Source organism: Andrographis paniculata, unplaced genomic scaffold, assembly GCF_009805555.1.
Source record: "Andrographis paniculata isolate CXL003 unplaced genomic scaffold, ASM980555v1 Contig57END, whole genome shotgun sequence".
Lineage (NCBI taxonomy): Eukaryota > Viridiplantae > Streptophyta > Magnoliopsida > Lamiales > Acanthaceae > Andrographis > Andrographis paniculata.
Window position 1 is genome coordinate 5,484,453 of NW_026137592.1, and position 53,273 is coordinate 5,537,725.

A 53,273-nucleotide genomic window follows, 5' to 3' on the forward strand; every position below is an offset into this window, starting at 1 on the left:
TGTGGAAGCATTAGTCTAGGATGGAGGCACCGTAGTTCAAAGAGTTTCTGCCCCAAGATCTATGGAGGTTGCTGCTTTCGGCCTTGTGGAAGCACCACAATCCAATGGAAGTTGTTGCCTTCGGCTTTGTTAAGGCAACTGTCTTTGGCTCCGAGGCTCGAAACTCCATTGCTGTTCGGCGGCTCCGTGGCCAAGAAGTTCTGGCTCCATTATTATCTTTGATTCTGCTTCACGTTTGGATGCTTTTGGACCCATGTCCAACAAAAATATAGTAAATAGTGTAACAATATTGAATTAGATATGGCATAAGATATTTTACAAATATAAAATATATAATTAACAAATTATAAAATATGAAAAAAGATTAACATGTGCAGTAAATACAAATGAAACCGATCAACAATATGAAACCAAAATCAATTTTTTCATGGTTTGATTTTGGTTTCAATATTTATTAAATCGTAAATAAATTTGCCCTTCGGTTTCAAACCTATGTCGATTTTTCGATTTCAAATACTTGAACCAAAATTGATTTTTATACAGTCAATTTCAGTTCTTATGTTCTCGAAACTGTAAAATGTCGGTTCGAAATGAAATATGTCGTTTAACATTTATTTATTTATTTAAAAAATAAAATATCTAAATCTTACCGGAACAGTAGAGGAGTGTGAAGAATGAAAAAAAAAATCGATCCAGCAATCGACGCTAAAAGAAATTAGTGCAATCGACACAAAGAGATGTACAAAAGCAATAACAACAGGAGCGACTGGTTATGAAAATGGCAGATGGCGACGGAGACTTTATCAGGGTTGTAAACATATTTTATAAGTTATATATATATAATATAATCCACAATATTATATTCTATAATTATATTATATATTATATATTATTAATAACGTATAATTTTATTATATTATATATATAAATATATATCATATATTATTAATAATGTATAATAATTATAGAATAATACTCCCTCCGTCCATAAAGAAGTATTCATTTGCTTTTTGTACGTAGTTTTAGAAATATCAGTATTATATTGGGATATAGTAGGAATAAAGTAGAAATGACTAAAATAACTTTATTAGTACGTGTGATATAAAAGTAATAACATTTGTGTAATATATTGTAAGTTGTAAAGGTATTTGTAATGTTAGGTAGATAGTACAGTTACTAAAAAATGAAATAAATACTTTGTTATGGGACATACTAAAATGAAAAAATTGATACTTTGTTATGGGACGGATGGAGTAATATTTTTATATATTAATATTTTAAATTTTATAATTTTAATTATATTACCATATATTATGTTAATTTGTTTTAATTTGTTAGAATTTCAACATAATTTTTTTTATATGTGTATATGTATTATTAATGTAACACATTTATGTAAAATGACAATGAGATATAATGGATATGGAGAAAAATAATAACTCATTGCCAAGTGATTTGGGTTCCAATCCTCTCCATATCCTTTTTAATTAAAATTTATTTACATATTTTTGTATGCAACAAAAAATAAGAATTAATATAATATGATTTTATACTATATAATTTTTTTATAACTTTCCTTTAAAATCCAAAATAATCCGTAGAATTTAAAAGTTTATGAATTGTTGAATACATTCAGATATTAAAGGACTTTTAAATGTCTGAATTGAATACCTCTATATTTTAAAAGACTTTTAAAAGTTTGAATTGAATACAATCAGATTTTAAAAGTCCAATAGAATCCTATGAAATCAAGAATAAATACACTCCCTAAGTCTTTGGATGGCTTTATTTTTGTCCTTCGGCACCGGAACGTGTTACGTGCCGGTCATGTTTGTATACATAGACTCACCGTTGCTGACGTCTACATGATTGGTGCTGATCTGTAGGATGATATGGCAAATCAACCGCTGATGAGGTAGCATTTCTTTGAAAAATATTTAAAATTTTTGAAAATTAATTTCTTTTTATTCCAATTGGACCAAATTGAAAAATAAAACACACAACTAAACACCAACAACCCCACCCATCGAACCATTTAATCTTTGGCAACTTCAAAATTCAGTTTCCTTCTCTCAAGAACCCTAAAATCCCTCTTATTGTATTTACTGTGATTTGGTTGAGTTCGATTTTGTAATTTTAAATTCATATGTTAGGAACTTGTTTAGAGGGAGTAGCCGGAGATGGAAGAAGTTGCCGTTGCACAGTCGTCGGGCGGGGACTATGAAGGAGGTGGATGAGGAAAGAAGATGGAAGAAAGGAAAAAATCGGAAAAAAAAGAAAGGTATACAGAACAGTAAAAAAAATGAGAAAAGAAGAAGAAAGGAAGGAAAGAATTGGGAAAAAAAGGAAGAAGATGAGGACGACCAAGTGCGGCGGCCGTTGTGGAATGGATGTATATATTATTATGGCAAAATTGTATTTTATAATAATAATAATAATAATAATAATATGATATTATTTTGTATATTTATATTTTAAAGTTGTAAATTTTATTATATAATTATATTTATTTTAAATTATCTTATTATATAATATATCAATATTTTTATAATTTATTTTTATTCATTTGAATTTTGATAAAGCATATGGTTTGAACAATTTGGACAAGTTTAGGCTGTTGATATTTAATTACATGTTTATTTTTAATTCCTACAATTGAATCAAATTGCAAATTCAATTGGATCAAATTAAAATAAAAAGAAATTAATTTTTAAATATTTTTCAAATAATTGGCATGTTATTCGCTGCTGATTTGCCACATCACCCGACAGATCAGTGCCAACTATGTGCACGTCAGCAACTGTGAGTCTACATATATATACGTGACCAACACGTGATATTTTTCAACGCCGAAGGACAAAAATAAGGCTGTTGAAAGACTTAGTGTCCTACTTTGAAAAATTTTTAAAAAATTGTTTAATAATAATAATTTGAGAGACATAATAGATAATTTTTGCAATTTTCCGAATAAATATTAGGATAACCAAAAACAATTAATACACTAATAGCCATCATCATAAAAATAGTGCTCGTTATATCCAAATTTCTAATATCTCACATTGTTCACTCTGAATCAACAATAGCCCTAAAAAACGAACTAATCCACAATATATCTGGCAATATCTAAAGACTAAAAACTAATGACACAAAGCATTTAGAAAATCATAAAAGAAAGTGTAATTACAATGAATGTTTAAATGTTTCTAAAATTATGAAAAAGCTCCCATTTTATGCCGAAGAGTGGCAAGCGGCAAAATAGAGATAGTAAAGATTTGCTGCAAACAACAAATTTATTCCATTTCAATATCAAAAGATGGTATCCTATCCTTGATGAACCATTTTTCTTTTTAAAGATAAGGATTGCTTTCTATCACATTAAAAACCAACATATATCTTAAAGTTCTCTGCCAAGGATCAATGAAATATGAAATCACAAAAGCAATAACTCTCTCTACTGCAGCAATATATCAATCGATCGGCCAAACTTCAACACTGAAAACTAACAAATTTATGAAGAAAATTACCGTTAAGGCTCATGTCAGAGACGTTGGAATCCAAATCACTCCAAATTGCGAAGCCCTCCGATTCCGGGTGAACTCATCGGAGACATGGCGGTTGCGAAATCCGCCTCTGATGCATTGAAGCCGCAACAACAAAAGCAACAACAACAGCAAAATCCTTTCCTTGATCTCTAAAACAAATAAGATTTGGAAATAAAAATTATTAATAATATTATCAACCGAACATAGAATAGGATTCCAAATTCTATTAAATTTAAATCATCAAATCTCAATCCCATAATATAAAAATTGTGAACCAAATAACCCCTTAAATTGTTATTCCAATTCATATATTATTATTGAGTTGAAATCATTAAGATATAATTTTATCCATTTTTCTTTTATTATATATATATATATATATATATTAAGAAGAAAGATAAAAAGGTAAAGAAGGCTCAAAACATATATATTAAAGTTAAATTTTATTTTTCATATATGATATTGTTAGAAATTTTGGGGAAAAATAATGAAATTGTATTATTGATCATAAAAATAATGAGCTTATAAATAGACAATACAAAACATATTCGATAGACTCAAATCTAAGTAATCTAATCTATGAATAAGATCAAATCTAAATATAAATCTACTAAATATAAAACTGAATATCTAAAATATCTCAACATTCCCTCAAACTCAAGTGGTATAACATAAACCAACTTCAGTTTGATAAGAAAGTTAAAGAGAGACGCAAAAAACGCAAATAAAAATAACAGTTGCTTATCTATCATTGCCGCCGCCGCTCTACCGTGTCAAAGTCAGAAACAATGCTCTCAACTGAATTAGAGTTGAAAACGACATGACTTTGTACTAGAGCAAAAAACGACATGACTCTCTACTGGAGCCGAAAACGACAGGAGTACTCTCCACAAAGTCGGAAATAACGAGACTCTCATTGCAATCAGAAATACGACTCTGGAGAAACGTAGCAGATGGATCGAAGAATCGTAGACAGATGCGCAAAGATAACTTCAATCGTAGACAAAATCAAGACTCAAGACAAAATCAAAATTAGAAAAAGAAAGGGTTGGAAACTATAGAAAATATTTCAAAATTGGGAGACCTCCGGGTATATCTCATGTTGAATGTACCCGGAGAAACGCGAGTTGATAGGCTATATCTACGGCAGTAGAAAAATAAGCTCTTATACTATGTTAGAAATTTTAGGGAAAAATAATGAGATTATGTTATTGATCATCAAAGTAAAGAGCCTATATATAAGCAATACAAAATAGACTCGATTGATTCAAATCTGAGTAATCTAATAGATACTATATTATTATATTTATAAATTTGTTGATACAAATGATCATAAATAAACAATAAAATACTTATTGGATCCACCCACGGATAGATAGGGGGCAAAGTTATATAAATACATAAATATTAAATTTTTTACAAGTTTGGGTGTGTTTGTTCCGGGAATTGGATTGGATTTACACTATTCATTTAATTTTTTCCTCTTAAATAATTAAATCAAACACCTATTTTTTATTTTTATATTATACTAAAAATCAATTTTATATTTAAAACATCACATCAATACCTATTTATATCACGTCTTACAACTATTCAAATTCAAAATTTTTACTATTCAAATTCCAACTTAAAATCCAAACCCCAAACAAACACCAATAATCATCAGTAAAGTAAAAATCTGACCAAAATTTTACAAATAATCGAGGCATTTGTTTTCGGTGATTTCACTAAGAATTTTCTCGACTTGTTTTTTATTTAAAATATTTTTGCTAATTGGATGTTGAATTGTATGATGAAAATTATGGGTATATTTTATTTTATTTTTCCTAGGATCTTGTGATTTATAAATGAAAGTGAATTAGGATATCTTTGTAGAGTGCATTCATTCAACATATTTTTTTTCAATATATTTTTCAATTGATATTATAAAAATATCACATACTTATATTTACACTAAATATATAATAATTATTCAACATAAAATATTATTTTGATATTATTAATATACTTAATGTTTAGCAACAAAAATGCTCAAATTCAAAAATCAAAACAAAGAATTTGTTTACTTTAGGTATCATTTCTATTTTGATTTTGTATTTATAATTATATAAAATTTATAATTTAATTTTTATAAAAAATAAATACTCCCTCCATCCCGTTGAAAGGTTACTATTTTCTATTTTCGTTCGTCCCAAAACAATGTTATCATTTCCTAATTTAGTAATTGTACTACTTACTTCACATAATAAATACCCTTTCAACCTACAATACACAAATGTCATTACTTTTATATTACACCGTACTAATAGGGATATTTTTGTCTTTTTTACTACAATCCAATATAATACTAATATTAAAAAATCTACGTGCAAAAAGCAAACACCACCCTTATTGCGAGGCGGAGGGAGTATTATTTTTTTATAAAAAAAAATTATAAAAATTATATTAAAAAAAATAATAATAATAACAATAGTTCAAATGTCTTCCTACATCAAAAGACAATGCAATTTCATATTAATCTGATTTATTTGATTGTAAGTTTTTACATTTTTTTCCTTTTTTTTTTTTTTTTTTTTAATCTCACATACACTCGTGGAGACTTATTCGAACCCAAGTTCTCAAGTGAGGATAAATAATCATTTGAGCTATAAGTAATTGACCACTTTTCTTTTGTGCATTCTAACATTTTCTTCGTCCTTTTTAAATTCCTCAATACCCTGCCAAATTCCAAAGCTTTCATCAAGTGTCCAATGGCAATTACTCATCATTCCATTTTTTCTGTTCCAACAATATATATTTCTCTCTCTATATATATATGGTTTGATAACTCTAAATATGAGCATATTTTCTGCGTAACAAAACTATGTATTACTTGAATTTCAGTATAAAAATTATTACAATATCTGATTTATGGCATATTTTATTGATCTATGCCGCTTGGCATGATCCAGAATTGGTTTGTTGAGATTATTAACAATTTTTATCTTTTTAACCTGTGATTCTGGTCCAGAAAAGCTAAGGCATGAGAAGCAAGCGATAGTCATTTCCGCTCAACAAGCGACGATTTCATCGCTCAGGCCAATGACTCAGACACCCACCGCAGCGAAACAATGACAACTCACTGCAAATAACGCCTAAGTGTCCAACCTGCAACGGTACAATTATTTCACTACCAGCCGTCTAGACAAGCGAGGAAGATCTATGCCCCTATAAGTCAAAGCAAGCGAAGCAAGTACCCTGGGAGTTATGGCCAGCAACTGCTTCAACAGAATAACTGTCACCAACTGCCTAACTGCTCAACGGTTGGAACCACTTCTTAACTGCTCACAACTGCTACTTCCATTAGCTATAAATAGGGCCAGATGTTTATTTGTAGATATACTTCGAGAGGAGTACACAAGCACTTTTTCACGCACATTCATAGTTGTCTTCCCGTCTTCCGAGAGCTCCAACCCTGTAAGGGAGTTCTCAGTAGGAATAGCTAGGGGAGTTGAGATTTTTCTCCTCCCTTGGCTGTCACTTTACTACTTTCCTTAGTCCTAGTTCACCGCTTTGATTTACAGCTTTTGTAGAAATAGAACTTTACTATTTTGATAGTAAATAATGAAATATCATTTGTTCTTCATCATCACTCCTCCTCTACTTTCACACATATATATACCTTGATGGTAAAGAACCCCAAATCATTGAGAAAGAACGTAGAAAAATCGATTATCCAAGCCTTATTTCTTTGTCACAAACAAATCCAAGGTATTTCTATGTAGTTAAGTACGCGGGAGCCTTGTCGACCTGTTTAATTTCTGATTTGAATTCGATTTTGATTAAAAAGAGGTAACAGAAGGGTAAAGCCATTAATGAGACATAAATTGGGATAATTAATGGGGCATATGCGGTGGTCTATTGGGTCACATAAATTCTTAGCGACAATATGGTTTTTTTTCTTATAATATTCAAATTATGGGCGTCCTTATGGTAAATCCTTTAAGGCCAAGTATCAGCGATCTAAATTCTTTATGATTTAGTTTATATGATTACATTACTCCCTTATGCCATTTTCATAATATATATATGTTTCGATTGAACACCTGCATCATTAACTCATTTCATTCAGGATAATCTAGCCATTAAGGAACGCAAAAATCAAACACAGCGCCTCTTTATCAGCACCCTCTGCTCATCTATATAAATATACACTGCCTCTCGCTCATGTCCCCATCGCTCACCCGCCGTTGATACCACCACCGCTCATCATCGCTCCGCTCGCCTTCCCTCACCCTTACTGTTTTCTTTAGTTTTAGATTCAAACTCGCTTTCGAGCGGGTCTCTTTACCGTTTTATCGCCGTTTTCACCAGATTAATGTTTGATTTGACTTCGTGACTTAAAATCCTTGTGTTTGACCCGGAAACTCACCAGCTAAAGAGTATAAACCATTATGATAAATGATTTAGGGTCTACAACTACATACTTTACTTTATATCTGATCACTCACAATATTCCACTACACTTCATTTTTTTCAAAAAAAAATTCTCTGTATTTGAATATATAAAATCGACTATGTCAATATATATATTCTTATTGTTTTCGAACTTCATGTCTTAGTTAAAAACAGGATCAATTCTTATTTTCCCCCATATTGGGTAATGTCACCCTAAGTGTACTCAATTAGGTGGTGGTTTACCGTCCAACAAATTTAGCGTGATTGTTTTTATTGGGTCATTTATTTCGGTATTTGTTGTGAGGTTGACATCGATTTATGTTGCATCATTCTATCATATCCAAAATTTGGATATTCTATTTCCGAACGACCTAAGAAAGTTAGTCAAAAAATAGGTGAAAGAGTTCCTAAGATATTCCAGAAAGCCTTTATGAATTGATAATTATGTGTCTAATAGATCGGTACATAAAATTGGACAAAACGCAATTCGACCAAAAAATATAGACACCAATCATATTTAACTTGAATTAGAAAGTAAGAAATATAGCAAATAAGAAAATGGAGGAATTAATAAGAACATGAGTAAAACACGAAATTGAAGAAAATATAAAAATTTTGAGTGTGTTTGTTTGATGTATTGTTCTGTGTCCGTCCACCCGAACCAATCTTTTTCTTTTTCTTTTAATCTCTTCCATCTCCATTACAGTTCAAATTTTTATTTTTATTTTTTCATTCAGTAACACCATTTGGTTTAGGTTTATAAGGTGTTATATTTTCCTACAAATCTCATTATTTTTTTAAAAAAAAATATTGAATTCATTGGATAAGAATTCTCCACCTCTTTTGGTGCGAAATGTTTTGATATTATTTCCATATTGCTTTTCTACCAATGTCTTGAACCTTTTCAAATAGTCAAAAGTTGTAGATTTAAGTTCAAGAAAATAAACCTAACTAAAACAACATTGGTCATCCCTAAACAAAAGCAAATACCAACTTCTACCAAGTGATTCCATTTTCATCAACCCATATAAATTGGCATGCATTAGTTCAAGGTTGTTTAATGCTCTCCAAGATTTACCAACATAAAATAAAGCCCTTGATTGACAGTTGCAATCATTTGATTGGACTCTTTATTGCAAATAAATGATGACGAATTGTAAAACCCCAGCCACAAGCCACCCAAACCGGGTGTGTCGGAATTAGACTTGCTCCACAGATCAACACAAATCTTGACTTCTGTGGAATGTGCACATTGTTAATATAAATAGTCAATTCAATCCACTTTATCTTTATTCAATATCGGATGGCTTAGCACCGGCCCAATTCCAGAGTTGAGCCGGTGTTATTCCAACTATTGTGTATGGATAAACCTGATATTGAATAGAGATTAAGTTGATTGAATAGGTTAATTATATCAACAATGTGCATATTTATTTTTAAGACTCTAATTGAAATAACTCTAAAGCTAATTTTGCTTTTCGTAGAGTAATTTTCAAATAAGTGACCCCAAGGACTTATGGGCGGGGTTGTTACATTGGGGACTTATCTTACATCAACTTGTATTATGTTGATGGAACTTTTTGTGAATTTATTCCGGATCCTTTGGATTTATCGAACAAACTTTGTATACAAAAATACAAATTAATTATTAGCGGAATCAATAAATTGAATAAAATCAAAATACTATAATACCAAAATCGAAATTGGAATTAATTAGTCAAAAAGGCAAATCTGAAAATCAATTATAGAAAAGCAAACAAACCGCCCTTCAATTAAGATATAATTGAGATGAAAAAAGGCAATTGACGCAGAAGACTTCCTGTTTGTCATCTTCTTTCAGTTTCGATTATGCTTGCTCAGTTACCCTCAATTCCATAGACGACGACCAGCGACAAGGCAGTTCCTACTCCTTCGGAGATTCAATGTCGCCCTCCGGTGATGCTAACAGTAGCGCGCGACCAGCGGCGACTCCTCCCAACGAACAGCTTCGGATTTCGTCGATCCGCACCGAAACAGCCGTAGGCACGCCGATCACCTTTTCCGGCCATCATTCTTGGACAGACAAAACCACATGATCCAGAACAACTCCAGTCTAGGCAGCACAGGTTCGGTAGATTTCAAGTTGCTTCCCGAACAACACCGACTTCGAACATCAATCTTCCGATCTTGTCGATCTTCTTTCACCGGCGTTAGGGATGCGACGTTCGGCTCAGTCCATGGTGCGAGAATGGCCCAGGATAACCACGCCTCAAGGTGGAGGTCGGATTGACACTCTAAACCTCGACACCCACCGGAATCGGCACTCGGAAAGGCTCGTAATCTCACCAGAAAACACTCGCCGGAACCCTATCGGTTTCTCTCCCTCTTCCCCTCTCGGCCTATCAATTTTTTATGCACACCACAAAAACCCCTAATCTCACATTCTATATCTAATTAGATATACACAAGGTTATACCCAAAATCAACCATCTAACAAACCCCTAACTAAATCGGTTTCGGCAAGGATTAATGGGTTTGGGCTTGGCTTGAAATTGGGTTAAAGGGATTGGGCTGATCCGATGGGCCAGGCTAAGGAGGACCAACTAATTACTTATTATCGATAGACTCGTTACGTTAGGCCTCGAATGGCCAAAATTTCCAACAATCTCCGCCTATTTTGGTTGTGATTTAACCAACTTCCAAATACGCATTTACTAGATATAGACTTACCTAGCACCAATGGATTTCATCATCGCCTTTTGTCCCTCGCTGCATCTACGAACAAACGTTATACAGGAAAAATATATCGCACATAGAATACACAAGTCCTAACATGCACCTAGATTGATCACTCAACAACCTAGCACGTAGTACACATAAGCTATTACGAAAACAAGCATACAAACAAGTTTAAACAGATTAAACATAATGAACCTACATATTCTAAGCAAGCAAACAAGCTACAACACAATCCAGCAACATATATGCATATTCACTAATGGAACGCAATCACATGCCGAATACAAAAACTTATAATCACATAACATAAGCTCCACTTTATTTGATATCAAGTAGGAAACGCTTAGGCACACAAAACAGCATAGGCACATAACTCTATACCTTCGCAACACAACTCTACAGCTCAGACACACAACTCTCCACTACTTTACAGCTTAGACACACTACTTTACAACTTAGACACACTACTCTATGCTTCAGACACACTACTTTACGAACTTAGACACACTATTTTATAGTTTAGACACACTACTCTACAGCTTAAGTACACGGCCCTACAATTCAAACATGCAGCCCTACAACCTAAGCACAGAGTCTTATAGCCTAAGTATAAACTTCTACAGCCTAAGCTCAAAGCCCTACAGCCTAAGCATAAAGTCCTACAGCCTAAGCGCGAAATTCTACAACCTAAACATAAAGTCCTACAGCCCAAGCAAAAAGTCCAACAGTCCAAACACTAAGTCCTATCGTCTAAGCAGAAAGTCCTACAGTCTAAGCACAAAGAACTCACAGCCTAAGCGCAGATATATAGGCACAATGACCACAAACAATCAACTAAGGAGACAACATACTTTAATCAAACAAAAGCAACTAGAGCACAAAAAAACATGCAATCCAAGTAACAAACATGATCACCAAATATCAATGTTACATTCTAACATATAGAACACTTTAGGATCACATCAACAAGACAATCTACGTAATAGGATCACATCAGGAACTCAATCCACGTTATACCAACTAAACAATCAAATCGCAAAGATATCAAGGAATATATGCAACTCATCACACCGCAAACAACATTATACATCAAAGTACTCCTAAGTTTCTACAATTAATTCTAATTTTAGCATCTCATGCATATCTTCAAATAATCCCCCACAAGAAACATGAAATTTGATTTTCACACTTGACATTTTATTATTTACAAAGAACCAATTGAGGTAAAAACTAAATCAATCACATAGCATACAAAGCAAGAATCTAATACATGTATTTCAATTATTTCTCCAAGGAAACACATAATGTAACAAAATAATTTTATTCTTGATTATCCTCCAATTTAGAATTCTTTTTAGGCATTTTTCAAACAATACCTAACATGCATTTTTTGTTTCATATCGAAATATCAACATGCATCCAACAATCGGCTATAGCAACTTAACTTCTCAAGAATAACACAAACATAGCCCAAGAAACAACACAATAAAAATAACCAAGGGATAAAAAACAATTTCCCAAAAAAGTTTTACCAAGAAATACAAGAAATTACAACAAATTTCAAGATTATTCAATCAATCACCAAGAAAGCATATCCAATCCACACAAAGAAATTTCAGTATATTATCAATCACAATTTCACCAAGAATCATAATATACTTAAAATAAAGAGATGAGGGTTTAGCCTTGTACCACGATCCGACTCCTACCAAACTCGAATTAATTTTTCTTTCAATTTCGCAATCAGATGATCACCCAGGGCTCTGATACCACTGTTGTGAATATATTCCCGAATTCTTTGGATTTATCGAACAAACACCGTATACAAAAATACGAATCAATTAGTAGCGGAAGCAATTATTAGAATAAACCCAAAATACTATAATACCAAAATCGAAATTGAAATTAATTAGTCAAAAAGAAAAATCTGAAAATCAATTATAGTAAAGCAAACAAACAGCCCTTCAATTAAGATATAATTGAATTGAGATGAAAAAAGGAAATTGACGCAGAAGACTTCCTGTTTGTCGTCTTCTTCCTGTTTCGATTCTGCTTGCTCAGTTACCCTCAATTCCATCGACGACGACCAGCGACAAAGCGGTTCTTACTCCGGTGGAGATTCAATGTCGCCCTCTGGCGATGCTGACAGTAGCGCGCAACCAGCGGCGGCTCTCCCAACGAACAGCTTTGGATTCCGTCAATCCGCACCGAAACAGCCGTAGGCACGCCGATCACCTTCTCCGGCCATCATTCTCGGACAGACAGAATCACACGATCCAAAACAGCTCCAGTCTGGACAACACAGGTTCAGTAGATTTCCTTTCGCTTCCCGAACAGCACCGATTTCGAACATCGATCTTCCGATGTTGTCGATCTTTTTCACCGGTGTTAGGGATGCAACGTTCGGCTCAGTCCATGGTGCGAGAATGGCCCGGGGTAACCACGCCTCAAGGTGTAGGTCGGTTTGACACTCTAAACCTTGACACCCACTAGAATCGGCACTTGGAAAGGCTCCTAATCTCACCGGAAAACACTCGCCGGAACCCTATCGGTTTCTCTCCCTCTCCCTCTCCCCCTCTCGGCCTATCGGTTTTTGACGCACACATACATATGGTTATACCCAACCATCTAAAAAACCCCTAACTAAATCGGTTTGGGTAAGGATTAATGGGTTTGGGCTTGGGCTTGAAATTGGGTTAAAGGAATTGGTCCGATCCGGTGGGCCGGGCTAAGAAGTGGACCAACTAATTATTTATTATCGAGGAACTCGTTGGATTAGACCTTGAACGGCCAAAATTCCCAACAAAAATTGTACATTTTCTTTCAATGTGTATTTTTTTTTGTCTCCAAGTTGAACCACTCTCCATTGCATTTCATTAACATCTTTGAATAAAGATTTGACACCAGACATTTGGTGCGAGCATCCATTAGTAAGGAACCAAATATCATTAATCTGAGCATCACAAATTAATGACTTAACCATAAACAAGTCTTTTGGATCCTTCGTTTCTTCGGTAAAATTAACATATTTTTATTTATCCATCATTTTAATCTAACAATCAATTTTATGCCCCATCTTCTTGCAGCATATACATTGATTTTTTAATTTTTTTATTTCCTAAACTAGTGTGGTTCATGTAATTTGTCTTTACTTCCACCATGTCCTCGTCCTCAAGATCTACCTCTTATATGCCATGAGTTAGTGAAATATATATTTTTTTTTCTTCATGAGTATCTCGTATTATTTGAAGTGTTTTTTCTTCGGATTTTTTACATCTCGTATTATTTGAAGTGTTTTTTCTTCGGATTTTTTTACATGATTTGTCAAGTGGTGCTTCATGTGCCATTAAAGAACTCATCAATTCATGAATAGTGTAGGTATATTAATACTTACTTTCTTTAGTTGCGGCAATAACGTGATCAAAATTTGAATTAAACTATACAATCATTTAGGTATTTGACATGTTCACTATATCATTTCATTTCATTGACACATTCGGATACCCATGATAGGTATCCTCAAAGCAAGAATCCTTTTTCTTTCATAGTCAAAGTTTCAAAAGCACGACGAAGGATTTCTACTTTGATAATTATTACTTTCTTGTCGCTCAAATCTTCTTGTTGTAGAATATTTCATGCTTATTTACAAGATATAACTGCTTCAATACATGAGAATATCTCATCCTCCAATATGAATTGAATGAGTAATACTACCTTTGCATCTTTTTTGTGTTCTCCCATACTTGTTGATCTGAAATTTTTCAAACGCAGATTTAGGTCAAATATTTTGTTTTCAACAAATTTTCAAAATTCCCTATACTTTAATAGAGTTTTCATATGCAAACTCAAGAGATAGTACTTTTTCTTTTGAATGTTGGATTTAATGGGTGAATAGAGAATGATGGACAAGAAATTTGTTCTGACCAAATTTGTTGGAAAAATTAAAAAAGAAAAAAAAAAATTTTTGTTGATATTTTATATGCTCTATTCATCCGCTTCTAAGAGTTACATTTATTTATTTTTATATTGTTTTTGAATATTAATTATTATATCTGTTAAGAGTTATGATTTTTGTTTTTGGTTGATGGTTGTCTACAGGAAGGTCAATCAACCAGTGAAATTCAGAGACGTATTGAAACTCAATTGAACATGGGCTTGATGACTCAAATATGGCCCAATATGAAATATCCAATGGATGTTACCAGAAAGAAATGTGAAGAAGGCGGGTACCCTCTGCGCGTATAACGGTGATAGATTCGCGATTCTGTTGCAACAAACAAAAAAGTGATATACAACTGATCATGTGAGGTATGCAGGTGAGTTGGTTGAACGTTGTAGTGTGATGTAAATGAAAAAAAAAGAGGGCTTGGTGAGTTGGATAGTGTGTGTGATGTGAGGCAAACAAGAAATCTGAGAGTTGAGATTTTTGGGATTTCTGTGAGCAAAACATTGTAGAGGTTATCACTGTAACCACGAACCAGTTCTTTTATAGCAGAGATGAGCCTGGGTTGGAACCCCCTAGATGTAGGTCATTGATGACCGAACTGGGTTAACAATTGGTTTTTGCATTTTGCTTTACTGCCTTCAGTGTGTCTACTTTGTCTGGTCTGATTACAAACCTTATGTGTTTAATCGAGTTCATATTAGTGTGTTGAGGTTCTGTCCATATTGTTTGCTGGAATTGGTAACTTGGGACTTACAATTGGTATCAGAGCTACCTCTTCATGAATATTACCGAAGAGTGATCCGTGATCATGGCAGCAAGGGAAGGAACCACGTTCGTGATAAAAACCTCCACTGCTAGATGAAGACAACTTTCAATATTGGAAAATAAAGATGGTGTATTTCATTATGTAACTCAGAGAAGAAGCCTGGGATTCAGTTGTCATGGTTGGACTCCTCCCCAGAAGACCATTATGGTTAATCCTATAGGGAAAGGAGATGAAAACATGGAAACTATGATTATGGAGAAGCCCAGGGTCGAATTCACTCCTGAAGAAAAAGCTCGGTGCAATTCTAACTCAAAAGCATTCAGTGCAATCATTAGTGAAGTGGATCTGTCGTTATTCGACATTGTGTCTACCTGCACTACTGCTAAGGAAGTGTGGGATACGTTAATTGATACTTATGAAGGGGATGTGAAGGTTAAGAAATCTAAGCTTCAGACGGTTGAAAGAGAGTTCGATCATTTTTTCATGAGGGAAGACGAATCCATTCTTGAATATTCAAAATGTTTCAAGTCTTTGGTAAGACAGTGATAAAGAACTTGCTCTCATAACAAAATGAATGGCTCGCATAATCCAGGATAAGAAGGCCAGATAGCTGAACCAATAGGGATATCAGAAAGGCAGTCCGAACGAAGTCGAAACAACTGACAGACGTCTTGTGCAGAATGTTCAAAATTTTGGTGCTCTCACTAAGGCCAATATTAGGGTGATGGATCCAAAATGTTTAAAGTATAAAAGAAATCAGGCATACCAAATGACATCAGGTGCTATGGGTGCAATGTGTATGGGCATGTAAGGGCTGAGTGTCCAACTGCCAAGAGAAAATATAAGAAAGCAATGGGAGTTACATGGAGTGACGATAAAATCGAAGAACAAGGAACTGGGCAAGAGAAACAAAAAAATATGGGGGGTGAATTGGTTGTTTTTATTGTACAAGATGATAAGAAAAAAGAGGCAAAAGAGGATGTTGAACTTAATGAAATGAATTGTGAAGAACTAGTTGAGGCGTATGATGTGTTAGTTGCTAAGCATACAGTCTTGATTGTGCAAAATGACAAATCGAAGGCCTGTGTTATGAGGCTGGATAAGAAGATCAAGGTATTATTGGAAGTGAATGAAAAATTAACAGAAATGAATGATGAGTTTGTTGAGGAACATAAAAAGTTGCTCTAGTCCTCAAATGAACAGATGAAGAAAATTGGAAAGTTGGAAATGGAAAAGAAAGCTTTGGAAAGTGAAATTAACAGATTGATGAAGGGGAAACAAAAGCTTGATGAGGTACTCAATGTAGGGAAGCCATATGGAGATCACAGTGGAATTGGGTACATTTATAAAGCTAGAACTTATCAGAAAAAATTTGTAAATGGTGGGTTACTCTCAGAATCAACTGAAAGTCATTCGGCTGGTGAAATCCACTATGTTCGAAATTCTTTCATGAATCAAAGTAATGGTTGGAGGTGGGACAAACAACTGTCAAGCTGTAACCACTGTAAACGAACAGGACATCAGTTAGTGAATTGTGATCAAATCAAACAAGATTTGTATCTGGGTAGAAACATTTTCGCGCTACCGAAGAAATTGAAGGACAGTATCATGTGTGAAAAGCAAAAAAGAATCAAGGAGCATACCTAGTTGCATTGACAATGCGAAATGCTGAAAAGAATGGAACATGGTACTTTGACAGTGGATGTTCCAGACACATGACTCATCAAAGGGAGCTCTTGACTAATTATCGAGAAACAGACTGTGAGAATATCATGTTTGGTGATGGAGCAAAAGAGAAGATTTCAGGGCATGGTACTATATGTTTTGGTGGTAGTCCTGAACTTGAAAGAGTTTACTATGTTGATGACTCAAAAGAAAAATAATTGTTACGTACTCTTTTCAACTCCAAAAATGGCATTGATGACTCAAAAGAAAAACCTCACCTTGTGGCATATGAGGCTTGGCCACACAAACTTCCAGAACCTTATCAACATCACTAATTCGGGAGCAGTTCGTGGACTACCAAAGATATCTAACTCAAAGCCTATAATATGTGGTGACTGCTGCAAGGGAAAACAGAGTAGAACTGATCACAGGCTCTCTGATCAACGTGCTAGCAATAGATGTTTGAAGCTATTACATACAGATCTCATGGGACCAACTGAAGTCGCAAGCATTGGTGGGAAGAGATATATTATGGTCATTGTCGATGACTATTCTAGATATTCTTGGGTAAGTTTCTTGAGGAAAAAATCTGAGGCATTTGAAAACTTCCAGGTGTTATGCGAGCAAGAGTCTAATGAGAATGGATCCAAGATCATGAGGATCAGAAGTGATCACGGCCGAGAATTTGAAAATAAGTCTTTTGAGGATTTCTGTAATACAAAAGGAATTATACATGAATTTTCAGCTCCCAAAACTCCTCAGCAAAACGGTGTCATTGAGAGGAAAAATAGAACACTACAAGAGATGGCACGGTGTATGATGCATGCAAGGGAAGTTCCTAAAAATTTGTGGGCAGAAGCAATTAACACTTCCTGTCACATAACAGGAAAGTTTGATGCAAGAGCAGATGAGGGAATCTTTTTAGGGTACTCGAATAACAATCGGGTTTATCGTATTTTTAATCTCAAATGTAGAAAGGTCATGGAGTCTGTCAACGTGAAGTTATGTAGTGAACTGGGTGATGACAGGAATCAAGACACATATGAAGAAAGATTGGAACTAAATGATTGCTCTGGATGTTTAGATGAGGAGAAAAATACCAGCGGTGAACAAGAGCTGGAAGCTGTCCAGACATCAAACGAACCGGACTCTGAAAACAACAGTTCTACATCAAAATCTGAAAAAATACCGTTGAGTGGCAAAAATCATCCTGTGGATCAGATTATTGGTGATCCCCAAGGTCCAATCTTGACTAGGGGGAAGTCTATTAACTTTAAAGAGCTTGCTGGATTAAACTGCTTTGTTTCAAAGGTGGAACCGAAGGACATCGTAACAGCCTTGGAGGATGAATTCTGGGTGGCAGCCCATGCAAGATGAACTATTACAGTTTGAAAGGAATGAATTGTGGGAACTCGTCTCACCTTCACTGGTGCTAACATCATTGGAACAAAGTGGATTTTTCAAAACAAAACAGATGAATGCGGGAATATAATACGAAATAAAGCTAGGCTGGTCGCTCAAGGGTATGCACAAGTTGAAGGATTTGATTTTGATGAGACCTTCGCTCCAGTTGCTCGGTTAGAAGCCGTGAGACTCTTACTCTCAATCGCCAGCTCTTTAAATTTCAAGTTATTCCAGATGGACGTCAAAACCGCTTTTCTAAATGGGTGGTTAAAGGAGGAAGTGTTTGTAGTACAACCAAAGGGATTTGAGGATCCAACATATCCACATCATGTATATAAGCTACGGAAGACACTCTATGGACTGAAACAAGCTCCCAGAGCCTGGTATGAACGCTTGTCTACGTATCTACTGTCTCAAAACTATACATGTGGATCGGTGAACAAAAATCTGTTCTTGAAGAAAAGCAATGGAGACTTAATGATTGCCCAGATCTATGTGGATGACATTGTGTTTGGATCTACCTCAGACAACCTGAAGAATGAGTTTGTGACAATCATGTCAAACGAGTTTGAAATGTCAATGCTAGGAGAACTCAAATATTTCTTGGGACTTCAAATTCAAAATTGCTCATACGGCATTTTTCTGAATCAGAGTAAGTTTATTTCAAGCTTGGTGAAACGTTTTGGAATTGACAATGGTAAACCTATACTAACCCCAATGGGTCTACAAGAGAAGTTATCTAAAGATGAGGGAGGCACATCAGTAGATGCAAAATCTTATCGAAGTGTGGTTGGGAGTCTTCTCTTGATAATATTAGTGATGGATTCACTCTGCCATACCCGGCTTTGATCACTGGATTGCTTGCTTCAATGGGGATTCATCCATCTGCCGATGAAGATGTTATTTATGTCAAATCTTGTTGCCCTTCGAAGAATATGTCCATCACACACAATGATTTAAAAGATGCGCTGACACTCTTTGGAGAAGAGTTGGTTCTGTTTCTCCAGTCCGAGAATCGTAAGCATGAACAAGAGCTCTTCCAGCTGGAGCAGCGGTGTGCTTAGATTCGTCATTCCATTGGCAAGATGAACATGATGCTTCGTGGTATTTTGCATAGTGGTGCCAATATTGAGGGGGAACATGTTGTTGGAGACAATGGACATGGTGCTGATGGAGATAATCACTCTGGTTAATGTAACCAAAAAGGGGAGAAGAAGATGCTGGAGTGTTGGGTTCTGTAGCAATGTTTTTGGCATGAAAGTGTTCCTTTTGTTTTTGTTTGTTGCTTTTGAATGGTCATGAATGGGGGGTTGAACCATCATAAACAAACTTTTATGGTGTTTTTTTTTTATGTCTGTGCATGAATTTCTTGGTTGTTGAATTAAGGGGAGTGTAGTGTGTATTAGTCTAGGCGAGCTTCATGATAAACATCTTCTATGGTTAGTATTAGTCTAGGCGAGCTTCATAATGGTGCATCTCCTATGGTTGGTCAACATCAACCAAAAAGGGGGAGTTTGTTAAGAGTTATGATTTTTATTTTTGGTTGATGGTTGTCTGCAGGAGGGTCAATCAACCAGCGAAATCTAGAAACGTATTGAATGCGGGTCCCCTCTGCGCATGTAACGGTAATAGACTCACAATTCTGTTACAACAAACAAAAATGTGATGTACAATTGATCATGTGAGGTATGCAGGTGAGTTGTTTGAACGTAGTGTAGTGTGTTGTAAATGAAAGAAAAGAGAGCTTGGTGAGTTGGACAATGTTTGTGATGTGAGGCAAACAGGAAATCTAAGAGTTGGGATTTTTGGGATTTCTGTGAGCTAAACATTGTAGAGGGTATCACTGTAACACAAACCGGTTCTTTTATAGTAGACATGAGCTTGGGTTGGAACCCCCAGATGTAGGTCATTGATGACCGAACTGGGTTAACAATTGGTTTTTGCATTTTGCTTTACTGCCTTCATTGTGTCTACGTTGTCTGGTCTGATTACAAACCTTCTGTGTTTAATCGAGTTCATATTGGTGTGTTGAGGTTCTGTCCTTGTTGTTTGCTGGAATTGGTAAGTTGGGACCTACAATATTCAAATGTAGTACAAATTAAGAGAAAATAACAAAAATATTTCTATTAGTGTCTTATAATACTAATATAACGATATTTGTACAAAAAATTATACAAATATAATAACATTTTTAATGTTAATACAATGTCGCAAAAGATAAGTTTAATTGGCGGACGAAGAAGTATTACAATGTGTGATAAATTTTTCTTTAAATATTCAAAAATATAACTCCTAAATAACTGTTCACTAGACATAATGATTTGCAATATTCAAATAAATTCAAACAAAAACCAATTGATTAACAATCAATGCATGGCCTGCCCCAAGAAAAATATTAGGTTGCACTATATCTATTTTAATTTGTTTCGGTTAAGACTCCTCGCTTGGTAAAGAGGCGGTCCGAAAATTTTTCCGAACTTGCGTATGTCGTACAGTTACAAAAGTGCCTTTTTACCACATATTGAAGAGGTTAATTTTGTAGTTGTTGATTAGAAAAACTTAGAAGCACATACCGAAGAGTTTTTCATTACATGGATGTTCTCTCCGACCCAATTTGTTACCTCATATTTGTAGATTATTTTCTTAAAATTAGTATGGTTGGCCAGGTTCTAGCATTATAATTTCCCTCTTTTTTTTCCTTTTTTTTTTTTTCTTCAGTTCGGTACTAATTTTTACAAATAGTAATATTAAATATAATCTATAAAATATTAATTAAAATTTCAAATAATTTATTATTTATATAAATATAATATAAAAACAAAAAAACCCGTACTCTTTATATGACATTAGACACCATAATAATTTTTTTAAACAATATTTATTCAGAAGTCTAGAAATCAAAATACACGTAACAAACACATAAATTTTAAATATAACAAATACTTTTATTTTTTTAAGCCCTTAAGTGCCATTTTTTTAAAAAAATAAATACTATTTTTTCCCCGCTTATTCATGCATATAACCAGTAATATATAAACGGCGGCGTTAGAATCAAATCATTATGCTGATTTGATCAACTTAGCACGCTATTATAATCAATATCAAATTATAAAACATATAACATATTATATATTGTATCTTGCAATATAATACTATATGTAATTATAATACGCTATCAAAATATATATTGTATATCATATTAAAATATATTATGGAATATGTACTATTTTTTTTTTTTTTATAAACATATGCTGCTATTAACTAAATCACCATAGTAGTCAAAGCCATAAAAATAATTCTTTTCAACAAATATTGGGAAACAAATTCCATTTCTTTAATTTATGGCCATTAATCCGGTCAGGTAAATTTCGAACTTGATTAGGGTGTGTTTCTTTGGGGGATTAGGCGAAAATTGAGTTTGACTTTGATTTTTATTAAAATTTTTAGATGAGTTTGAATATATGTATTTCTTTTGTATGTAGGTTTGGTTTGGATTGGAGAGATTTGATATGTATTAATTTGAAAGATAATTAATATAACAATATAAATATGGATTAAATTTAAAATTTTAAAATTAATAATGATATAATTTAATTATAAATTTATATTATATCAATATATATTATAGCAAAATTTATTCTCTATAAAATATGTATATATTGTATATATTTTATTATACTATAATTATTGTGATTATCAAATAATTATTTTGTAAGGGCCATTATCGAATTCAAAAAAAAAAAAAATGGCGATTTGCTGCTGAAAGAGCATGGGGATTTGGGAAAATTAACTGTGAACGCACCCTTAATTACAAACAGCAAAGGAAGCAGGGCAAAGAGTCCCCAAACATAGGGCAACAAAAATGGTTACAACTGATCACACTGTTTGGGCACAAAGGATATAGTTTCCTTGACAAGATCATGAACCACCAGCATGTTTTGCTGCTGAAAGTTGCCAAAAATGGACATTCCGCTGGAACTCTCCATGGCCAGGCACGCCACTCCACTCGAGTCCGCAACGATATAGTTCTCCCCCGGCAGGTCCAAGTCTGCCCCATTCCCTTCAAAGTGGAATATCAGCTTCGGCACGTCGATGTTTGTGGCACCAGATGGTATCTTGAAGCAGAGGTCGAGCCCCGTGTCTGCGGAGTCATCGACGGGGAGCTGCATCTGTGTCACAAATTCCTTTTTAAGGAGGTTGAAAACGTCCTCTTCCAGGTATGTAATCGTTGTTCCAGAGTCGATGATGACGCCGCCGGTGCCATCCTCATTTAGCGCGAAGCTCGACTTCTTGATGGGTAGCTGCTTGTCGCCCACGGTGATCCCATGGAGGGAGAGGTAGTAGAAAGATGGGGATGATGGGCTCGTGATCAATGGCGTAGTTACCATGTCCTTGGCGGCGAATGTGTCGTTTGCGGCTAGTGATCCCATTACAAGAGTGCTCGTTTTGGTTGAATCAATGGAAGTTAGACAGTAGGAGAACTTGGGCACGTCTAGTTGGGAGATGAGCGACAATGGTCCTCGTCCCATTCCCACAAGCCCGCTGCCTTGGCTGAACCCGCCGCCCTCATTGTCTGCGCCACATCCAAATCCGATTTTCGGGACACCAACTGAACCGAATGTGAAAGTCTCGGTGCCCATGATACCTATGAAATGAATTAATAGGATACCATGCTGTTAAATAAATGACCATTTCACTTAAAATTTTAAATTTCAAAGGATATTATGCATCATTAATCATTATCATACAATTTAAATTTATTCTACTTATGAATCTTGCATGAAAACGATAACGAATAAACGTGGTGGTGACTCGAGCATAAACGTCCCAACTTTGATATTATTTTAAGTTTACAAGTAAGATGATTTTTTAAGAAACTTGTATATGCTCTTAGATGATTATTTAACAAACTTGTAGATGCATATACCAATATTACTTTGTATGACAAGTTAATTAAAGTGTCTAGTTTTTTAGTGTGCTCTCGTAAACTCCTGTTGAACCTAATAGTCTCCGAGTGAATTATGTGTTCCACACAAACTTAGAGGCGTCGAGATTTAAAGCCATGACCTAATTAAAACATGTGTATTTAGTAGTGGTCGTAGTTGATCTACCTTGAGTTGAGGAATAGTCGCCGTAAGTATACATGTATTGGCAGGTGGCGTGGGTGCAGGACGACATGGAAAGCGCAGAGCAGAGTTTGCTGGAGCAGGGCAGCTTGGAGAAGGAAGACGACTTGTCGGGGTCGAAGATGGGCGTGGGCTGATCGAAGCACTGCTTGCAAGGCTTGCACTGAGTCCAGATGAGGTCGCTGCCGGTGTCAAGTATGGCCTGGTACGACGATGGCGGAGTGCCGATGGACAGCTCCATTAGGAACTCGCCATTGCCAGCATGGACGTGGGATTCGGTCGCGGGGTCTGAGGCCATCGCGTACAGCCTTTCAATCCTCGTTTTGCTGCGTCGCATTGAGCGCCGCACCAGCTCCAGTTTCGTGTAGTTTCCCCCAGCATCCACATGTTTTAACGTCACCTGAAAGCCCAGCGTGCTGCGCTCGAGCAGCTTCCGGGAGGGGGCGAAAGCCCCTGTTGTTGATGACAAGCCAAGAAACAGCACTCCAACCAACCACGCTAACGTAGTAGTATGCATTCCGTGAAGGATATAATGTCCGAAGAAAAAATTACGAAAGTGGTTCCTGCGATAGCGGAGGATATGGAAACGACAGATTCGAATTTACAGCTGAAGAAGAAGAAGAAGAAGAAGAAGTTGTTGGTGATGCATCAAAAGGATTTGGACATCGGGGGAAGGTAGGTGTCATATCTTTATTTATTGGCTTGATAGATTACCCTCCCTCTTCAACAGGGTCATATATGGTTACTTTATAAATACATTTAGTAATTTTTGGTTCAGCAAATTAATGTATATAATTAATTATTATCAAGGGAGCAATGAAATATCAAATATTAGTTCACCATCCATAGAACACAAACACAAGCATAAGCATGCATTATCATCACTTGTAACTAAAATAGAATGGAGAAGTAAACGTAAGGCTCTGAACAATTAATCAGATATAAATTGGGAGTGACGACATTGTCAATAACATTTGTAAAATAAAATAAAATAAAATAAAAACAAAAAAGAAGAGGGGAAATACAAAAGAGTTTGGTGGGAAGTGAAAGGAAAAGAAAAAAAAAAAAAAAAGTTGGTGGGCTAACTCATCTAATATGATCCGCTGTGCTAATAATAAGTAATAATGGTGATTGGGAAATAATGGAAGAGTATATGTTAGTGTACATGAATGAATGATATAAATGATTAAAGGTAGGAATATATTGAAAGAAAGGGTGAATGAATGAATGAACGTTGGTTAAGTTGGTTTGAAGCAACAGACTTCTGGATTACTTACTCACACTCGGATACAGACACACATATCATATCAATACACTGCTAATAATTAAACAAGAAAAGGAATAGCTTAATAATTAATTATTTGGGGAAAACCTTGACCAGGAATGGCACCCTCTTCATAGATCACTGCTATTGAAAAATAATTTTCTTCTATATTAAAATTTAAAATAATATAAGTGTATTAACAGTTTAACACTACAAAGATATATTTAAAAATGTTAACAATACAAAAATTATAGTAACCAAAATAAAATAAAACATAAAAGTAAGATGAATAATAAATAACTCTTACAAAATTTATATCTTACTTTAAATTCTAACTTGCAGTAAAAGCAAATATAAAATGTTTCATAAATCAGGTATCACAAAATTCATATTTCAATTTAAATATTAAATAGTATTACACACATTTTATATTAAATTAAAATTAAAATTAATTTACATATAAGTCATATTTATTGGTGAGGAAGAAGAGCAATTTTTTTTTTTTTTTTTTTTTTTATTGTTTCATGTAAATTTGCACTTAGGGATAAAAAATTTAAACAATATTCAAAAAATAAAAATTACAGTAACAAAAAATATAAAGAATTACTTAATGCAAATTATAAATTAAGTATTCATATCTCAATCTAAATTCAAACTTAATATATATTAAAAATAATTGCTCACAATCTATATTAAATTAAAAATTAAAATAAATTGAAAGAAAATCATATTTATGGGCTTTAGTCTTTTTTTTTTTTTTTTTGGATGGGCCTTCAGTCTCTTTTTTTATTGGGTTTGCTTTGTATAGTGTTAATTTTACAATGCAGGTGCAGAAATATTTTATTCCGCACTTACGTTGACTCTCTCAAATTTAATTATTATAATTATATATTATAAATTAATGATATAAATTAAATATTAATTTTATAAAGCATTCAACATTAATGCTGATAAATTTTATTCAGCGTATGACCCGTAGCCTTGATTTTAATTATTACATTCAATACCTATTTTGGTAATTATTAGAACAATTGTGTATTCATTTGAGATCTTATTAAATATTCAGAATTTAGGCAGAGTTTAATGCATTTTATATATTGATTTAGATGAACTTTTATAAATATAATTGGATTATTTATGAGTTTATACATTTCATAGCACTGTAAAATAATTTTTATTGATTTATATAGTTTGTATAAATTTATATGAAATACATTTATAAATAAAAAAATCAAATAATTAAATAAAAAAAAAATATATATAAAAACATATATATATGTAGTATTACATTTTTATAAAATAAACTATATATGAATATATATTATATATATCAATGATAAATAATAATTATAGCATAATACTACTACTTTTATGTTATGACACGTAGGGTCTACAAACCCATTATGTAGACACTACATTGTGCATCCATAGCATATATGATGCATTTATGTTAAGTCGCCATGTATTTTTTTTTTTTTTTTTTGTGATAACGTGGGAACGCAGCCACTATCCGAAAGTATGCACTGGTAAACTCCCGGCCGAATCTAAGTCGGCTATGTGTTCTTTTATTATTATTTTTTTTATTAGGTGGGAACTCGCAGCCGCTACCCAAAAGTGCGCATTAGATAAACTCCCGGTCGAACCTAAGTTGGTTATGTGTTCCTTTATTATTATTTTTTTATTAGGTGGAACTCGCAGCCGCTGCCCAAAAATCCGCATTGGATAAACCCCCGGCCGAACCTAATACCCTGCAAATCGGCCATGTATTCTTATATATATATATATATATATATGTATATTTGGTTATGAATAAATCCATTCACAATTTCTTCTTGGACAATCTCTCCCACTCTATATGTCTTCTCTCTGTAATTATAGTATCAATCAATATTCATACATAAATATATGCATACAATCCACAAATATATATTATTATATTTTGCACACGCATAGTTTATACATATATATATATATATACATGTAAATTATATTATTATTTATATAACAGTTATCAGTACTATAGCTCTTGCTTATTTTATTTTTAGAAAATTTTATTTTTATATTATCTATATTATCTATTTTTTAAACTATGAAAAATCTTGCAAAATTTTCTTTTAAGAATACATAATCAAATATACATATATATATTTGGGCCTTGAAATATATCACTCTCCCGAAAGCCCGACATGATTGGCTTAACCTGCGGTTGCAGGATTTTAAAATTGTTACAGAGTACAACTCTGCTATCCATCAGATTACATCTCAGTTGAAACTCTCTGCGGATAAATTGTTACTGAGAATGATATATCTTTCATGCTTCTAATGTTGTGCTACAACAACAATATGGTGAGAAAAAACTTTCAAAAGTACTTACAGCTCATAACATGTCTTTTATTAACCGAGCAAAATAATGAGTTACTGATGAAAAATCATCATTTCCGGCCCACTGGTTCTAGTCCGTTCCCTGAAGTGAACGTGACATTTTCTAAACGAGGCCGTGGACGTAGTAGAGGCCGTAAGAGTCAACGAAGTCGATATACCCCTTACAATCACCGTGGTTTTGACATTAATAGGAAATAGAGTAAACCCCAAGATGGGGATAGCCGAAAAGGCTAAACAGGAAAATAGGCCAATCAGCATTTGTAATTGGTGTGGCATTGAAGGCCACTGGGCCAATACTTGCAGAACAGCTAAACACCTAGCTGATCTTTATCAAGTCTCACTGCAGAAAAAGGGGAAGGAGGTTGAGATGAATCATGTTGATAACAATGACGACCCCGATGATGGTCTTCTGGATTACGACACAACGCATCTTGATATAGCGGATTTTTTCATAGATCCAGCAAACCCCCAGTGACAGACACACTATGTCATTTTACATAGTGCTATTTTATATTTTGTAATCTTTAAATTATCGCATATTACATTTTTGTAATGTATTTTGTAATATTTATATTTGTCTTTATTAATACTGCATTTATTTATATTTGAAGGTTAAATGGATGCCACTAAAAATGATGCAAATATGTGTTTCATTGACAGTACAACGACACATACTATATTGAAACACGAAAAATATTTCTCCTATTTGAAAAGAGAAATGATGAATGTCAATACAATAAGTGGCAGTGCGAAATTAATTGAAGGCTCGGGAGAACCCATTATATTTCTCCCCTCAGGGACGAAAATTGTGATACAGTATGCACTGTAGTCACTAAAGCTCGAAGAAATTTACTGAGCTTCCATAACATTCAGAAAAATGGTCATCACATTGAAACTATGAGTGATACCGATGGTGAATTTTTATTGATCACTAATATCATTGATAAAAAGAAATGCATCATTGAGAGATTACCCTCATTCTCTACTAGTTTATATTATGCCAGATTAGGTGTTGTTTAACACACCTCACGGTAGATCAAAAGACTACCGATTTTCAAATATGGCATGATCGCCTTAGGCATCCTTGCAGTATAATGATGAGGCAAATAATTGAGAATTCACATGACCATTCATTAAAAGGTCATAAAGTTCTAAACTCAAATGAGTTAACATGTGTTGCCTATATTCATAGAAAATAGATAACCAGGCCATCGCCAGCTAAAGTAGGTATTAAATCACTTATATTTTTGGAAAGGATACACGGGGATATATGTTGACTAATAGACCCATCGTATGGGTCATTTAAATATTTTATGGTGCTTATTGATGCATCAACCTGATGGTCACATGCTTTTTTATTATCTACTTGCAATATGACATTGGCGAGATTGCTTGCCCAAATTATTACATTACAAGCACAATTCCCCGATAATCCAATTAAGACTATACGTCTGGATAATGTTGGTGAATATACATCAAATGCATTTGATGATTATTGCATGTCGATTGGAATTAATGTAGAACACCTAATTGTTCATCTTCATACACAAAATGGCCTGACAGAATCATTTATTAAAAGATTGCAATTGATTTCTAGACCATTACTGATGAGGTCTGTGTTGCCCGTTTCAGCTTGGGGGCATACAATCTTACATGCATGAACACTTATAAGAATGAGGTCGACAAACTATCATAGCTCTTCCCCTATGCAATTAGTATTTGGTCACGAACCAAATATATTTCATCTACGTATTTTTGGGTGTGCTGTTTATGTTCTGATTCCACCCCCCAAAAGTAAAAAAATAGGTCCTTAATGTAGATTAAACATTTATGTTAGATATGAATCACTGTCAATTATAAAATATCTTGAACCTATGACGGGTGATTTATTCACTGCAAGATTTGCAGATTATCATTTTGATTAATAATATTTTTCGACATTAGGGAGAGAGAGAAATGAACCAAAAAGGGATATTAATTGGAAAATCGCATTGAATTTTTGTGATCCTCGTACAAAGCAGTGTGAAATAGAAGTTCAACGCATTATACATTTGCAAAATATTGCAAATCAGTTTCCGGATGCATTCAATGACTCGAGTAAAGTCACTCGATCATATATTCAAGCTACTAATGCTCCGACTAAAATAATTGTTCCTAATGGACAAATTGCAAGTGCTAATGAATCAGCAACACACTTAAAGCGTGGTAGACCACTCGGTTCCAAAGACAAACATCCTCGAAAGAAAAGTAGAATGAATGATGATAATTTTGGAAATATCAGGATTAACATTCATAAACCTCAATCTAATGAGGAAGTCAACCATGAAATACTTGGTCTAGAAGAGCACGATCTTGAAGAACATGATGAGATTATCGAAAACTCAATAAACTATGTTACTTCTAGAAAATGTTGGAACCGTAAAGAAACAATTATTGATAATGCCTTCGCATACAGTTTAGCACTTGATATAATGGAAGAAAATGAGGATCCAGAGCCAAAATCGGTTTATGAATGTCGGCAAAGAAATGACTGACTAAAATGGGAAAATGCAATTCAATCAGCTTGACTTATTAAACAAATGGGAGGTCTTCGGACCAATTGTTCAAACACCAGATGGTATAAAACAAGTTGGATACAAATGAGTGTTTGTACGAAAAAGAAATAAACATAATGAAATTGTGAGATATAAAACTCGTCTTGTAGCTCAGGGATTCTCACAAAGACCTGGAGTAGATTTGATAAAACATACTCTCCGGTTGTTGATGGAATAACATTTAGATACCATGTGAGCCTAGCAGTGCGAGAAAAGCTCGATATGTGTTTTTTAGACATAGTTACTGCATATCTTGATGGGTCTTTAGATACTGATATTTATATGAAAGTTCCTGGGCAATTCAATATGCCTAAAACATAGAAATTAAACCCAAGGGAATCATATTCCATCAAATTATAAAAGTCATTGTATGGATTTAAACAATCAGGGCGAATGTGGTATAATCGTCTCAGTGAATGGTTAATAAAAGAAGGTTATACTAATGATCCAATATGCCCATGCGTCTTTATGAAGAAAAATGGATTAAATTTTGTCATTATTGCGATATATGTTGATGATCTCAATTTAATTGGAACTCCATAAGAGATCAAAATTGCAGTTGAATGTCTAAAGAAAGAATTTAAGATCAAAGATTTTGGAAAGACAAAGTATTTTCTGGGATTACAAGTGGATCATGTAAACAATGAAATATTTATCCATCAATCCACATATACCCAAAAGGTATTAAAACAATTTTACATGGATAAATCTCACTCTCTGAGTACACCAATAGTGGTCGGATCCCTTGATCCCAATAAAGATCCATTTAGACCAAGAGAAGAAAATGACAAAATACTTGGCCCCGAGGTACCATATCTCAGCGCTATTGGCGCATTAATATACCTTGCAAATTGTACCAGACCAGACATATCTTTTTCAATAAATCTACTGGCCAAATTTAGCGCATCACCCACAAAGCGCCATTGGAATTGTATCAAGCACATTTTTCGTTACCTCCAGGGGACTCATGACCTCGGTTTATTTTATTCAAGTGAATCTCGAAATGAATTAATTGATTATGCTGATGCTGGTTATCTTTCTGATCTACACAAAACAAAAACTCAAACTGGCTATTTGTTTACTTGTGGTGGAACGGCGATCTCTTGGAGATCTGCTAAACAGACCATAACAACTACTTCTTCAAACCATGTTGAGGTTTTAGCAATTCACGAAGTCGGTCGTGAATGCGTTTGGTTGAGGTCTATGACTCACCGTATTTAGAAAAATTGTGGCTTGATTTCTGATGATATATTACCTCCCACAATATTATTTGAAGATAATGCAACTTGTATAGCTCAATTAAAAAGATGATATATTAAAGGCGATCGGACAAAGCACATATCTCTGAAGTTTTTTTTTTCATTCACAATCTTCATAAAAGTGGTGAAATTAACGTGCAAAACATTCGATCGTCTGAAAATTTTGCAGATTTATTTACGAAGGCGCTACTGACTGCAACATTCAACAAACTGGTGCAAGGAATTGGAATACGTCGGATGAAAGACATCAAATAAAGTCCAAAAAAAAAGGAGCAAATTAATATAAGAATAATGCACTCTTTTTTCCTTAATTATGATTTTTTTTTCCCACAAGATTGTTTCATAATAAAATTTTAACGAGACATATTCTTTGTATAAAAGTATCCAAGGGGGAATATTATGACAGATAATGTCTACAAACCCATTATGTAAACACTACATTGTGCATAAGTATCATATATGGATGCATTTATGTTAAGTCGGTCATGTATTCCTATATATATGTATCTTTGGTTAGGAATAAATCCATTCACAATTTCTTTTCCATCACACAATCTCTCCCTCTCTCTTAGGGATGTCAACGGGGTGCGTTCGGGACGGGTTTTGCAGGCCCCTGGATCCACCCCGCTAAAAAATATTAGGATCCAAGACCCGTCCCGCCTCGTTTCAACCCGGCCCCAGAATCCGTCCTGCCCCAAATCCTCCGGGTTCGGGGCCAACCCGACAAACCCGCTTTTTTTTTTAAGAAAAGAATAAAATAAAATTTTTTCAACATAATTTAATACTAAAAAAATATGCGTCAAAGTATCAAAAAAATTATAGTTCTAAAAAAAATTATATGCCACGGCGTTCTTGCGCCCTTTGGGGAGCGCCAGGCTTCACCACCCCGCCTTGTGGCAGAATGCGGTATGGCGACGTTGCGGTGATGTCGCGGCGTGTAGTCCTGAGCCGAAATCAAACCCTAACCCGATTCTAGGCTTAAACCTACTTGAACCGGACTGAACCGGTCTAAATATAAAGCCCTTCTCAAATCTTTTCTTCCGCCGCTGTTGTGTTTGAAATTGTTTTCTGCGAATCTTCCCCTCCACTCTAGTCCGCCGACGCCGCTCCAGTCTGCTGTTCCTTATCGTCGATATTTGGGTGAGTGGAATCTCAATTTTGATTTCTTAGTGGAATCTCAATTTTGATCTTTCACGCATAGAATTGAAATCGCTGTTTTATTTTTTATTTATCTTATATTATTATTATTCTATTATTAGTTTTTTAATATATATTATATTACTATTATTAACTAGTGTTTTAATAATATTTATTTTTATTTTGCATCATATTTTCTATATTTTTTCATTTTATAAAACAAAGTTTTTATTCATTTTGTATTATTTTGACATATTGATATATAAATATTTATAGGATTAAATTTTCTATGGCAGAAAGTGAAGCATCAACGATAGATTCATTCAAAGATCCCAAAAGAAAAGCTAAGTCAAATGATCCGGGTTGGAAATATGCTTTTTGGCCAGACTTGGGAAATAAATATTTGGTAGAATGTTTCATTTGCCATAAGCAAGTACGATCGGGAATAAAGCGATTGAAACAACACTTGCTTGGAAATTCTAGAGATGTAGAGTAGTGTTCAAAGACTATCGAAGAAATCCGGAATGAGATGCGGGAGTTCCTAAAGAAAAAGACAGTAGGAAAGCAGCCCATTCGTAGTCGTGTTGAATTAGATGACGACGACGACATTGACGACGATGTTGATGTGAATGTTCAAGGAGCAAGGCAAGGGTATCGCACGACTCAGTTTCTTATCCTAGCTTGGGTACTTTGAGCAAGAGGAAGCGTTTGCAATCTGTTCTAAATTTTCCATCGATGCCGTCACAAGGTGGAAAAAGAATTAAGTCGGTTACCTCAATGCTTAGAAAAATCCCAGAGGAAGTCATTGAGGAAAGACATAGCAAAACGAGTAGTGGAAGTCAAAGAACATTGGAAGCGTGTACATGGAGCAAGGAGGAGATCGAAAGATTTCATGGACATAATGCCGATTTTTTTTACGAAAATGGCATACCATTCAATGGCAAAGTCTCGAAGTTTTGAGATAATGATTGAGTCAGCGGGGCATATACGACCGGGTGTAAAAGGTCCAAGTTATTATGAATTACGAGTTCCTCTTTTGGAGAGGGCGGTGTAACAGACGCAAACATTGAAGGAAAAACATGTTATTGCTTGGAAGCAATGCCGTTGTTCACTTATGGCCGACGGGTGGACTGATAAAAGAGGGCAGCATTTGATTAATTTCCTCGTCAATAGCCCATAAGGTACATTTTTTTTGGAGTCGATTGATGCATCAAGTCAAGCTCAAGTTGCATCACTATTGGCGTATTTACTTCAGGCGAAAATTGAAGAAATTGGAAAAGAATACGTGGTTCATGTAGTAACAGACAATGGTGCTAATTTCAAGAAAGCGGGTAAAATATTGGAGCAACGCATACCCACTTTATATTGGACTCCTTGTGCAGCTCATTGCCTTGATCTTATGTTGGAAGATATCGGTAAATTGTCTATTTTCTGGGCAAAGATTGACAATGCAAGAAGAGTTACTACTTATATCTATAAGCACGCAAGGCTCCTTAATGCGATGCGGGAGAAGACGGACGGCAGTGATCTTGTAAGACCTGGGCCTACCCGGTTTGCTACTTCATTTTTTACTTTGCAGAGCTTATATAAGCACATGGATGCTTTGAGGAGCTTATTTTTTAGCGAAGATTGGACTGCATTGAAATTGGCTAATACAAATGCCGGGAAATTAGTAGCAAACACGGTATTGTCTTCTCCTTTTTGGACTGGTGTAGAGTATTGTATAAAAGCATTGCATCCACTTCTAACTATTTTGAGGATCGTTGACGGAGATGAGAAGCCAGCGATGCCGGAGCTTGGAGTAGCGATGAATGAAGCTAACAGGAAAATCAAAGAAGATTTTGAGAAAAAAACAAATTTGTTGAAAGAAGTTATGCATATTATCGATTGTCGGTGGGGGGATCAAATGGAAGTCGAGTTGTGTGGAGCTGCATTATTTCTCAATCCTTCCAAGTACTTTGATCTCAAGGTGAGTGATAATGCATATGCTTGTAAGGCACGAGCTATGTTTAATGATGTTCTTGAAAAAATGGTCACTGATGATGAATTGCAAACAAAGATTTGTGATCAAGTCGATGATTATGATAATATGCGGGGAAGCTTTAAAAAACAATTGGCTATTAAGCAACAGAAGGCAAAAAGTCCTCGTAAGTGCTTAATTTTTATAATTTTTATTTTATTTATTTATTTTTCCATTTTTCTTTAAAGTTCGAACTAAATATATTTTTTTTAATGTTTTACAATTTTAGTTGATTGGTGGAATGCTTTTGGAGGCCTTAATTTCGAGCTTCAATCACTTGTCTTCCGTATAATTAGTCTTTGTTGTTCGTCCTCCGGGTGTGAACGCAATTGGAGCTCATTTGAATTTGTAAGTATTTAATTACTTATATAAATGATATATTAAACATTATTGTTATCGTAGTCATATACTAATATATTATAATTTCTTTTTTAAATTCACATGAAAAAAATAAAAATAGATTGGAGCATAAGAGATTGAACGATTTAGTTTTCGCTTAATAAAATCGAAAAATTGCGAATAGATTTCAAAAGAGGCGCAAGGAAGGAAAGAACTTCAATCCTTTGGTGTTGGAGGAATTTGAATGGGATAATGAGTAGGTTCTCGACACCAATGATGTAGTTCATTCGGGAGAGGATCTTACATTAAGTCATGTCGATGAAACTATGGGTGCATCGGCCAATCTTGAACGCCGCAATATTCCTAAAAGGGAAAATATCGGAGATACATCGGGTTCATCAATACAATTATACTCTAGACGTCCTAAGAAAGCGTCAACTTCGGCATTGATGAAGCAAGAATTAGACGATGAAGATGTATCATTAGATGATGACATTGATGATGATGATTTGGAAGATATACCTAGTGGTAGTGGTGGACTTGAGCTCTCTGATTGTTGAAATTTGAGAGGATAAAATTGGTGGTTTAGAGATTCATGGATAGTATTTTGTTTTGTTTGATGATTGCAATTATATTTTTTATGGTATTATATTTCTTTTTATGATTTAAGGCATACGAAGCTTTGAAGATTAATAGGAAATTGATAATGTATGATTTTTACGGATTTATGATATTTATAATTATATATATCTATTTAATTTTATACATAGTACGCCGCGTTCGTCATTTTGTCGCCATGGCGGGCGCCACGTCGCCATGGCGGTATGGCGGTCCCTTAGCGCCGCGCCGCAAAAGGGCGCCGTGACAACCATGATAATAATTATTAAAATATCCGGATTCGAGTCCGGGATGTAGCAGGTAGTAAAACCCGTAACTCGCCCCAAATCCGACTGGATCTAAAACTCAAAATTTACAACCTGCTCCGAACAAAATTTTTTAAACCCAAACCCACCTCATTAAGACCGGGTCCGGGGCGGATCCGGGGCTAACCCGCCCATTTGACATCCCTACTCTCTCTATAGTTATAGTTATAGTATTAATTAATATACATACATAAATATATACATACAATCCACACATATATTATTATATTTTGCACACGCATAGTTTATACATATATATATATATTTGTATATTATATTATTATTTATATAACATTTTATATATTAATATTTCTAATTTTATAATTTTTATTATATTATCATTCAATATATTAATTTATTTTAATTAATTAGAATTTTAGCATAATTATATTACATGTGTATATATATTATTAATTTAATAAATTTAATGTAAAATAAAAATGGGATAAAATGAATATGGAGAGAAATATGTCTCATTGCCAAGTGACTTTCAAATCCTCTCAATATTTATTTTTTTTAATTAAATTTAGTTGGATATTTTTTTATACAAGAAAAATAATAATTAATTTAAATTTTCAATTAAAAAAAATATATTTTTCAAGAAATTTGCTAATTTGCTATTATATTTAAATTTTTAAAATTATTATCATTTTTCACTAACTATATTTTAATTTGTAAAATTTTTATTATTTTATTAGAAAAATATAATAATATCAATAAATATTATCATAATATTTATCACTAATAATAATAGTTATAATATACTTTTAAGAATCTATCAAAATCTTTGCTTACGAGGAGAGATTCTATACGACTTTTTCATAATTTTTCATTAAATCCAATAAAATTCATAAACTTTTAAATTCTTTGGATTGAATAGCTTTAGATTTTAAGAGACTTTTAAAAGTTTAAATTGGATACCTCCAAATTTTAAAAGAATTTTAAAAGTTTGTATTGAATACACCCAAATTTTAAAAGTTCTAATAGAATCTTACAAAATTAGGATTAAATGCATCCCATCCCCTAAAGTTTATCTAGTACAATATTGAAATATAGTCTCTCTGTCTCAATTCAAAGTACTCTTTTTATTATTTTCGTTTGTCATTTCCTATTTTAGAAAAATTAATCATACATTAATACAAAAATACCCTTAACTTTTATTTAAATTACAAAATATTATTATACATACAATTACTTTATACATAAAATCGAACAAAAATATCAAAATTCTTATACATTTCCACTAATTAATAAAATATTATTATTTTTTAAGCTACTAAAAAATCTCAAACGACCCTTTTAATTTGAGACTGAGATTATATCTAAATATCAAGAGTTAACTTGCTTTGGATTTGAAAAATACTATTTAAATCCAAATTTAATTAAAAAAATATAACTCAAATGCAAATTAATATGTAATATATTTAATTTATTATATTATAAAAGTGTTACTCGTTCTTTTCTTTGTTGGAGCCCGTAGATTTTTATTTTTTCTCTTAAGAATTCTATAGTTGAATATATGATTTTGTAAAAATGAATTTAAATTTGTGTAAATAGTAACATATGCGGGATTTGATATTTAAGAACAATTATAACTAGAGCAAAATATTCAAAATTCAAAAAATTTGATTGAATCAAATTGAAATTTAAAATTTGATTTTGAATTTTCAAAATTTCAAATTGGTTCAAACTGAATATTTTATATTTTGAATTTTTGAATAAATATACTAAAAATTTGAACCAATTCGAAATCAGAAATATAAATATCTTAATATATTTATTACTATATATATTTAATATTTTAATTAATAAAAATAAAAATTCAAAACTGTTAATTATATTTTACTATATTTATTGTATATATTATATATATTTAACAGTATTATAAAATAAGTATAAAAATATAAAATAAACTTTGAAATTGAAAATTAATAAAATATTTAAAATTTCAGATTATTTTGAAATTTTCAATTTGGTTCGAATTCGAATTTCAATTCTTTCTGTTCAATTCGGATTGATTTTATAAAAAAATTCATCAATATGGCAAAATTCGAAGAAAAAAAGAATCATAATGCTCACCCTTAATTATAATTATTGTTGGTTATATTAAGTAATTGAAGTTGACAAATTTATTTTTTCATGAAAATTAGTATTGCACTTTCTCTCTCTTCTATTAGTTTACATGTTTTCTATTTTTTATACCAAAATAATTGATATGATTCTATAGTAAAATATGTAATATATTAACAAATATAAATAAATTTAATTAATTTTAATATATTATCTTATTTCTCATATATTTAAAACCTTTTATTCATATTTTTATTAAATAAACAAATAAATTTATATACATTTATTTTTTTATTTTTTATAAAATTAATTTATATAAATTATAAATAAATATATACGTTTTATTATTTATATGTATTATATAAAATTTTATTCACTATAAAATGATATTCATAATATATATGTTTTATTGAGATATAAATGTTTAGAATATTAATAACATATTTTTTAAATTTTTTGTAATCCTGTTGGTCTGGAAAATAATATTCGACCTAAAAATTCTTGCCGGGACAACCAGCAGGTTTTCAAATGACTCGATGCGAACCTCCGATAGTATGTGATAAATTTGAGAAAAAATAATATAAAAAAAGACTATAGAAACAAATTGTATTGATTCGAGATGAAATTACATTATTTCTACAAGAAAAAAAATACTTACACGGAAATGAAAAAAAATAAAAAAAAAAAAGATAGAATTTGTGGATGAATTGGCTAGATCTTGCTCATGGCTGATGCTCCACATTTTATTATCCTTTCATTATTTTCCATAATGTATATAAAGGTTGTCCACTATCTTATATTAATAACCCAATCTTAATTCCTTGTTGTAACAGATGTTTCACTACTTCCATTTTTTCGCTAATTGCATATATAATAATCATTTTCTTCAATTGTATTTTCTCCTTCATAATCACTTCCTTGACACTCACTTTGATTGTGTATGTTGGGAATTTTAAATATTCGAGCCCAACCTAACGAGTCACTTGATAAATACAATAATTAGCCCACTTTTTAGCCTAGCCCACCAAATTCGGCTCAAACCCTTTAACTCAAACCCAAACCGAAGCCCAAACTTTTAAACCCATAGCCTAACCCAATTAGCGTGTGTGAGTTTGTTGGGTTTGTTAGAGTTAATTTTGTGGTTTAAGATATAGAAAGAGGAGCGTATGGTTTTTTCAATTGGTGTGAGTTTAGGCAATAAATTAGTGTGTGAATTTTTGGTGTGAGAGAAATTGTAGAGTTTAGGAGTTTCATTCAAAGAGAGAGAAGAGTGGGCGAAAGAGAGGGGAAAACCGGCGAGTGATTCCGGTGAGTTCCAAAAGATTTTTCGGTGAAAATAGATATTTTTTTAGTGCCGATTTTGGTGAGTGTCGAGATTTAGAGTGACGAGCCGTCCTCTATCTTGTGGCATAGTTACCTTGGGCTATTTTGCACCATGGCTTGAGCCTTAATTCAAAGTCCCTATCACCGGAGTTGAAGAAAAAAGAAGATCGGAGAAAATCGATCTTATTCAGAGCAATTTTGGTGAAATAGAAGTCATTGGAGTCGTTTGAGTTGGAGCCTCCGCCTAGGTACTTCGGAGAAGGAGTTGTTACTGAGCTGCTATCCGCCGGAGTTGACATTGTCCGCATGCTACTAGAAGGAGTTGCCAAAGAATTGGACTTAGGAGAAAGAAAAGAAGATCGAGATGTCGTTGTCGCTGTTTGGGGAAGTTCATGATTGGAGAGAAGATCCGTTCACCCTTGACCTTGCTCTGGAGGAGAAGTAGTTCTCCGGAGCTGCTGGTTGCCATCGTAAAAAAAACCATTAGTTGTTGACGGAAATATTTCACCTTTGGGTTGAGTTAAAGGGTTTGGTCCAAGTCCGTTTGGCCGGAGTAAGGAATGGGCCAATTATTGTATTTATCAATGAACTGGTTGAGTTAGGTCTCGAACGACTAAAATTACGAATGACTGCAAAGAAAAAAGAAAAAGAAATGAGAGGTACTTGAGGCATGTTCGAGTCGAGTGGCCAAAAAATAGGACAAATCAAACGGGGCTTATGAAATAGAGCTTACAGATGGGGTCCTAATACGAGAGAAGGCCACATGAAAGCCTCAGACTATTAATATTGATAAATGAAATTGCAATAAGAGACCACTACTAATTGACGTCAACCCCAAATTCCCAAGTTTCAATTGCACTCAAATTTGGAATGCTAAGCGTAGGCATGCAACAATGCAGAGCCGATGATCGGACATAAGTAGTATTAATCATAAAGTAAATTACGAGTTCGATCTTCGAGCCTCATTTTGAAATCTCAATTAATTCCGAGACAAACCAAAGGACTGTCAAGAAGATCAGAGATAAATGAGGATCGAGGGTAATGCCGTATCAACATTGATCCCAAGATAGGGGGTCCCCCGGGATCCGAGAGGTGTTCTTCAGATCTTTCTCTCCATTCGAAGTCAAAACTCTTATGAGTCAACAAACGACTACATCAGGATCAAATTGGCAAAAGAATACCATGAAGACCTCAGTAGGTACCCACATTCTTCCCATATTAGGATGTTAGAAGTGTAATTCTGGGAAGAAGATCTGATTTGGGCTCGATTCACAAATGAGAGAATGGAAGAGTTAGAATGAGCCTCGCTGTTTCCATCAGAGGTGGACCCAAACACACCTCCACCAGTTGGTTTTGCTCCCATCCAAGAGAGGGCGACCCCACATTTTAAACCTCTTTATGTCAGTGCTCATATTTTTGGAAAACTAGTTGATAAGGTTTATGTTGACAATGGAGCCGTTTCCAACATTATGCCATTAAAGACCCTTTGAAAATTAGGCAAAGCAGTGGCCGACCTTACTCAGTAGATATTGATATGACCAATTTTACATATTAAAGAACCAAGTCGTAGGGTATAATGGTCACACCCATTGAGATCGGACCAAAAGTGATTTCCACAGTTTTATTTATTGTGGATGTAGACACCACATACTCGGTGCTATTAAAAAAAGATTGAATATATGCCTCACATTGTCTTCTATCCTCGCTCCACCAGCAATTGATATTTTGGAAAAGTAATCAGGTACTCAAAATGGATGTTAGTCGCAACCTTTTATACCAGTTCCATGCTATCGAATAATTAGTACTTTATTTGAAGTGTATTCCACCAATCTCACTAATTGCATGGTAAGTGAATACTTATGGCGAAGTTGCACGCTCACTAATCAAGGGTATATGTTCTATAGAGAACAAACACAACTCGGTGGCTGATAGATAGCCAATCTGCTTTGTTTTATTAAGTTATTATTATGAGTGATACAAGTATTAATGATTTTAGTAGTATTGTTAGTGATTATTATTTTAATCAACTAATATATCAAAGACAAAACTCAAGTACTGGAATAAAGATACTTTCCAAAGAAGGTCAGTTCAGGTGGATCGATCTTTTGGAGAAGATAGAGCAATTTTTTGTTCCCAGGATCCTCTATTTGAGTATAATATGGGGATAGAAGAAGACCCAAGAAAGATATGGGTAATTCACCTGTTATCTTCAGAAAAACAATATAAAATGGTCGGTTTAATTCAGAGACATGTTCATTGCTATATCGAGACATGTTGATTGCTTAGCTTGGGATTACTCAGAGATTCCTAACTTGGATAGAAATCTTATTGAGCACTGATTGGCCATTAAAGCAGAATCTAAGACTTACAACAAGCTCCATGACGGATTAGCCCAAAATTGACGCCTAAGATAAAGGAAGAAATAGAAAAGCTATTGATGGTAAGAATGATAAAATAAGAATATGTATTGATTTTAGGGATCTAAATATGGCCATCCCAAAAGATGAGTATGTACCCATAGTAGATATTTTGATTGATTCGGTTGCAGGTCACTGAATCCTCAATCTCATAGATGGATACACGGGATATAACCAAGTTTTTTTGGCCGAAGAAGATGTTCATGAAACAAACTTCAGATGTCTTGGGACATTAGGCATCTATGAGTGGACAATCATAGGTTTTGGACTAAAAAATGTTGGAGCAACTTATAAATAAGATGTGAATGCCATCTTCCACGATCTGATCGGTTAGTCCATGAAAGGGTAATTTGATGATGTCATAGTCAAATCGACAATAGTGCATTGAAGATCTTTTTGTTGGTTATCGGTATTGGTGCATGGTTTTTTACGGGTTCAATTCTAGAAAATGGTTAGGGGTTGAGATGGTCATCGAGGGGTATGTTCCGAGCGAATTAATCGCATAATGCAATTAAAGGCTATGACCCATAATTCAGAAAAATACGAGTCTATAATTTTAGGTTTGGATGCCTTAGTGAAGAAAAGGATTCAGTCGGTAGTCATCAAAGAAAATTCACAGCTAGTGATTAACCAAGTGTTAGGATTCTATATGTGTAATATTTTGCATTTACAAAGGTACGTACAAGTGGTCCACCAATTGCAATTTAGAATTGCTGAAGTAATAATAGAACATGTTCTGCAGTCAAAAAATCGTCAAGCAGACGATTTAGCCTAGAGTGCTCATAGGATGGCACTCTAAGGCTCATTCGGACATATGGCAAAAAATTTAGGTATACCTGAAAATTGGAGGTTAGAGATCATTACTTATTTAAAAGAGTCGAAAGCAGTAGTGCCTATTGGCATGTGGCTCAAAGCACTATAATTTCAATTAATGAGAAAATTATTATATAAAAGGACATTGGATGATGTTTTGTTAAGGTTTCTAGGTTCCGATGAGTCGATCATTGTGATAGAGGAAGTGTATAGCCAGATATATAATGGACACCAAGTAGGAATAAACATGAGGTAGACCATTCACCGATTGGGGTATTATTGGCCAAAGATATTTAAGGATTTTGTTTGATTTACGAAGGGGTGTGAGAATTATCAACGGCATGGCCCGTTGAATCATTTTCCAAATGTTGAATTACATGCCATTATCTAACTGTGGCCATTTAAGGCATACGTGATTGATATAATCGGTAAGATCCATCCAACCTCGTCTAAACAACATTGTTATATCCTAGCAGCAACCGATTACTTCACCAAATGGGTAGAAGCAATACCACTCAAGAATATAACTCAAAAGAAGACAATAGAGTTTGTTTTGAACCAAATTATTTATCGATTTTGGATTCCACATGCATCATGCATCATGCAACAATTGGAATATTTGGCTACCATCCGAGTGCAGACGATTGATCGTATGGTAAAAAATAATCAAATTCAAATGATGTATTATGAAAAATGGATTAATTCAAGACCTTTTAAGAATGTGACTTAGTTTGGAAAACTATAATAAAGACCTATAAGAATGTTGACCAACTCAGAAGGTGGTCACCAAATTGGGAAGAACCATACATAATACACAGAGAAATTGGAAATAGAACTTTTATTATCGTGGATCGGGAAAAAAATTGGTACATGATAGTATTAATACTAAGTACTTGAAAATGTATTACCCTACTTTTTCAAGGGGACAAGGTGCATAGGCAACCTACATTTCTTCATAACCTAAATAGGGGTTCGGACCTAACGAAGGGTTCATTCGCTACTTATAATCCCATATCATAATGCAATGGTTATCCTCTTTAGATTTGGAGCCATCTCCCCACCGATTGGACAAATGGACAAGTTCTTTGTCCAGTAGGTCTTCAAAATCAGGGCGGTATCGTTCCTATTGTTTCTACATCTCTTCAAGATCTTGTTTAGTTAGTATCTTCATGTCGCCAAGGATCGACACTCTTGTTTGAATAAGAACACAAAGGCACAAGAATGATGTTCTCTTTTATGAAAAGATATTGTTCCAGATGAGGTTGGACATAACGACCATGACATGGTATTCTATTAGATCCATGTAATCATCTAAGTCGGGATATCAGCTGAGTATATCCTTAAGGACTTTATAACTCTCTACGATGCATTCTATCAAGCGGGTAACTCAGTGCAAGATTTTTCGGCCCTTTTGAGAAAAATTAAACATAAAATCAAGTTTTTCCAATAATTGAATGAGATCTTCAACGTGTGCACCGATAGGATGTTAGCCAACCAGGAAATGTTGCAAGAAATTTTCCCAATTTCTACTAAGGAAACATGCATAAGAAAGAAATTTTGATGGTTTATGTTCTGTCTAGCAAAGGGAGGATCATTAGTTTAGTTTTAAGGTATGTGCTATTTATAATTTTTAAAATATTATGGCTAGGGTAGGATCTTCTATGTCCAAGGACCAAGACTTATAGTTAGCCATGAATTGGCAAGTTAAAAAGAAAAAGATCCAAACAAAGATCTGAATCCGAAGCCTGGCAAAGGAAACATAAAATAATATTTATATACTTCAAAGATATGTTACAAAAGAGTGTCAATTACAGTTTGAATGTCTAATTATTTTTTGGTTAGATGATTAGTACATTTCTTAGTTACGGCCAAGGATTTATCGGTTATCCATTGTGCCTGAAAGGACGCCCTTAAATCTTGCTCCAATTCAGTTTGTCGGCATTGGTGATCTTAGATGGTTTGTTTCTCTTCCGGTAGGCATCAGTCAATTTTGGCCAGTTCTTTGTACTGACCCTCCATTGCCACTTAAGGCGTTCCATCTTCTTCTTTCTATTGGAAATTTCTTTTATAAGGCCGTCTTTTGAGGAGAAGAAGATGTCGAGTCGTGACTGAGCCTAGTTAATGGCCTCACCGATCTTGGTCATTGATAGTTGGATAGTGGCCGACTCTGGGGCAGCCTGAGAGGGGCATGGGGTAGAGATAGCTTGGAACCAAGCAATATCTGCACTAAGCTCCATCACTCTCTTAAGGGCCCTTTCTATGATTGGTTGATGTTAGGATATGCTTTAAAGGTCCCGAGCAACTCTTTGAGAGTTTTCTCTAAGACCTTGAGTTTGTCTTTGATCATGTCATCCAAACTCTTTTAAGAATAAATGGATAGAACACTCCGAACATTAAGGTTTCGATGGAAGGAGCAAGAAGTGTAGTAGGTCGATGGCTCAAACCTTCACGGGCCATATTAATCGGAATGTCTTGCAGAGTAATTGCATGAGCGGTTGAGAAGCGTCGACCAGCACTGTCATGGTGTCAGGAGCCAGAGGGTTTGATTCATGTGAAATAAAAATTAGCTTTTGGATTTAAGAGTTTAGAAATAACAAAGTTGAAAAAGTACTTATGACTATTTTTTCCCCAAAAGCTACCAACTGATAATCAGAATGGTGTGCTGAGGCAGACGGAGTGGCCGTACTTGATGGAGCTACTACTTGTTCTTGAAAAGCTTGCCTCGCGACCAGTGCCTACCTACCTTGGTCGTTCATCGGCTAGTCCCCATGTGAAACCAAGGGCAGAAGAACATCAGTCCCACCGATTTTGGGGACCTAGTGGATAGTTATAAAGGTATAAGTAAAATAAAGAGAAAATGATTCAGTATTTTTATGAGTTGATAAAAAGGTATCGGAAGGTTGTCCGAAGGCATAGGTGTTGTCCATTGTTCGGTGGCAGTGGTCGGCACATATGGAAAAGCATCAAGATTTTGCCCTGGTGTGGTCGAATGGCCAGATGGAGGAGCAATATCTTTGGCCTGCTCATGTTAGGCTGGTTCAGTGAATGGTATCATGATGTTAGGATTCGGCTCAAGTGCAGTCGGTACAATAGGTGGAGCGGAAATACCAAATACAAAGGGAAATGGTTAAGGCTAGTTTAGTCGCAGATAAGGAGTGCTGTAAAATGGATGAAAAGGTTATTACGAAGGGCAAGTGGTAGCCTTTGCCGCAGACTAGCAGAGATCCATGTTGTGTTCATCGGTAAGGAGAGTAAGTACTCCTCTGTTGATTGGAATGTTGCGATCACCGGGTCAGTAGCTGGTCCTGATGGTTTACCATGCTTGGAAACTTTTTTCTTTATAAGGCACTGGTACTCGGTCCCTTTCCCTTTGTGACCTTCTCTTTTGAGTCAAAGGGGCAGGCTCTGGTGTACTGGCCGGAGACCCTGAGTGGGCCCCCAAGGATGAAGACGATGAGGCCAATGGATCCCCAAAATTTTTTCAATCGGCTGACCTACAACGGCCCAAATGAAGGACCACAACTCTCGAAAGTCCTCGAAAACTTTGGGGGATAATTTGAATAGCGTTAGAAATAAGAGGTAAGGTAAGCCGGCAGATGGTTGGTCTAGGGTTTGATTTGGTAGGAGCAAACAGAGCCCTCAAGGGTTAGATGAATAAAATATAGCATATGAACATGGCCAGTAAAAATTTGGCGACAACCGAATTGGCATGCTAGATATTGAGATTAATATGGAAAAACAACAAAGATATTTTACTTTTCTCTAACTCTTTGCTGACAAAAAGAGACCTAGGTTTGAGTGCGAAATCCCATGAATGAGTATAAGTTGGATGAGAAAAAGGAAATTACAAGGAAAAAATCATGATGTAGAGAAAGCCATAACGGGAAGACGTAGAGGGCATAATTGCAGTAGAGATAGTATTGGGTGTTGGATAAATCGAACTCTAAGATTAACCGAATGACAGTGGAAGGTGTACGGAAGTGGTTTTGGTTAGGATAGAGTTGAAAGAGAGATAAGCCTAACATATATCCAGGGTTAGGAAAGATGAAGAGACAACCAAATAAAATAGGCTAGAGTATAAATGTAACCAAAGTTCTAATAACCAAAAAGGGCCAGAATAAATAGTACCAAGCTTTGTTTGACCGGACAAAACAACACTGCTAATAGAGAGGCTTTCAAAAAGATTGGCCAAAAATAGGGTGTCGATGGATAGGAATTAGCCAAGGGCAAGATGGATAGTAATATCCAAGTGTTTGAAATTAACACACTTGAATGAAGTATAGAGGATGTATCTGCAAAGCCAGAACAGAAAAGACGCCATGTGCTTCTCTTCTATCACTTCTAATCCTAGTTGGCCGCAATTCTTGGTCACGTAGGAACCCCAGGCGGTGAGCTTGGTCTTTTGTTTTTCCAACGCTAAATCTGGACAATCTTATGAGGGTTCCTCTCCGTCCAAAGCCCTGATGATGGGTTCTTCACCCACAATTGGAAGATGGGCGATCATGGCCACATCCAAGAGCGTCCTCCCAATCAGACCCGATGGCAGAAGAAAGACATGAACCTCTGAGTCCCAAGACACTGCTATCCCTAAGAGAATTGGATCTTGGAGGTTGAAAACATGGGTTGAAAAAATGATGGCCTTGTCTAAGCCTTGGCACCTCCACTGTTCACCATATTTGTATGCCACACACACATACCAAGTGCGAAAAATGGGCTTGCGGTCAGCAACATTGGTTTTGATATCGTCTTGGAAATGCACCGAGTTGAAACCAGACCTTCGGATGGCTAGGCAATGGCCATTTTCAAGAAATGCCACCACAAGAGCAGTCACGTCTTTCGTCAAGTAAAAAGGGCAAACAGTGAGACAAGAACCCTTGAGCTACCAAAAGAAGGCTCTCCGGGCAAGTACTGTCAAAGGGGAGAGCAAACACAGTCTCCATTGCTGGATGAATGAAAGAAGGTGTGAGGATTTTGGGAAAGACTGATGAAATAGTTTCGATTGCCTATATACGCTATTATGAGGTTTTTATAAACCTTGAAACGACGGCTGACAGAGTGATTATTACCTTTGCAACCCTTGAGCTATGAAACAATGCAATTTCAATAGTCACATCTCATAGTAACTGAGGTGAAACTGTTGAAATTTGAGCAGGGGAAAGGCAAGTTGTTGAGCCCCTAAGATTGGATTTTAGGATTTGGCCCATCACTCGAAACACCATAGTTTAATATATGGCCCAAAGAGGGCCACTAAAGGCCAATCCCAGTAAATGTTCGGTCCATTGTTAGTTTGTGGTAGTAAGGTGACATGGACTAAATATGGAAAATTTGGTCCACGTCAAAATCATAAAATCTCTAGGAACAATTCACCGGCCGATTTCGGAGCCAAGGGAAATTGGAGCCTTCTAATTGTTAGATATAACTACCTCTATGAAGGTGGTGGTCGTGGAGTTGGGAACTGCCATCAGTTAATCTACATTTGGCGTAACTGACCAGATATGGTTAATGGACGGTTTGCAAGATTCTTTAAAATGACCCATTGATGGTGAAGGCAACACATCTTCAATTCAACATAATTTCAAAGGAAATTCATTGGAAATCACCGTTTCATTATTTTTCTTGCAATTCTACTTGTTTACTTGCTTATTTTGTTTTAGAGCGTATAGCATCAACATCAATGAAATCCAACATGGTTTGTTCCCCATCTCTCATTTCTTTTATATCATATTATCTTTCTATGTTAGTGGAGAAATTATAGTTTATTTTATACTTACATAAAAAAAATAAATAATTATTTACACAATTTTAATATTATTTTTCTTCCACATCATTAATTTTCTATTTTAAAATAATTTAAATAATAATAATTTTTTATTTAATATACAAATTTATTAATATTTATACAATATATTTTTAAGTTTTTCCTCCACATGATTAATTTTTTATTATTATTTATTGTTGTTATATTAGTTGATTTTTTTAATTAAAATTTTATTAAATAAAGTATATTAATATTGGCATTATTTTATAGAAAACAAAATTTTCTAAAATATAAAAAATATTAATATATGTAAATATAATTCAAATAAAATACATAAAAAAAAAAGTAATAACACACTAAATTTTTCTTGTTACTGGGTTGGTATGCAGAGCAGCTCATTTTAAATATTTGAATATTTGAATTTTAATTTATTTTGTTGTAAAAAATCTGTTCAACAACATGAATGATAATTGATTTTGTTTTATTTATTTGGGTTTGCTTTTCCTATTGTGAAATCACGTTTGGGTTGAACCTGGAACACCACAAGGATCAAATATCATATCTCAAATGAGATCACGCATCTTATGGTAGGTAACATAATGAAGTTGTTATTATGCTGATTATGAATAAGCTGACGTGATGACAAAATGCAGGATAAGGGATTCGTAGATTCGAAGAAAGGGAAGCATCCAATCTTGAAATTCAGTGGACAGCAAATTACCCATATTTTTGATGCAGTGGCAGCTGAACCTATCTCTTGCTTTGTCTGAAAACAACTACAATAAACCCCATGTGAAAGCTCCTCCAAACATCTGAACAAGACAGGATGGATAAACTTACTGCAACTGAATTGGTAATAAACTGCTTTCGAGACTTCAAATTCGACCTCAAATTTCCATCACAACAGACATGAAATAAGCTCGTTGTCCTCTTTGAAATAAATTTAGAGACAACCATAACCACAGAAATCTCTAAACATTGATTCGAACACAATTGCTCAGAATCTTTTAATCAATCAATGAATAAAATACACTTGAATGAAATATATATATATTATTTACATCATTTTCCTCTTACTGCATTTGGGGCAAATGTAGTCTTCATGAACGAGGCAGAGCATTAAATTGTCCCACGGGTGTGGTGACATTATTCCTATTCACATTTACAATGCAAAAACTGAAGTCATCACGATATGTGTTCGAACCTGTCCTAACATACAATATTCTGAATCCATTCTCAAACCTGTCGCACTCATTGTATCATTCGGGACCTGTAACGAAAATTTAGTGTTATCCATTGGTTTACAAGATCATTGCTTATGTAATAACCATCATTCGGGCAGATACCTTTGAAACGAAATTTTCGACAAATCCAAAAATACTCACAATTCTTGCAAGTAAGCATAAACAATCAGCCCTACATAATAACCTGCATTTGAATCGAAACCATCAACCAAACCCAAAAACTCATAATTCTTTCAAATAAGCATACACAATCGGCCCTACACAATAAACTACATTCGAAACCAAATCATCGACGAATCCAGTAACGCTTACAGTTCTTGCATACACAATCAGAGTATATATAATAAAGCACATTTTCACCAAATCCAAAACACTCAAAATTGATGCAAGTAATAATACACAATCAGCCTACAGTTACAGTTCTTGCAAGTAAGCATACACAATTGTTAAAATCAAGATGTGGCTTTGAATGTAACGACCAAATGCCAAAGTCCCTCCATTCACACATAATAATCATAGCAAAGCCTCATTAAAATTTAATAACAAGAGATCATCCAAACATTCCTAGTTCGTCCCCCACCCAACCGAGCAAACACAGTCATCGATTCCTAAATCGCACAGCTTAACCACCTGCTTAAACTGAACAACATCAATTTAACATCCCAAGTAGGTAATTCAAAGAATAGAAAGACATTGAACCAAGAAAGTAGTTGTACCTAAATGCTAGATGCCTGCCGCAAATACACACAATTTTCCCAGCACCTTATTTATAGTGAAATAAATACAAGACATCATAGTATCTTTAAGTATGACACACCACCAACAAATGAGTATAAATCAAATATAACAACAAATACTTAAAAATTGAAATTGCTCAATAACTAACTAATACAGAAATCATATACTTGTAAACATAACATAACTGGAAAGAATCGGCATTGAAATTAATAATAACAAACACAAAAAAGAATGCATTGTTTATCCAAATGAAAATATCAAATTTGACAACTATTTCTCCAAAAAAAAATTCAAAACCAAAAGAATAACAACTAAAATACATCACAAAGAAAACAGACACTTAATTGATACCACACAGATGCAAATTGCACGAGCAGAAAATTGTTTCAAAATTGGTTAAGAATCCATCAATTAGCTAATATATTGAAAATGACAAGACTCTTGATAATAATTTACGTATATAATAATAATAACAATAAATAAATAACACACATAAGAAATTTCAATATTCATGATTTCATCACACAATCTTGAAACGAACAATAATGTTAAGATAAATATTGAGTTCAGTTTTCATATCACCTTCAAGCATACATCAGTTTTCATTTCAACTTCAAAGATGCAAAATTAAAATTTAAATATAATAAAGTTTTTTTTTAAAATACCCATTTTCAATAAACAAAACATAACTCTCGAAGCAACAGATAAACCTCAAGCTTATTATAATACCAGTGGGCATGGCATGTTTTCTAGAATCATGGTTTATAAACCCCAAATACAAAACTGTAAATTTTGGCACGATTCATTACCTTATTTTCGTTGTCAAGTGTTTGGGCAGGATCACCTTTCTGTAATAATTTTTTTTTTTGTTTTATAATGTGGGAACCAGTAGCTACTCAAAGTACGCGCTTGGTAAACCCAACCAAACCTAATAGCCTGCTGCAAATTAAGCGGACAAGACAAGTTAGGCACACCAAGTGCAGTAGGTAAGATCTTGAGGCTCAAACGGGTTTCAACCCATAACCTTCGCGGTCACAAATCCATGCCCACTGTTATGTCAGGAGACCATTCTTAGAGACAGGATCACCTTCTGCATTTTTTTTGATCGGAGATCACCTTCTGTACTTATGTTTTTTTTCACCTTCTGTATTTTTTTTTTTTTTGATCGGATTTTTCACCTTCTGTATTGCAGTTACAGAAAGTGGATAGAGGCCTGGTTGGTTCGGCCTGCAAACAAATGTATCTTTGTTGCATAAGCTTTTACTTGGTAGGCTGCGGTTCAGAACTGACAACAGGAGGTCCAATTGGGGCTGGGAGTGGGAGTATTCAATCCTGTTGACCCTTGTTTGTCGGTAGTATGTGGCTGCTCTCTGATTTAGTAAAATCCATCACCCAAGCAAACCCATTCTGATCGATTGATTGCAGGCTGCCATCCTGAACTGCAGAAATGATCCCAACACCGCAAAAGCCAAGAGCTATCAATTCACCAAACACAATCCCAACCCCAATTTGCCATTGAAATGCAAACCCCAACCGGTGATGTTAAGCCCTATGAAAGAAAGAATAATGCCTTGCATTCAGGTATGACAGTAAGTTTTCATTTGTAAACTAATGTCATTTGTTTCCACACACCAACCTCTTCCTCGCGTAGGTAGAACAAAAAGACATATTCCAAGATAGCGCCTCTATAGATTACAGTTATGATTGTTAATTTTCATTTGTTAAATGAATTCACTTGTTTCGACACACTCAACCTCAACCTCAATCTGGGTAGAATTTTCAGCCTTCACCGGAATCTAGATAAATGTTATTACCGCACAACGGAGATATTGAGTTGTATTAACAGTTTTCAATAAAAAAATATTTTATTTTTTTTAAGAAAATCTTAAATTAAAATACAATTGAAACTAAAATTTAAATCAAAACACCTCATTTTCAAACTAAACACAAACCAAGAAAGAATGAGAAATTCAACACAAACAAAGAGAAAATAAAAAAATAACGTGCATAATATTAAAATAATATAAAAGCATTACAAGAACAAAAAGTAAAACAAAAATAAAATGATAAAAGAAAGGGTCATTTATGGATATGTTATGTCATGTACTTTTCTATCTATCCTAAGTTTCATTAAGTGAAGTCTTTATTAAGCCTCTTGAAACTCTCTATCATAAACTCCTCTTAAACCTTCGTGTAACTTCCCCTCAAATCTTATCAAGCCTTACAATACTTACATCATCTGCGTTACTCATCATATATAACTCACTTTGTAACCCTTTTCATTGTAATAAACTTTAGTAATTAAAAAATTTATCCTAAATAAACATTGAATCCTCCTCCAAAATCAACTTCTTGATGATTTTCTTGCTTACTACTGGGATTTTTCCTCCAAAGTCTTAATCTTCTCTCCTCCATATACAATTAAAGGGCTGTACAAGATGTTGGGGGTGGCGAGCTATGTGTTTTTCATTTCAGCATTGACAGTGGCCACAATCACCACTGTCATTGAAGAGGTTATTAACCATGTCATGATATGTCAACTCTAACTCAACTGTAATCAGAAAATGACAAACATACCATATATATAATGATTGTTTAAAAAAAATACAAAAAAACTACTTAGATTTCCTTATAAAGTAGGGATTCAATTCCCGATTTATATAGGCATAATACGTCACTGCTCTATTCACAATGAAAATAACAAAAAGCTTTCTTTTCATCACGACAAAAAAATAAAATGACATCATCACCATGCACCTATGGTCTAAACTAATTACTTTTGGAACTTTCATTTACACAAAACTTGTCAATTACACGATATAATCTACTTGAGAAGTAATTGTAGTATTCGTTAGGAAAGCTCCCTACTATTTCCTTGACAGTTTTTTAAAGCTCCTCGTGGTGATTTTTCTTATTCAGTATAACACTTAGAAAATTACACACATTATAGAAATTTTACTTCCAGTATCTAACGATATCTTGGATGAACTCAACATCCATATCTGCATCCCACCTGTCTAAAAACACTTTTATGTTTCAAGAGCTCTTATCGAGTTTGGATTTCTTTATTCTCACGACCTCCAGCTCCACCCTATCGCAAACATCACAAAATAATGAGAGTCTTAGAAGAATCCTAAAACAAATGATGAATTTCTATTTTTGTAACCATTATCTAGGGAAAGTTTGCATCGATGAATAATAAAATAGTAAAACGTCAAGAAATTACCTCTTATTTGTATTATGATCTAACAACCAAGAAATGAGTTATAGGATTGCGATACAACTCAATACATGCACAATTATGTGATGAGCACCAAAATAACAGAATAAATAATAGAAACCAAACGCGCATATGGGAAAATCAATTTTTAACGTGGAGAATCCCTCA

The 53,273-nt window shown here is 34.2% G+C and overlaps 2 protein-coding genes across 2 annotated transcripts; one reads left to right on the forward strand and one right to left on the reverse strand.

The window, feature by feature from the left end:
* Window positions 1-22,260: 22,260 nt before the first annotated feature.
* LOC127257301 (aspartic proteinase nepenthesin-1) lies at window positions 22,261-24,426 on the reverse strand. The gene is made up of 2 exons (XM_051283678.1): window positions 23,590-24,426; window positions 22,261-23,123 (listed from the first exon to the last, which is right to left on the reverse strand). Exons 1-2 carry the CDS (start codon window positions 24,119-24,121, stop codon window positions 22,345-22,347), a joined length of 1,311 nt encoding a protein of 436 aa, XP_051139635.1. The 5' UTR covers window positions 24,122-24,426; the 3' UTR covers window positions 22,261-22,344.
* An 8,343-nt stretch (window positions 24,427-32,769) lies between these two features.
* On the forward strand, window positions 32,770-35,159 carry LOC127256894 (uncharacterized). The gene is made up of 3 exons (XM_051283120.1): window positions 32,770-32,925; window positions 33,496-34,374; window positions 34,860-35,159. Exons 1-3 carry the CDS (start codon window positions 32,770-32,772, stop codon window positions 35,157-35,159), a joined length of 1,335 nt encoding a protein of 444 aa, XP_051139077.1.
* The last annotated feature ends 18,114 nt before the right edge of the window (window positions 35,160-53,273 follow it).

Excerpts from the sequence above, each read along its gene's own strand:
- LOC127257301 (XM_051283678.1), bottom strand. The coding sequence starts at position 24,121 with ATGCATACTACTACGTTAGCGTGGTTGGTTGGAGTGCTGTTTCTTGGC. Across the intron at positions 23,124-23,589 it reads CGACTATTCCTCAACTCAAG|GTATCATGGGCACCGAGACT; the intron begins GTAGATCAACTA and ends TTCATTTCATAG.
- LOC127256894 (XM_051283120.1), top strand. The coding sequence starts at position 32,770 with ATGCGGGAGTTCCTAAAGAAAAAGACAGTAGGAAAGCAGCCCATTCGT. Across the intron at positions 32,926-33,495 it reads AGTTTCTTATCCTAGCTTGG|GCGAAAATTGAAGAAATTGG; the intron begins GTACTTTGAGCA and ends TATTTACTTCAG. Across the intron at positions 34,375-34,859 it reads TGGCTATTAAGCAACAGAAG|GTTCTCGACACCAATGATGT; the intron begins GCAAAAAGTCCT and ends GATAATGAGTAG.